At 38.3% G+C, this 72,089-nt stretch overlaps 2 protein-coding genes and 1 long non-coding RNA gene across 5 annotated transcripts; 1 reads left to right on the plus strand and 2 right to left on the minus strand.

The window, feature by feature from the left end:
* Window positions 1-35,017: 35,017 nt before the first annotated feature.
* Window positions 35,018-37,239, minus strand: LOC111918360 (uncharacterized). The gene is made up of 6 exons (XM_023914034.2): window positions 37,006-37,239; window positions 36,233-36,360; window positions 35,844-36,139; window positions 35,473-35,723; window positions 35,315-35,335; window positions 35,018-35,242 (listed from the first exon to the last, which is right to left on the minus strand). The coding sequence occupies exons 1-6, from the start codon at window positions 37,237-37,239 to the stop codon at window positions 35,018-35,020; spliced, it is 1,155 nt and encodes a 384-aa protein (XP_023769802.2).
* A 3,341-nt stretch (window positions 37,240-40,580) lies between these two features.
* LOC111918362 (uncharacterized) lies at window positions 40,581-46,068 on the plus strand. Of its 3 annotated transcripts, XR_008225594.1 has the most exons (7): window positions 40,581-42,963; window positions 43,166-43,582; window positions 43,656-43,801; window positions 43,899-44,044; window positions 44,125-44,167; window positions 44,251-44,359; window positions 45,569-46,068. It is a non-coding gene; the product is annotated as an uncharacterized LOC111918362 (long non-coding RNA). The 3 variants fall into 3 exon arrangements; XR_002859189.3 differs by having other exon boundaries at window positions 40,581-43,582; window positions 44,125-44,173; XR_002859190.3 differs by having other exon boundaries at window positions 40,581-43,582.
* Window positions 46,069-46,211: 143 nt separating this feature from the next.
* Window positions 46,212-49,175, minus strand: LOC111918382 (uncharacterized). Its single transcript, XM_023914055.2, has 2 exons — window positions 48,482-49,175; window positions 46,212-47,205 (listed from the first exon to the last, which is right to left on the minus strand). Exons 1-2 carry the CDS (start codon window positions 49,084-49,086, stop codon window positions 46,542-46,544), a joined length of 1,269 nt encoding a protein of 422 aa, XP_023769823.1. The 5' UTR covers window positions 49,087-49,175; the 3' UTR covers window positions 46,212-46,541.
* Between the last annotated feature and the right edge of the window lie 22,914 nt (window positions 49,176-72,089).

Below are 72,089 nucleotides of genomic sequence, written 5' to 3' on the forward strand. Positions count from 1 at the left end.
CCAAAGGGTTTTCGGTCTCAAAAAATAATGTGTATTCGGCAATGTTGGAGAATTCGACAATGTTCTTAGACGTCTTAGCTAACAACCATATTTGTTGAAGATTATGCATTGGTGATAAGTTAGGACATGGATAATTGATTTAGATGATCCTTATCTTCTTCAATCAAATGAACTTAACATGTCTTTATCGGCAATTTTGATTTTTTTTTCTTTTGGAAGGGGGTATTTCGACTAGCTTTTACGCATCAACTAGTCTCTGCTACGAACATGAGACTATGCATCATGCTCTAGAGTCATTGCAAGTGAACTTTTATGTCTATAGAGGTTGAGTATTGTCACGATTAAACATAAGTCAATAGGTTATCCACTATATCTTCAACATGTCTTACAAAATCACCACAACCCAAGTGGTTGTCAATTTTGAATTGCTAGTAACTAGTAACTACAAAGGTTGGGTTTTTGCCACAGTTATCACTTAGGGCTCGAAGCAAATTAGGTTCTGTTGATGGCTTATGCTCATGCCCTAAGAACAATGGGTCAAAAGTAGACTATCGGACATGGAAAATGTCTGTTGTCTTGTCGTTGATTTTAAATTTCATGCATGAAAATCTTAACGTCTAAGACATTTTCTTAGAGTTTGGTTGCATACTTAATGTAATAAGCTAAATGTCTTGTATAAAGAAATTGGTGCTTTAACAAATCTTAGTACTTTTGTCTCTATATGATGCTTTAAAGGATTCCACTCTTCGTTCTCTACAAATAAAGTTGATGCAATTTTCAATAAAAGTTAAATTTCCTTCTACAAAACCTTCCTATTTTTCTTTCTACTCATTGGATTATGACATATGTCATGATCAAATGATAAGATGAGAAAAAATAGTGGATTACACATGACAATCAATGAATAGGTAAGAGGATGAAGTATAATCATAAAGTAGGAATCAATTTAATTTTTTTATTTTCAATTGATCTTTGTGAATCCTTTTCGGGAAGCATGAGTAATATTTTAATGTATAAACTATTTTCATATGTTCTAGAGAGGAATCCTATAAGATTCGGTCTTTCTCTCATGAAATTGTAAATAAAAAAAATCATATATATATAAACAAATGTCAAACTTAACCTAAATAGTTTTCAAGTAACTATTCTGATCAAAATTTTGATAAACTACCTATTTATAACATTGTCATATGATTATAATAAAAAGAAATTAGTTCTCAATGGAAAACATAAAGACTACAAAAAATAAAACAGCATATAAATACTAGTTAGACAAAACTCTAATGCTAAAAACTAAAAGGCCCATAAACAAATGGACTAATAATATATATGCTAACACCGATTCCATTGTTATTTTAAAATATTATGTTGCATTTTTTTCCTAATAAATTACAAAGTTGTTGAGTCTTATTAGTGATAGTCAATACACTAAGTGGGTCGTTGTTTGTTTTCATAAAGACACTAAGTGGGTCACTCATTATTGTGGAAATCAATACTTATATAAAATCTACAAATTTCTAAATAATTTTGTGAATATTTTTTATTTAAATTTAAAAGTACTACAGTAAATAAATTTGAAAATTTGTTTTCATGGTATTCAATTGACTTGATTGATGTGTTTGTTGTGTACCAAAACTTAATATAAATGTGATGTCCATTCACAAATAACAAGGTTAGAGTTGACTTAGATGGAAATGAATTTATCTTAAGGATTTACACAAAAGACCGAATGTGAGTACTGGTAGTGAAAAAGAGGGTTTGCATTATTTTTACGAGTGCAATATAAATTGTTGCAATGTTATTTATGTGTCTATCAAGACCGGTCCCGAGAATTCAAATGCCCAAGATGAGCTGGTAAAAAAAGCTCTTAGGCGTAATGTTCAACGATTTAAATAATATAAACTAAAGTTTTTTTTCGAACGACAATAAACTTTATAGAAATAAACATAGCAAAATCATAGTATTTTAATAAGTAATTACATATCGAAATAGCTAACCGAAGACTCGTGAAGCTCTTCTAGCATTCTATATCCGTTCAAAATTTAGTTGCAGAATTCCCAAAAATGTTCTCCAAGTTGGTAGTTCCATACATCTACCATAAGAGAAAGACATGGTTTGAAAATTGGCAACTAACCTAGCAAATATATATGGAAGAAATGACAAATTTGCACAAATAATAGGCAATGACTAGTGGTCATTCTTTAATCAATTTCAAGGCATAGTATGTTTTTTATTAGAGTAGCCATTTTGGTTCAGTCTTCCTTTAAACTGTGAACAAATAAGAAAAAAATTAGTATGTAGTGTTGTTACTGTACACAACATAAAAGAAAGAGAAAATAGATGAAACTTGTTTCTTTGTTTTCAAAAGGTTGCTACTATTAACCTAAGAACAAAAGGCTTTAAATAGCCTGCAAAACATCCAACGTGAATAAACAAAATCAATAAGACACTCCTATGACTAAGTACACCAATGTTTACCTGACTTTGTTAAATATTTTTTATTCAACCATTAAATAAAACAAACTAAAAGACTAAATATTTGACTCAAATACCCACTTTTGACTAAAGTCGGAATTAAACCCAACAAGCTATAAATCCAGTTTGATTACCAAATCCATACACAAAATGTTGTTTATAGTTGCTTATTTATTCATTCTATGAATATAACATAGATTAGGATTTGTTATGACAATTAAACTAGGTATATACAAAGTTTCTTTGTTCATTTTATGTATTCTATTATATCATTTTATTTATTCATTTTAGACTATAGAAACAATTATGTGAGGCCCTCATGAAGCAGAAAAGTCATTAAAATATTCAACACATGTGTTGTTCAAAAAGTTTGAACCACTTAAATTTTAAAACACAATTTCCATATTTCTATTAATTTGTATAACAATACAATTATCATATATGGGAATAACACTAAAACTCAATGAAGTTATCAAAAGAAATCTGGTCGTGAATTCCTCCGATAGAACACTACCAAAAAGCATTATGACATACCCAAATTCAATGTTTTTTCCATTTTAAAATTTCTTGGAACTTAAACCGTTAATTTTCTATATATTTTTATTTTTCTTCAATCAAAATAAGGAACAAAGAGGAAGACGTGATGAAATTGAAAAGAAAGAAGACTAATGTTAGGTTGAAATCGATTACCTGATTAGTAGGATTGCAATCTATCATCGTATTATCGAGTGAGTTTTCGTAATCAATTAATCACATTCGCTTGAATGATCGTTTATGCCTTCTTCTGCCTTCTATGACTGATTGATAAGAGAGTATTTGGGCCTGATCCTCAATATAACACTAAAAAGAATGGGCCCCTTAAAAAAAAGGCCTTGTTTATATGCCCATCTTGCCCATGTTTATAACTGGGCATGGTGTCTACTATTATCATTGATACGCTTAAAAGGTCTCTTAATATTATCATTGATACGCTTAAACTATGAATTTTTTTCCTCTTTGTGATCACAAGTCTTCCCTCTTAGGAGATATTATTCATTTAGATTAGATGTCTATAAACCTTATAGAACTACCATCACTAAGGGATTCATATTCTTTTTAAACATTATGCAATATTATACCATATATTTTTGGATTTTTCTTTTTAAAAATCGAATAGTGCAGTTTTTGATAGTTTTGAAATCTTTTATAATTTTTTGAAAAACCAATTTGACAAAAGTGTAAATGTTTGTAGATCTCATGATGGTATTAAATTTATTAATAGGCAAGTAAACATTTTGAAAAACCAAATTGGGTCATCTTGGTATGAATGTTGGGTCGAGTTTTGTTAGTCATTAACTCATTATGCATGCAAATATCATTCCTTTTTGGATGGACCTGATGCTAGTCGAACTAAATTTGGGGATATATATACAATTCATAAGGGAAATATGTTAAATCGGGATGAATCTTTTGCTTATTGTGGTAACTTTAGGCAGAATAATGAGCCTTTAGCCTGATTTCTGATGATCTTCTTGTGTGTTTAAGTATGGTGGTGACATGAGGTTTAGGCTCTAGCGACCCTGAGAGGCCGAGTGTCAACGATGATGAGATCTGCAGGATTGTTGTCGTTGAGGTGGTCGTAGCAATCAGATGGGATATTCCAGAGATGTTTGGTTCTATCAAGACCATGCTGATTGAGACTTTTGATGAGCGATATGTTGTTGTCACTGAGGCTGTTGTTGTCGTAGCCACTATAGTTGTTGTTGTTGCGAGACCGTAGGGGGGTGATTCGTTGTGGTACTGTGAGTTCAACAACACGAAGCCACGTGAGTTTAATGGGACCCAGGATCCGATTGCTTCTATGAGATGGATCTTTGATGTTGAGGGATGTTTTTATACTTGCTCCTGTCCGAAGAATCTGAGGGTTCATTTCATGTTGAACCTGCTTCGCTTCGGAGCAAAGGACTAGTGGAAGTTTGTGACAACTTATTACACTATTACAGAGCATATTGCGGTGACTTGGGAGATGTTTACTGAGATGTTTAGGGATGATATTGTACCCATGGTTGAGCAGGAAAGATTGGCTTAGGAGTTCCTATCTCTGAAGCAGAAGACAGAGACGGTGACTGAGATCACTAGGAAGTTTCACGAGAGGGCCTTGTTTTGCCTAGAGCAGGTGTCCACGGAGCATGCCCGTGTGAGTCGGTATCTGAGCATTCTAAGGAGAGATATATGAGAGTTTGTGGCGAACACCACATATCGGATATTGGCTGAGCTACAGACCAATGCCAGGAGGAAAGAGATTGAGTTGGAGACCCAGTCTTGGGAGGAGGGGGAGACCCAGGTGAGAGATAGGAGGGTAGTACAGTCACAACCGATGACTAAGCGACCCAAGCCTGCTGATCAAAGAGATGGAGTCCATAAGGGTTTCACTTATGGAGAGTGCGGCAAGGGCATGTGGGACCCTGTCAATCAGGATCAGCTTGCTACCTGTGTGGAAAAGAGGGGCATTTGGCTAGGGATTGCCCAAATGGATTTCGGGTTTAATTGAAACCAAACGGGTCACATGAGGGCAGAGTGTCCTCAGCTTGCGTCTAGGGAGGTTCAGACTCCAGCCCCACGACCCTGCGTATCACTGATGGCCAACAGAGGAAGGCTGAGGCACTGAGGGCTTGAGGGAAAGCATTTCATTTGATAGAATAGGAGGCCCGTGCAACTCCAGTAATCGTGGCTGGTATGTCTTCTTTATATTTTTTTTATCAATTTAATTATGTTGCTTATATTATCGATTATGTAGGTACATTTCTTGTGAATTCAGTGCATGCGATTTTGCTGTTTGAATCAGGTGCGAGTCAATCTTTTGTGTCGTCATCTTTTTTTCATAGTTTTAGTATTACGAGAAAGACTTTGAGTACACCCTTGAGAGCCTCGATACCCGATGAATGTCCAGTCTATGCTACTGATATTTATCATGGTTTTGTGTTGGAGAGCTTCGACGTTGGTTATCCAATGGATCTTGTCCCTGTTACGATGGGAGATGTCTGTATGATTGTAGGTATGGTCTATGGATTGGTTGAGCCAGTTTGGGGCTCTGATTGATTGTGAGCGCAATATGGTGACGGTTTGATTGCCTAGTGAGGGAGCGCTGACTATCTACAGTAAGGGTACTAGGTCGGGGTCAGCCTTCTATTCTGCCACTAGGGCAAAACAGAGTCTGCAGCATAGGTGTATGGGTTATTTGGAATATGTAGGGGATACATAGGTTGAGGATAAGGGATTGACTTCTATTTCTAATGTTCTAGTTGTACGTGGATTCCCCAATGTTTTTCCCAAGGAGTTACCCGGTGTGCCTCCTACAAGGCAAGTGGAGTTTTGGATCGATTTGATTCCGGGAGCGTCAACAATCGCCAAGGTACCGTACCGTCTTGCACCTCCTGAGATGCAGGAGTTATCCTCTCGGATGTAGGAGTTGTTAGGGAAAGGGTTTATTCAGTCGAGCAGTTTTCCTTGGGGAGCACCGACCCTTTTTGTCAGAAAGAAGGATGGTTCACACCGGATGTGCATCGATTATCGGGAGTTGAACAAGCTGATGGTGAAAAACCGTTACCCATTGTTGATGATTGATGATCTTTTCGACCAACTTTAGGGGGCATCTTAGTTTTCCAAGATCGATTTGAGGTCCGAGTATCATCAAATGAGGATACGAGAAGAGGACATTTAGAAGACGACCTTCCGAACTCGCTATGGGCATTACGAGTTCATGGTAATGCCTTTTGGGCTCACCAACGCACCGACGACGTTCATGGATCTCATGAACTGGGTGTGCAGGCCTATGTTGGATCCATCGGTGATCGTTTTCATCAATGACATTCTAGTTTATTCGAAGACAAGAAAGCAGCACAATGAGCATTTATGTGAGGTTCTTGGGGGTTTTGAGGATGGAGAGGCTCTACGCCAAGTTCTCCAAGTCAGACTTATGGTTGCGTGAGGTTTAGTTTTTAGGACACCCCGTCAATCAGAATGGTACTTGGTCGACCCAGCCAAGATAGAGGCAGTAATGCAGTAGGAAGTGTCGAGATCTCCATCTAAGATTCGTAGCTTCCTCGGATTGGCAGGATATTATTGGAGATTCATTAAAGACTTCTCCAAGATTGTTGTTCCTCGCACCAGGTTGATAAGGAAGAATGTTGTTTTTAGTTGGGGGGCCTGAACAGCAAGAATCATGCGAGGCTCTTTGCCAAAGATTATGTGAGGCGTCGGTGCTTGCCCTTCCTCAGGGAGTTAAGGACTTTGTAGTCTACTGTAATGCATCTATTGCAGGATTGGGTGTTGTGTTGATGCAGAGGGGGCATGTGATACCATATGCTTCGAGGCAGCTGAAGCCTCACGAAGCGAAGTATCCCACACATGATTTAGAGTTGGGGCGGTGCCTTTCACCCTCAAGATTTGGTGCCACTATCTCTATGGTGTACCATCTACATGGAACATAAGAGTTTGAGATATCTTATGGATCATCCTAACCTGAATGGGGGAAAGGAGGTGGTTAGATGTAGTGAAATACTATGACTTTGAGATTTTGTATCATCCGGGCAAGGCCAATGTGGTGGCCGACGCCTTGAGCCGGAGGGCGGTGAGTATCTCAGTTTGGGATGTGTGCATGAGGATAACTGTGATGACCCCGGTCTTGGAGATTATCAAAGAAGCGCAGTCAGAGGTCATTTGTAACATCCTAAAAATACGACCCGAAAATTTCATTTTTAATATAACCAAAGATCATAAAACTGAGTATCATATAATAAAACCATACGCTACGTATCTCAAACCATACTAAAATACTGTGAGAAAACTGAGTCACAATTGTATCAAAACATATCTAAGAAAACTATATCAACTCCCAGGACAAAAACTGAAGCTGTGGTGTGTGCGATGCCATCATCCCGAGCTCTTCCCTTTACTTGCGGAAGTACCTGAAACCAAAACTGAAACCGTAAGCACGAAGTTTAGTGAGCTACCCCAAACTACCACATACCACACAATAACAAATAAAGCACATACTGGGCCTTGCCCACTGCATCAGACCGAAGTCTGGAACTAGCTGCATCGGACCGAAGTCCGGAACTGACTGGGACCTTGTCCCCTGCATCAGACCGGAGTCCGGAACTAACTGCATCAGACCGAAGTCCGGAACTGACTGCATCGGACCGAAGTCCGGAACTAGCTGCATCGGACCGAAGTCCGGAACTGACTGGGACCTTGTCCCCTGCATCGGACCGGAGTCCGGAACTAACTGCATCGGACCGAAGTCCAGGACTGTCTGAACATAGCATATCATAAACATGTATTTGCTAACATAACACATATACTGCATCGGGCCGAAGTCCGGAACACATAACACAAAACATGCTTGAATCACAAAGACATCAAGCACTCTAACTACTGCATTGGACTAAAGTCCGGAACTACTGCTAACTAAACGGGCCGACATTGTGGTCATAGACCCGTTCCTACTGGAAGGAAACTCACCTAGTAAACTGGTTGTTGTGTGTATGGCTCTGGAAGCGATCTGCTGCTGCTCCGGTATCTCCCCGGCTACAATTCCATAAACACACTCAATCAAACACTAATTACTGCATTGGGGTAAAATGACTCTTTTACCCCTGGTCAAAGTCAACTCTCCCGGTCAAAGTCAACCTATATATGACCCGACTCGCCGAGTTGGGCCGCCAACTCGCTGAGTCTCTATTCTCACTTCTCAACCCTACTCGTGGCTACTCGTCGAGTATGGCATCAACTCGACGAGTTCCCTTTTGATTCTAAAACTCAGGCAATCTGCATCCGACTCGCCGAGTCGTATGAACAACTCGACGAGTTGTTCTTCGAGCTAAGAAGATTGCCTTGGACTCGCCGAGTTGTATGAACAACTCGTCGAGTCCCTCCATTACTGAGTCTGACCTCCAAATCGCTGAGTCCACTCTACTACTCACTGGTCCCCACTCGGCATCACTCAAAAAGGGGAAAATCGAGGACTCGCGACTCAACTCGCCGAGTCGTTCTTCCGACTCGCCGAGTCGCTTGCATGCAACTACTCTAAACTTGATTCTGCTTGAATCCAGCGTATAAAACTTATAGATCTGGGCTCCCTTAGCTCGATTAGCACGTAAAGATTCTATCTTTACGTGCCCATAAGCATCCATGAAGATAATAAGGCTCAAAAAGCATAATAAAGGCTAGATCTAGGGTTCTCATGCAAAGCATCTTCAAAAAGGCAATAGATCCGGGCTCTACAACTCCTAAATGAACAGATCTAGGGATATCTCGACCTATTAAGGCATCCATACAACTATGAGGTTTGGAAAATACATCAAACTAGCCCTAGAAGTGTTCTAATGGAGGTTTAAAGCATAAAACATAAGGAATCCGAGAAATACCTCAATGAACTCTGATTTTGCCCTTGGATCTTTGCTCTACACCTCTTCTCTTTGGTTCTTTCTTCTTTTTCTTCTTCAAACCTTCAAGATTCCACACAAAAACACTTTAATCAATCAAGGGATGGATTAGGGTTTCTCACAGCTCTCTGAGGGTGAAGGAGGCGAGTTTGGGGGCACATAACTTTGCTTAAATAGTGAGCAACTCGGGGATTTAGGGTTTCTTCCTGGCAGGTAGACTCGCCGAGTCCCGAATATGGACTCGCCGAGTCGCTGACTTACACGTGCTCGAAATCTTGTCCCTACTCGACGAGTCGGGCTATAGACTCGTCGAGTCCCTCTTGAAAACTTCTAAATAAATATCATGGAAGCAACATACCAAAGACGGGTCGTTACAAATCTCCCCCACTTGGCTTAGACTTCGTCCTCGAAGTCTGCTACGGCTGAATCTGTAAATAACTCCAGGTAGAGCTCTTTCATCTCCTCCTCAGCCTCCCACGTCCACTCAGACCCTTTCCGGTGCTGCCACTGCACCTTCACTAACTGAATTACCTTGTTCCTCAAGGTCTTTGTCTTCCGGTCCAGAATCGCGACCGGCCTCTCAATATAATTCAGGATGCTATCAACCTAAATATCTTCTAAGGGAACAACTGCTGACTCGTCCACCAAACACTTCCTCAACTGAGATACATGGAAAGTGTGGTGGATATGGCTAAGCTCTGCTGGAAGATCCAACCGATAAGCAACCCGACCCACTCGGGCCAAAACCATGAAAGGACCAATGAACCTGGGACCCAGCTTGCCCCTCTTCCGAAACCTGATGACACCCTTCCAAGGTGAGACCTTCAGAAGGACCATATCGCCCACCCGGAACTCCAATTATGAACGCCTCCTGTCGGCGTAGCTCTTCTGCCGACTCTGCGCAGTCTGCAGCCTACTACGAACCTGCTGAATCAACTCGTTCATCTTGAGCACCACCTTTGTGCTCCCAATGACCCTCTGACCGACCTCACCCCAACAAATCGGGGTCCTACACTTCCTCCCATAAAGCATCTCAAAGGGAGGTCGATCAATGCTTGCATGATAACTGTTGTTATACGAAAATTCCGCTAACGGAAGATACATATCCCAACTGCCACTGAAGTCTAGGACACATGCCCGGAGCATGTCCTCGAGAGTCTGAATCGTCCTCTCGCTCTGCTCATCCGTCTGAGGGTGGAAAGCGGTGCTGAAATGGAGACGAGTACCCATCTCGTCGTGAAACCGCTTCCAGAATCTGGATGTAAAACGGACGTCTCGGTCTGACACCACCGATACCGGCACCCCATGACGTGCCACTACCTCCCGCACATAGATATCGGCTAACTTTTCTGCCGATATGCTCTCCTGGATCGGTATGAAATGAGCACTCTTCGTCAACCGATCCACTATAACCCAAATCGAATCTACCCCACGTGCGGTCCTGGGAAGCTTGGTGATAAAATCCATGGTGATGTCCTCCCATTTCCACACGAGAATGTCTAACGGCTGCATCTTGCCGTGAGGCCTCTGGTGTTCTACCTTGACCTTCCTGCAGGTCAGGCACCTCTCTACATACCAGGCGACATCCCGCTTCATGCAGGGCCACCAGTAATCGGGTCGAAGATCTCTATACATCTTCGTCGCCCCTGGGTGGATAGAAAATCAAGACTTATGAGCCTCGTCCATCAACACCTGCCGTACTCCGCCCCAGTACGGTACCCATACTCTCCCATGAAGGGTCAACAACCCCCGACTATCATAATCAAACGAGCTACTCGGCCCACTATCCTCTCACACTTATGTCTCTCCTCCTTGAGGCCCTCAACCTGAGCCTCCCTGATCCGTTCCAACAACGGAGTAATCACTATCATCCTCAGACATAAGTCTCTGATAGGGGCTGCTGACACCTTGCGGCTTAGGGTGTCGGCCACTACGTTGGTCTTCCCTGGATGGTAAAGGATTTCACAATCATAATCCTTCAGCACATCCAACCACCTCCTCTGTCTCATGTTCAGATTCGGCTGATCCATTAGGTACCTCAAACTCCTGTGATCCGTGTAGATGGTACAACGGACCCCATAAAGGTAATGCCTCCAAATCTTGAGGGCAAACACAACCGCCCCCAGCTCTAAATCATGGGTAGGATAGTTAGCCTCGTGAGGCTTCAACTGTCTCGAGGCGTAAGCTATCACATGGCCTCGCTGCATTAATACTGCTCCCATACCTGTGATTGAGGCATCACAGTAGACTACAAAATCCTCTACTCCCTCTGGCAGGGTAAGGATCGGAGCCTCGCACAACCTCCGCCTGAGGGTCTCAAATGCTGCCTGCTGCTCAGGCCCCCAACGAAACACCACCGACTTCTTGGTCAGTCGGGTGAGTGGCACTGCTATCTTGGAGAAATCCTAAATAAATCTCCGGTAATACCCTGCCAACCCTAGGAAGCTCCGAATCTCGGATGGAGACTTCGGGACCTCCCACTGCATCACAGCCTCTATCTTGGCCGGATCTACTAAAATGCCTCTCTGGTTGACGAGGTGTCCAAGGAACTGCACCTCGCGCAACCAGAACTCGCACTTGGAGAACTTTGCGAAAAGTCTCTCCCTCCTCAGAACTTCTAGCACCTCTCTCAGGTGCTCCTCATGCTGCTCCTGCGTCTTGGAATACACCAAGATATCATCTATGAATACTATCACAGACCGGTCCAACATCGGCCTGCACACACGGTTCATGAGGTCCATGAACGCGGCTGGAGCGTTGGTGAGCCCAAATGGCATCACCACAAACTCATCATGACCATACCTGGTCTTGAAAGCAGTCTTCTGCACATCCTCATCTCTGACTCGCATCTGATGATACCCGGAACATAAATCGATCTTGGAAAACCAAGACGCTCCCTGAAGCTAGTCAAACAAATCATCTATCCTCGGAAGTGGGTAACGGTTCTTCACCGTTACCTTATTCAACTCCCGGTAATCTATACACATACGATGCGACCCGTCCTTTTTCTTCACAAACAAAATCAGAGCTCCCCAAGGTGAACTACTTGGTCTGATGAAACCTTTGTCTAGCAGCTCCTGCAACTGCGTAGACAACTCCTGCATCTCAGGGGGAGCTAACCGATACGGTGCCTTAGCTATCGGTGCCGCACCCGGAATCAGATCAATTTCGAACTCGACCTGTCTCTCTGGAGGTATCCCAGGCAAATCCTCTGGGAATACATTAGGGTAGTCTCGCACTACCAGTACATCATCTACTACCACCTTACCCTTTTCCCGGGCATCTACAACATAAGCTATATATCCGGCGCAACCCTGCTGAAAATAGCGCCTCGTTCTCGCGGCTGAACAAAAAGCTGGTCCGCGCTGTGGCCTCTCGCCATGAATCACTAACTCTCCCCCACTGGGAGTGCGAACTCTCACTAGCTGCAGCTCGCAATCAATCACCGCCCCATTGGGACTCAACCAATCCATGCCTACTATAACCTTATTCCCTCGCAGGGGAATAGGGACCAAGTCCACCAAAAACTGCTCGTCGAACAACTGAAGAGAACATCCTCTATGCACTTTGGCGACCCTCACGGTCCTGTCATCTGTTATCTCAACCTCTAGTGGACAATCCAGCTCCCTTGGAGCTCTACTAAATCTCTTGCTAAGCGCTAGCGATACAAACGATCGGGTGGCCCCCGAATCAAATAATATTGTAGCAGAAATGTCGTTCATAGAGAACGACCCTATAAAAAACATATAATCAATCAATAATAATATAGAGATGAAGGGAAGATACATACCTGTCACCACATCAGGAGTCGCTCGTGCCTCCTCTACTGTCATCTGAAAAGCTCTACTCTTCGCCACTAGCGCCTCGGCTCGGCCCTGCCGGCCATCTGTAATCCTCAAAGTAGCAGGGGCAGGTGCATCCACCTTCCCCGCTGCAGCTAAACTCGGACACTGGAACTTTTTATGTCCCCTCTGATTGCACTGAAAGCAAATCAGATCTGATGCTGCAATGGCGATAGCAGGGGCCGTACAATCCCTGCTCAAATGCCCAGTCCGACCGCACTTGTAGCAGCCGGAACTCCCTACCTTGCACACCCCTTTGTGCAATCTCCCACACTTGCCACATCGACCGTGGCTCTGCTGACTCCTGGATCTGTGATCTGAAATCTTGGGCTTTTTGCCCGAACTACCTGTACCCGAAACTGCCTCCGGTTTCCTCTTCTTCTCCATCTCAAGGTCAATCTCCCTCTCCCGAGCCCTAGCAATCATGTCATCCAGTGTTTTACAGCTGGACCGGCTCACAAACTGGCGGATATCGCTCCGCAACATCTCATGATAACGGGCCTTCTTCATCTCCTTATCGGCTGCATACTGAGGAACGAGAAGAGCCCTCTCCCTGAACTTGGCGGTGATCTCCGCCATGGTCTCTGTAGTCTGGGTGAGGTCCTGAAACTCTCTAGCTAACCGCTGCACCTCAATAACCGGTGCAAACTCCGCCTTGAACCTGGTAGAGAAATCAGCCCAGGTCATGGCATCTAGCGCTGCATCATCTCCAATGGTATGTCCGACCTCTTCCCACCAATCCCGTGCCCTGTCCTTCAGAAGACAGGTCGCCAATCTAACTTTGTCCCCCCTCGGGACACCTGCTCGTGCGGAAAGCGTTGGGCACATCCGCCAACCATCTAGTACTCTCTATTCTCACTTCTCAACCCTACTCGTGGCTACTCGTTGAGTATGGCATCAACTCGACGAGTTCCCTTTTGATTCTAAAACTCAGGCAATCTGCATCCGACTCGCCGAGTCGTATGAACAACTCGACGAGTTGTTCTTCGAGCTAAGAAGATTGCCTTGGACTTGTCGAGTTGTATGAACAACTCGTCGAGTCCCTCCATTACTGAGTCTGACCTCCAACTCGCTGAGTCCACTCTACTACTCACTGGTCCCCACTCGGCATCACTCAAAAAGGGGAAAATCGGGGACTCGCGACTCGACTCGCTGAGTCGTTCTTCCGACTCGCCGAGTCGCTTGCATGCAGCTACTCTAAACTCGATTCTGCTTGAATCCAACGTATAAAACTTATAGATTTGGGCTCCCTTAGCTCGATTAGCACGTAAAGATTCTATCTTTACGTGCCCATAAGCATCCATGAAGATAATAAGGCTCAAAAAGCATAATAAAGGCTAGATCTAGGGTTCTCATGCAAAGCATCTTCAAAAAGGCAATAGATCCGGGCTCTACAACTCCTAAATGAACATATCTAGGGATATCTCGACCTATTAAGGCATCCATACAACTATAAGGTTTGGAAAATACATCAAACTAGCCCTAGAAGTGTTCTAATGGAGGTTTAAAGCATAAAACAGAAGGAATCCGAGAAATACCTCAATGAACTCTGATTTTGCCCTTGGATCTTTGCTCTACACCTCTTCTCTTTGGTTCTTTCTTCTTTTTCTTCTTCAAACCTTCAAGATTCCACACAAAAACACTTTAATCAATCAAGGGATGGATTAGGGTTTCTCACAGCTCTCTGAGGGTGAAGGAGGCGAGTTTGGGGGCACATAACTTTGCTTAAATAGTGAGCAACTCGGGGATTTAGGGTTTCTTCCTGGCAGGTAGACTCGCCGAGTCCCGAATATGGACTCACCGAGTCGCTGACTTACACGTGCTCGAAATCTTGTCCCTACTCGACGAGTCGGGCTATAGACTCGTCGAGTCCCTCTTGAAAACTTCTAAATAAATATCATGGAAGCAACATACCAGAGACGGGTCATTACATCATTAAAGAAGAAAATTGGAAAAGTGAGCGGGTGATCGGCCAAATATCAGCCTTTAATGTCGACAACCGAGGGCTTTTGACTCTTCATGGGTGGGTATGGGTACCATATGCAGGTGGCGCCTAACGGATTTTGATGGAGGAGAGCCACAAGTTGAGATTTTCCATTCATCCATGGGCTACCAAGATATATCTCGAGGAGTCATAGTTACCGGTGGCCATGTATGAAGAGAGATATGACATGGTTTGTAGAGTGATGTTTGACTTGTCAAAAGGTCAAGCCCGAGCACCAGCGCCCTCATGGAAAGTTGTAGCCTCTAGAGGTTCCCCTATGGAAGTGGTAGTAGATCACCATGGAATTTATTACGAAGTTGTCGAGGACTGTGAGGGTTTTTGATGCTATCTTGGTGATAATGGATCACTTGAAGAAGATTGCTCACTTCTTATCCATTAGTGAGAGCTCTCTGCAGAGAAGTTGGCTGAGATTTATGTTCGAGAGGTGGTGGTTTGGCATGAGGTGCCGACTTCTATTGTGTCGGACCAAGATGTGTGTTTTACTTCTAGGTTCTAGATGAGGTTTCACGAGGAGTTGGGTACCCGGCTACACTTCAGTACTGCTTATCATCCAAAGACTGACGGGCGGTGCAAGCGGACTATTCCGACTCTCAATGATACTTTGCGTGCATGTATCATTGACTTTGTCAGGAGTTGGGACTCCTACCTCCCGTAGACTGAGTTTTCTTATAACATCAACCATCATGCCAATATTGGTATTCCCCTCATTCGAGCTTCTATATGGAAGGAGATGTCGGACTCCTATCTGTTGGGGCGAGGTTGGACAAAGGGACATAAGGAGCACGGAGGTAGTGCTTAAGACTACTGAGCTTATACAACAAATTAGATAGATATTGAAGACGACTCAGAGCCGCCAAAAGAGTTATGCAGATCGGCGACACTCTGAGTTATAGTTTTAGGTGGGGGATTTAGTGCTTCTGAATGTGTCACCCTGGAAGGGTGTTATCTGCTTTAAGAAGTGGGGTAAGTTAGGCCCCAGGTTTATTGGCCATTTCCAAGTTTTGGGCCGTGTGGATAAGGTGGCTTACTAGTTGGAGCTACCAGAGGATTTGAGACAGATTCATGATACCTTCCATGTTTCCCAGCTGAGGAAGTGTATAGCTGACGAGGCAGCTGTGGTTCCTTTAGAGGACATTCAAATCGATGATCGCCAGAACTATGTCGAGAGGCTTGTGGCAATTATGGATCATAAAGTGAAGACCTTGAGTAACAAGGTAGTGAAATTGGTTAAAGTTCAATGGCAACACCGAAGAGGCTCGGAATGGACCTGGGACCCTGAGTCTGAGATGTGTAAGCACTATCCTGAGCTGTTCCCTGAGGATGACTTCGAGGGTGAAGTCTGATTCTAGTGGGGGATAATTGTAACATCCCAATTTCAGGTATTTTTATTGTTGCTTTATCTTTATCAAAAGTTGCACAATTGGGCCCTTAAGGAAAACTCTTACATTTTTGGTCGTACGTAAGGCATACTTAAGGGTACGCGCAATGTACTCGTGCAACATGGAATCCCAGGTGATCCGCTAGTACGTTGGGCGTACGTGTGGTACTCTGGGCATACTAGCCCATACTCCAAACCCGAATTTTAAGGGTTGTTCTCTATTTAAACAATCTTATGGCCCCTTTGGATCATCCTTATTAGGCACCATTCCCTCCAAAAACCCTAGTTTCGAGTGTAAGTTGCTTGTGTGAGTTTTGAGAGCTTATTGAGTGTTGTTGGTGCATTTTGTTGAAGAAGGAGTCTAGAGAAGAAGGAGTGGTTGCTTGCAAGCTTGTAGATCCAGAAACCTTTCCTCCTTGTACATCCTTTTCAAGTATAAAGTTTATACATTTATGAGCTTTCTATTTGATCTACATGATTGAAGTTTATGAGCTTTTTGTCCCTAAGACTAAACCTTTATGAGTTTGGAGCCATCCAGGGAACTTTAGTTGTCCTTTCATGCATCTTAGGACTTATAAATTTGTAAAAATGATTGCTTGATCATTCCCTATGGCTTATGCATAAGCAAAATAGATTAAAGTGTGTTGGAAGTTAAAGTTTGTTGTATTGGGACCTTCCTACCCATGAAAAGGATTAAAGCCAACGACTTTATGGATTAAGACATCTTAGAATGGTTAGATCTAAGGTTGGGTTAGTTGTCTTAAAGGATTAAGACACAAAGTGGGTGACAATGAAAGCAGGAAAAGTATGTCGTGCATACTCCTAGCTACGCCCTGCGTATCCGGATGCGCTTCTGATGAGTCCTGATCGTGTTGTACGCCCCGCATAAGGAAGTGTACGCCAAGCGTGCGTGCTAAGTAGTTAATTTCTTTGACTTTTAACTTTTGGTCAAAGTTTAGGGTTTTGGACCATGAGAAGGGAAAAATAGTCTCTTTGCCCTTAGAGGACTTAGTTTTGGGATTTGGACTCGCGAGTTGAGTTTTAGACCTTAATTATTAATTGGGGTTAATTATTTCGTTGATTAGGCGGAGTCTAGTTTCGACAGTTCAGGTGTGAGATTTACTTGTCGTTAGTATTAAGTGAGTCTCCTCACTTATTCTTACATGCGTGGTAGAATTAACTGTATTTGTAATGACCAACTCAGTCTAACTATTATTTGTAATATGTTGTTTATTTGTGATAACTCATAGGGTGTGTTGTTGCCCTCTAGGACTACTGATAGTCCATAGGTTGCTGATAACCCATAACCACTTATTTATGATGTATTCTATGTGGTATCTTGGGGAACTCACTAGGCTTTGTGCTTACAGTTGTTGATTTACATGTTTCAGGTACTTCTGAGGAGCGCGGGAAGGCGAAGGTCTAATTGTACACACTCGCTAGGGAGATTTGTTAATGAGACAGTTTGAGAACTCTAATATTTTGTGATAATGGTTGTTTTGGATAATTATGTGATTTATAACTTGGTTTGTGAAACTTTATTTTTGACAAATTAAAAATAAAAATTTTGGTCTAAAATTTGAGGTGTTACAGTTTTTAAATCATAACCATTAACAATAACAATAGTTAAAAATAATATAACCTTATAAATTACATTATGTCACCTTATAAAAAAATCAAATAAGTAATTTTTAAATTAGTTAATCATAACGTTAAACGTACACACCAATTGAGAATTATATTTAGTTTATTCACATGTCGGTTGCGTGTAGCGGACATTATATGTTATAATTTTAACAGATGCTATAACATGGTTCAAAATCATTACAATTTTACATAACAAATTAGTGTAAGAAACTATTATTTCATGGTTAGTATTAATAAGATAATAATTATTTGACTAAACTGCAAATTTAGTCCCCGTTGTTAGCAAAAACATGTGGATGGAGTCCAAAATCTTTTTGACTTGCACCATTGGTCCAAAACCATAAACTTTTTGTGGTTTTAGTCCCTAAAAAATTTGAAATGACTATTTTTCTGTTTTAGTTTTTTTATTTGTTTCAATACCTTTTAATTTAATAATAATAATAATAATAATAATAATAATAATAATAATAATAATAATAATAAAAGAATTAGGCCTCTCTCTCTCTCTCTCTCTCTCTCTCTCTCCATCTCACGTAAAAACGTATACACACCATAAAACGTGAAACTTTTTTTATATGAAAAAACACCCAGTTTCCTATATAAAAAAATACCTAAATCTGTAACGGTTCTAAGATCAAACACATATATATATATTTTTTTGAGATCAAACATATACACATACAACCAAGATAGCTAAATGAATCAAACACGTAATTCAATAAATCTATAGGATTTCAATATCAAACACATACACCATTTTCTTAAAACGAATACGTACACCACTTTTGAGATTAGATTCACACACACACACAAACACACCTTATTGAATCTAGGACTTTGACTGGAAAACTTCATATGGAACGGTCGAAGGAACAAGAAACCTTAATTGCCTCAAGAAAAAGCGAAAATGTAGTCCCAAAATAAACCCTAGAAATCTATTGTCTTATTAATAACTATTTTGTGCTCACTTAGCCTCAAAACAAACCCCCAAATCCTCATTAAACACAAGAAATCTCACCATTTATGGGTAGATTTTCCGCATCCCTGAAGTTGCAGATGTTACTGAGGCTACTGGTGTGGCTTAATCGGCGTCGATGTTGAAGGTGGTGATGTGCGACTCCAGTTACGCCGTCGATAGAAGGGAGTAAAGGAATGAGGATGTTTTGTGGCGGTGGACGATGGCGACTAGTATGAGGCGATGAGATAGGAGATAAGAAAAGAGACCAAGAATTAAGAGAAAGAAATATGTACCAGACTTGTCTGTGGGGGAGATATGATTTATTGGGAGAGAGAAAAAGAAAGATAGAATGGTGGACCAAATTCTTTTATTATTATTAATTTTAAATTAAAAGGTATTAAAACAAATACAAAAAGGGAACAAAAAGGGAAAAATAGTATTTTCAACTTTTTCAGGGACCAAAACCACAAAAAGTTTATAATTTTGGACCAATGGTGCAATTTGAAAATATTTTGTACTCCATCCATATTTTTTTTGCTAACCACAGGAACAAAATTTGCAGTTTAGTCTTACTATTTTGCGCTACGCGCATATATTTAGCTAGTATTGATAATAAAGAGACCATATCTGACGCCTACCATTTTGCCACTTCAGCATTACCACAGATCAACACAATCTGTTGAATGGGAAACCATTTATGTTACTTGACTGAATTCATACATTCCTCATTTGCACCACACAATAATTGCAATATGTATAATAAAAATAATATTTATACCTTATTATGTATAGTAACTGAGATCTTAATAAATAAAGTAAAAGTAACATAGGAATACATCCTATTTGTTATATCAATAACTCACTTAGATCCTCACTTATATAGACAAAAACAAATTGACATGGTTGTATTCATCAATCCGAATAAATAAAATTTATTACTATCTCTTGTCAATTTCTCATTCATTATGACACATGCCTTTTCTGGTATATTTACTTATTTATTTTTCACTTGTCATTAATATATTTTTTTAGAAAAATGCCACCTAATTAATATTTTTATGTAATCAGGTATGCATTCCTTAAGTTTAGCCGACATTGACACACAATTGATTGTATTTTTTGAATGCCTTACAATTTGACACCTAATTCATTGAATTCGAATGAATGCCAATGTATAATATACAGAATGTTGACTTTTATAGCAATTTAATTTTAGTATCTCATCAAACTTTCAATTTTTTTTCTAATTATAAAATTTTGTATCTCTTTCAATTATATGAATTCCTAATTCCATCCAGTGTTAACATCAAGCTCTCCAAAATCGAAATTAAGACACCAAGAACCACAACAGGTTAGTAATTCCATTCATTGTTATATCCTTTCAATCGATTTTTTTAATTTACAGAGTGTTGTGACATGTTCTATAAACTTTGATTTATATGAATGATATTTTACAAATAAAAGTACGATGTCATTATGTGATACAAATGAAACTATACTGCTATTAAGAGATAAAAATGCAAAATATCATGGCATGTCTATCTTATATCCTAATAAATAAGAGCCCTTTATTGCCATTTGTGTTGTAATAAAATTCAAAACTACCAACAAAGTATTACACTGATTTGCTTAAAGTTCACAACTTGATATTAATTTTTTTAATAAACTCGTTAATACACGAGTCTTACACCTAATGTCTTATATAAAAATTCAGTGCTTTAAAAAGTCGTACTACTTTTGTCTATGATGCTTTAAAGGCTTTCACTATTCATTCTCTACAAATAAAGTTGATGCAATTTTCAGTTGATCTTTGTGAATCCTTTTCACCGGGTATGAGTAATATTTTAATGTGTGAACTTTTTTCATGTCATATCTACTTTTATCTAGAGAAGAATCCTATATGTTATGGCCTTCCTCTCATGAAATTAAATATAAAAACCTTAATTCTATTTGTTTTCTCTATTGAAATTGAAAATAAAAAACACTAATTCTATCTTTTTTGGAAGAGTTAATAATAGAAAAAATTAATCTCTTAAAATACATTTGTTTGAAAAAGTTATGGTCTTACATGACACAAAAGTGAAATATGCTTTAAACTAATTGGTTATCCTATATATATATATATATATATATATATATATATATATATATATATATATATATATATATAAACCTCAAATATTAAAATCAACCTAAATAGTTCTCAAGTAATTGTTATCAAGATTTTGATAAACTACCAATTCCATTATTATTTTAAAACTTTCTTGTAACACCTGGATCCCGAGGTAATTCAAATTCCAATTTTTTGCGTTTTAAGGTTTGGCATGGTGTAGGGGAGGCACAACGACGTGACAAATCAAGAAGCATTGTGGGTTGATTTTAAGCTGCCACAACGTGGCAGTATATGGCCATGGTGTGACAGTTGGCAAATGACAAAACCCTATTTCCGGGTTTTGCTCCTTATTTAAAGAAATGAGGAGGCTAGGGTTTTCTCACCCTCAGCCTCCACCAGCCTCTTTGAGATCTGAGAAAACTTAATCCCCTCTCATTTTTAAGTCGTGTTTTCGTGTTCTTTGAAGCCATTGAAGGAAGAAAGAATAAGAAGTGAGCTAAGATCCAGCTAGCAAGACCTCCTTTGTGATAGCATTCTTCTGGACCTTTGTAAGTATCCAAAACTCGAATTTTATCATGATAGGTTGCTAGATCTCAAGTTTTGTCCCTAAATCTTCATGTTCGTGATTGTTGGAGTGGTAAGATCTCATAAAGTTTGCAACTTTATGAATCTCTAGGCCATTTAGAGTGTTTGGTCCTTCGGATCTAGATTTGTAGTGAGTTTTGGTATCGTGCATGGATTTTTGGTCAAAAACCTTCATTTTGACCTAACAAGCGCCCAAGACATGTATTGTACATGCATATCTAGAAAGTAAGGGTTTTTATTTTGTTTTATGATGTTAGAAACATTTATGGAAATGTTGAACTAGAAGTCTTCAAGATTAAGTGCTAAATGAATTAAGCCAAGTTGTGTTTTGCTCTTTTAGACCTATACGTGAAACCCTTACCTCTAGAAAGTAAGGGTTTTTATGTTGTTTTATGATGTTAGTGTAACATCCGGTTTACCAGGCATATTGTTTTAAGTATTTAATTCAAGGATTTTGGAGGGACTCGACGAGTTGGTGCATCAACTCGTCGAGTAGGGTCGCGACTTGGTGACGTGGTTAATGAATGGACTCGACGAGTTGGAGAGATGACTCGCCGAGTCAGCGTCGTTGGCAGAAACCCTAATTCTCTCGGGCCTGGGCCTATTTAAAGGCACTTATAGCCTCCTTGACACCCCCCATCAGTGTCATTCGTCACTTGAGAGAAACCCTAGAGTCATTGGTGAGCAAGAGAGGGAAAGGGACTCATTGGAGGTCATTCCTTGGGGAGAAGATCAAGGGTGTTGCAAGGATTAGGAAGAGAGCTCGTGGATCTATTCAATCCCTATCTTCAGCTTTAGATCAAGGTATGAAGCCCTTACCTTTCCGGTTTTATTAAATAGATCCTTTGAGTATGAGAAATTAGGGCTCATATCACTTTTGGTGGGGTTTTGGGTGCATCAAACCCCCCTCTTCTGAGTATGCCATAGATCTGGACCTTGTAAGATCCAGAGAGTTAGAAAGTAGGAAGTCATTGTTGTGAAAACATGAGGTTTTGAAGTTAGGAAGCTTTAATGGAGTCTAAATGGAATATAGAGCAAAATATACTATGCATGGATATCAATATTGGACCTTTATGTGACTTTTGGGTATTAGGAGGTCAAATCTATGAGTTAGAGTTGCAGATCTGACCTCAGGTGGCTGAATGAGAAATCCGATGGAGTCGACTTGCCAAGTCCATGGGATAACTCGATGAGTCATAGCGGGTGAGACCTAGTAGCCTAGACCTAGTGTTAACTCATCGAGTTGGGAGTCAACTCAGTGAGCTAAGTGGACCCTAGGAAGAACGTGGAAAATACGAGTGGACTCGGCGAGTCACAGGTGTGCACTCGGCGAGTCAGGTCAACCTTGACTGTTGACTCAGTCTGGTTTTTTGTTGACTTCCTGGGTGGGTCAATAAGGGGCGGGAGGGACCAAGGAGGGGTAAAATAGACTTTTACCCATCCCGAAGGTAAGAAGGGGAAAAGGGGACTTGAGTAGTAAATGATTAATAAATCAGATAATGATTAAGGTGCTTGTCTTATGTGTTAGGCGGAGGCTAGTCCAAGATTTATGAGTGCTTGTCGGTTACCTGCTAGTCGAGGTGAGTCTTCTCACTATACTTTACCTAGAGTAGTAATTATGTGTGACCAGAGGGTCTTATGTGCTTGCTTGAGTTGTGCATTTTGTCTGTGTGATTTTATGTTATGTGCTATATAGACCGGACCGGAGGGTCTAACGAACTATGAGGCCAGAAGGCTCTCAACCAGACTAGACCGGAAGGTCCAACGAGCTAGACCGGACTAGAGGGTCCAACGAGCTATGACCGGACCAGAGGTTCCAACGAGCTATGGGTCTGGAGGGTTCCATTGAGACACATTGACCGGAAGGTCTTACAAAGCTATAACCTCGAGTGGCTAATTACTTGTGCGTGGTATTTTGGGGAACTCACTAAGCTTCGTGCTTAACGTGTTATGTGTTATGTGTTTTAGGTTTTCTCAGGATCGCAGGACGGAACCGACTTGATTGTATACACCAGAGAAAAAATTCTGTTTCGAGGATCTTGGATTATTGACTGATTAAACCCGGAGTTATGTTATGTAACTAAATAAATGATGTTTTATGAAATGTTTTATGAAATGTGTTATGAAGACTATATGATTTAAAATGAAAAATTTGTTTTGAAGATTCACTTCGTTACAGTCAGAAACATTTCTGGAAATGTTGAACTAAAAGTCTTCAAAATTAAGTGCTTAATGAATTAATCCAAGTCGTGCTTTGCTCTTTTGGACCTATACGTGAAACCCTTACCTCTTGGAGAGTCTAAAGGGATAAAGTTGGAAACTTTATCCAATTAGACCATAGTATGGACCACATATGAGATTTATAGCCCTTAGAATCAAAGTAAGACGACTTAACCCAGTACCCAGTGCCCACGGCTTGTCTTAGGTATCCACGTCATGGCGACTGGGCTAAGAGTCATTTGTTTGTCATTTAGTGGCCACGGTGTGCCGACCAGCTGGAGTGACTTTTGACTTTAACTGTTGACCGTTGACTTTAAGCAAGTTTGACTTTAGGTTATTTTGGATATTTTGAGTAGTAGATTGAGGCTTGGTCCCTAGGTGTTGTACAGGTGACCCGTAGGTTATGTATCCTAGTATATGGGATGTTACTATGCTATATAGGGATGTCAACGGGGGAAAACGAGATGGGGATTACACCCCCCACCCTGTCCCCAAAATTTCCCCATTCCCCCATCCCTGCCCCCACCCCCGAAATATCCATCCTTTCCACCCCCATCCACGCCCCCGAATTCCCCTTCTTACCCCCACCCCCACCCCTGATTGATTTTAGGCTACCTTATTTGGGCTTTAAAGAAGTTATTGTTTGGGCTAAAAGAAACTATGTTTTAGGTAACAAATAGCTATTTATAGCACAACTTAAAAACATGTTTTTTTTGTTAAATTTTGGTACGTAAAAATCATTATATTGTTTATTATATTAAAATTAATATATGCAATTATATGATGTATTAAAGGGGCCTTTATGGGGATTTCAGGATGGGATTGCCAATCCCACCCCCGCTCTCGAAATTAAAATGGGGGTTAACCTTGCCCTCGCCCCTCGCTCCCGTCCCTGTTTTTTAGCAAATACCCCATACGAGACGGGGCCCCCACGAGATCGGGGTCCCATGGGACATTTTGACATCCCTAATGCTATAGTGATTTGTAGACTTGTATGCTTATTCGTGATGTTATATGATTTATCTGTTGCATATGTCGACATAGTGCGGTATGGGTTGAGGCTTTACTACTATGTACGTAAGCCACCAGAGTGGAGCATTCCAGTCTAATGGCTGGTTAGGTCAGGGAAATCCAGTCCGTTGACTGTGGGCCGAGAGTAATCCAACCTGATAGTAGACCCGAGGGTAATCCAGTCTGATGACTGTGGACCCAACATACATGTTTGTATATGATCTGTTGTGTGGGGTATTTTGGGGGATCTCATTAAGCTTTGGCTTACAATTTAAGTGTTATGGTTTAGGTACTTCAGAGGATCAGGCAAGACGAAGGCGTGATCGTACACATCCTTCAGTGATACGTTTTGGAGATTTTATAATACTCTGATTTTGGGATATTTGGATTTGGATATTTGGTTTTTATGACTTGGGTTTGATTGAACAATGATTTTTACTTTAATTAGAAAGAAAAAATTTTATCGTGATTTTTGGGATGTTACATTTCTTTTGCATTTTTTCCTAATAAATTACAAAGTTGTTAAGTCTTATTAGTTATTAGTGATAGTTAAAACACTAACTATGTCATTGTTTGTTTTCATAAAGGCACTAAGAGGGTGTTTGGGTATTCATTTGAAAATGACTTTTTAATTTATTGACTTGATGAAAAATCGATTTTTTTTTACTTTCCATCTTTTTTTACATGGATTTTTCTTTCCATCTGATCGATTTCCAACCACAAAAGGATATGTGGTAAAGTGAAAGACAGTATGACATTTGGCAAAAAAATATTTTTATTTATTATAGTAGATATATCTTTGGAATTTTCTTTTAAAAATTGAAAATGAAGTGTTTGTGTAATATTCTATTTCGAGAAGTTTCTAATTTCAGACTTTTGCATGTATTAATGAATTAATATATGTAAGATTTAAGTCAAACGTAATTGGATAGAATTGTGGGGCTTGTCAATATATTCATGTGCATATAAAGGTCACTGAAATCAGAGTTGAAATGAAGAAGTTATGATTGTTTGAAGTTGAAGTTGAAAGTCGGAAAATCGGGAATATATCTGAAGAAGTGTTGGGCACCCTTTATAAGAGTGGGGTGCTTTCGGTCAAGTGGGTTGTGCATTTTTAGTGTTTTGGGGAGTATTTAAGTGTCATTAACCCATAGGGTTTGTCATTTTTCAGCCTCCTTCACCCTTGAACGAATTCTAGAGAAACCCTAACCCCCTCTCCTTCATTTTGAGATTGTGTTCTTCATTAAAGGCTTATTTCTCATGTTTTGGTGTGGAGCTTGAAGATCAAGTTGTTTATAAAGTGTTTGGGTGAAGAACTCAAGTGTAGATCTAGCAAAGCGACTTCATTTCTGGACCATTGTGAGTAAAAAGATTCAACCTTTACTTCTAGTTTGTTAGATCTAACTTATGGTCCATTTTTATGCTATTGGTCCCATTTTGTTGGTGAGCTTGGAGTTGAGATAAATCCAGCTCCTTCTAAGCATTACAAATTGTCATTTAGACATTTTTTAGTTGGAAAGTTGGTATCTTTATCTTGTTCTTGGAGTTATGCATGTTTTGTGAAGGATTTATGTCATTTTGGACTTGATAATCTAGATCATGTGAGATTTGGTTGGTCTTAATGGATAAAGTTGGAAGCTTTGCTCATTTAGATCTCATTAGAACTTGGATCTAGAAGATGGAGAATTGAGTAAACTGATTAAGTAATTTTACCCCCTTTGAATTAAGCCAAAGTGTGATGTGTTTTTCCTAAGCGTGAGGTGCTTTCTAGACTTTCTCTGTTGTGTCTGTTTTAAGCCCTAAGACAGACTATTTTGTCTTTTAGCGAAGCGTTAGGTGTCCACTGAGAACGTGGTTCACTTTTTGACATGGATGTTGACTTTTTTACTAGGTTTGACTTTAGGTCAAACTTTAGGGTTGGGTCATTGACTGAGGTTCGACCTTTACTTGGTGTTAGACAATTTGTGGGTCTAAATGGTGCAAGGATTCGAGAGTGAAGTTGTACTTCTCCGGTTTTTCAATTTAGGTGAGTCTTCTCACTATGCCATGTATGACATTGTATATCCTTTGTATGTTAGGATAGTGGTACTACTAGAGTACATGTATGCCAGTTGACTATGATAACTCCATGCTATGTATGTGTAGTGTAGGACACTTAGTGTGATGTTATGCTAGACTGTCTTTGTGACTTGTGTGAAAGAATGTGGTTGGATCATGATGTGTGTTAAACCCACTAGTTTTATCCCTACTTTTTATTAGTAAATTGAGCACACAAAGGCAGTGAACCTGTCTTTAAGTGGTATAGATTGATAAGTAAGGTATCGAACTCGGGGAACGGACAATTAAACTAATAGCTAATTTTAACTAAAACAAATAATAAAAGTAAAGGGTTTTTCTCTAGTTTTGCAAGACTAGAAACTTAAACAAACTAAATTAACTAATTAACTAAAGCAACAACTATTCACCAAGTTTGATAAAGATGTTTCTATTTAGGTTCAACCAATTCGCTCCTATGGTTATTTAAGTTAAGGTGGATTAATTGCTATTGGTTACCAATGATAATAGTTAGGTTCATGTTCATTACTCCTAACCCTTATACAATTAACTAATTTAAGCATTGATCAAGTGTTTAAACTAATTAATTCCCTAGATTAATTATTTGGATTAAATAAGATTTGTAATGGTCAATTAAGTTATTAATTCAATTAACCTCTTGTTGATGGTTTCTCAAACAAGCTCACACATTAATCTTCCTATTTTCTTATTAATCTTAGTTTCATAATCATTACTTTTAAGCATATATTTTAGCATTCACATAGACATATGAGGTTAACAATTAAGTGATGTTCATGCAACCTAATTGCCTTCCAATTAACAGAAAATAGTAGTGATTAATACATAAGGTTCTTTAACAAACTTAATTTAATAAATCACCAATAGACAATTAAACAAGAATCAATAATTAAACCATAGGAGTTCTTTGGTATTCCCCAAACAGAAACAAAAACGAGTTTAGCTCATAGTTGCAGTAGAAACAAGCATAAAAACAAAGTTTATGAAAGCAAACATGTTTAATTCCTAAGTCTAAGTGGTAGAATTAACCTAATTGCTTGAATTCTTCCAACTCTTGAAGCCTAGGGTTCCTTAGCGCCTTCTGAACCTTTTAGTCGCAACTCCCTCTTTAAAACTCGCCAGGAATGCCTTCTTATGGAATAAGGATTCGTCTTTTATAGATATCCTCAAACAGAGGGTACTCGGCGAGTAACAGAATCAACTCGCCGAGTAGGTCAATAATTATCCGTCTTGAATTAGCAGTCGTATTTATCTTCTGGCACATCGTTATTTACTCGCCGAGTAGAGTCGATCCACTCGCCGAGTAGGACTCCTTCTTTCACTCTTTTATCTTTACTTGCTTTCCTTTTCTCCTTTTTGCTTCCAAACATATCTTTTGGACTGAAAACACAATTCTCAACATTTTAAGTACCTTTTGTCCACATTATTCTCATAATTAATCAAAAATAACTAAGAATATACGTTAAATAATTAACTAATTATGCACATATCAGATCACAGCACATGTATACAATATTTTGGTTGGATCACAACACATGTAAGAAAGAATGTGGTTGGATCATAGCAGATGTATGGAAGACTGTGGTTAGATCACAACACTTGTATCAAAGAATGTGGTTGGAAAAACACTTGTATAGCCATGAATGGGCAAAGTAATGATGTTATTGGTTGATCGTTGAGTGGATACCCTAGGAGCTGTATGTAGTTTAATTCAGATAGCCTGAGAACTCTTGGTCTAAACCCTTATTTCATGGTTCTTGTTTGATTGATTGCTTTCGGGTGGGATCATATGTTGACTGTCTATCTGACTCCTGACTATATATTGTTATGTGTTCATGAGTCGGTTATCTAAATCAGCATCAACTCGTTATGTGAGTTAGGGCTGGGCCCGTTATGTAGGTTGTTTTAGGCCCATTATGAATGCTTGGTTTGGGCCCATTATGTATGATGTATGTATGTGGATAGAAGAGTAAGTAAGTTGGCGCTAGAGTCGAGGACTTTATGTGGATGCATTGTGTGTATGATGGAATATGTGGTATACTAGGGAAGTCACTAAGATTTATTCTTACAGTTGTGGATAAAATGTTTTGCGGGTTGTTCATGAGAAGAGCTCAGCACGAGTGTACATACACATCGAAGATATTGATTTTCGTTGTTTTGTAATTTGTCTCTGCTAACATTATGGTTTCAAATAAATAAATGTCACTTAATAATTTTAAGTTAAAGGATTTAATTGGTTAATCTAACTTTTAAATGAAAAATCTCTTTGTAATTTTATGAACATTGCAGTTTGATAGTATTGGAATCTTTTGTAAGTTTTTGAAAAACCAATTTGGTAAAAGTGTAAAGGTTTGTAGATATGATGTGGTTTTAAATTTAGGGTAAATTACATGAATGGTTCATGTGGTTTAGGACAATTTATGTGGTTGGTCCATAATATATATTTTTTAACTTGAATCATCCCTGAAATTTAGTTTTGTTTCGAATTTAGTCTCTATTTGACCTGAAATGAATGTAATAGCCTTTCTTATTTCTTTTAGCTTTTTTTATTATTTGTTTTAATCTTTTCATTATTTGTTTTATTCTTTTTATTTATTATCTTGTTAATTAAAAACTACTCCATAAAGAAACTCCCAAACTTAGAATGTCAATCATGTCTCTCTTATTCACGTCTTCTCACTTATACCGTCATCAGAAACATATTCTTCTCCATCTATACAGTCGCTACCCATAATATTCTACATCTATACCATTGTTGCATGCCATGTAACACCTAGTTTTGGGACGTTTCTATTTTCAGGATAGTGGGTTGTCAATAGATCGAGTAAAGGTCTTGGGTTTCAAGGGAATATGGTTTAGACTCTATCATATGTTGATAATGTTGGGTTAACTAATTAAAGCCCTTGAATTGTGCTTCAAAGACAAAGGATAAAATGGGAAATTATATATATTAGGCTTTTTGCATGGATTATGGTAGGAAGCTTTAAGCCTCCCATATCCTCTCTTATCCATTTTTGGAGTACTTTGGTGGATTTTGGTAGGAAGCTTCTTTCAAGATGGAGTTTTGGAGCCTTGCATAAGATGATCTCAGCTTCCATCTATCTTTTAGACCTTGGGTATGATTCAAGTTTCCATCTTTATGCTTATAAGTTGCTAGATCTATATTCTGTGGATATGATCTTTCATGATATTTTGGGTACCATGCTTGAAGTTAAGATCTTATTTTGGTCATTTTGACATAGATTGTGTTCAAGACATGCATTGGACATGCATGTTTAAAAAGAAATGATTTTTATGGTGCTTTGGGATGGAGAAAGACTTCTGAAAAGTTTTAATGCTTGACATGAAGGATAAAGAGCTTAAAGCAATAAGCTATCCAGAGCGGTTCCCATGATGTGACGGGTTAAGTGTCACAACGTAGTGGACAAATTCACGATTGTTTTATCTTAACGTTGTCACAACGTGACCAACAACCGGCCATGATGTAACGATCAATTTATGTTGACTTTGACCTTTGACCTTGGCTGTTGACTTTGACCATGGTGGACTTTTGGCCAATTTAAGGGTTTAAGGGTGTAGAATAAGATGATAATTCCTTATTCTTGTTAGGTGTCTCGTAGTATCGGTCTGCATTGTGTGAGAGATGTTGTGTTTAGCTGCTATCGGCAAGGTGAGTTTTCTCACTATATTACTTATGCCATAGTATGTGTGCATGCTGACCAACTAGGTCTTATTTGTTGATTGTTGTTATGTGTTATCGAGCTGCTAATAGCATCATGACATGTTATTAGCCTATTGGGACTTTTGATAGTCCCTAGGATTGTTGATAACCTACATGGCATGCTATTAGCCCACATGACGTGCTGTTAGCCAATTGGGACTGGTGATAATCCCCAGGGTTGTTGATAACTCATAACTGTTTATTTATGTTATGTTGTATGTGATATTTTGGGGAACTCACTAAGCTTTGTGCTTACAGTTATGGATTAAAGATTTTTTAGGTACTTATCGGACTGCGAAGGCGAGACTGTACACAAATATCAACAATTTTATGATTCGATATTTTTCAATGTCTTCTTTATAACTCTAATTTCTAAATAATTGTTTATGAACAAGTGGTTTGACCTGAATGTAACTTTATTAAAAATGATTGTTTATTCTATTTTAAAAAAATCATTCTGGAAATTGGGACGTTACATGCCAAGCCAGAATATTGCTGGAAACATTGAACCCTCACCATCAAGATCTCTTCCTAACCCTTAATCCAATCCCATCCCCTTTTTATTCATCGTCTTCTTTTCCATCATGAACACCTACGTCACCATCACAAGGAAATCGCGCAATCGCCAGAAAATCTACACAAAAGGTACTAAAGCGGGAGTGGTGGGATGAGGAATATTGGTGCCTCTAAAAACCTTTGTACTATCTTCTCTAAAACCCTCCCATTTTACAAAATCTATTTAGGTGATTAGGTCAATCGTGAAGAGGGAGGAGGGAGGATATGTAGCCTTCTATGAAGATGAAGGTGGTCGGCGAAGATGACCGGACGCCGACTTATCTCATAGGTTTTTGTAGAATTGATGGATAATTGGGTTTTATTTTGAAGGGGTTGGGTGTTTGAAGTTTTTTTGATTTTTTTGTATAGTAACAACGCCATTTCGTTCACATCTGACTGAATGAGATCAATACCATCATCATGGACATCTACGTATTATCTCATCATGTTTCTTTGTACTGGAACGAAGATGGGTTGCTCACAGCTAGCATGGTGAGATCTGGAATAATTATTGAAGCTAAATCAGTTTGTTGTGATTTTGGGATAATTTTGGTCATAGGTTAGTTACAAGAAACAAGAAATTAAGATATATATATTTTTTAATTTATTTATTGATGATGTTGTTTTTGGCTGATTCATGCTATTATTTGGGGATTGTGTAAGAAGCAAGAATCAAGGTGGTCCGGGTTAACTGCTGAGATTCTTGATTGTTTATAGTAATTATGTTGTTTGAAGTCGTGGAAATGAAGTTTTTTAGTGTTGTTTGCAGTTGTGGATATGAATCTTGTTCATTCTTTAGACAGGCATATGCTGTTTTTTAGCAACGATTTGGGTATAGCAAATCTTTGTATCTCTATCTCATTTGGTTTAATTTGGATCTGATTTTTGTTTTGTATATAGGGTTCTTACTGTAGTATTGGTGGTGACTGGAGGTTAGTAGTGGTGAGTGGTGGCTGGAGGTTAGTGACGAGTGGCGGTCGGAGGTTGTTTTCCGGTGATTGAACATAAAGAGGGAGAGGAGGGGTGGGGTTGGGTGGATTGGGTATTATTTTAATTTATTTCATTATTTAAATAAATAATGAAGCAACAAACTAAAATAAAATTAATTTAAAAATATATTTAAGGATAAAATAGTCTTTTTACGTAGATTAAAGACGCAACAAAAGCATTTAATAGGGACCGTCCAAGTTAAAAAAACGATGTTAGGGACCAACCTTACAGATTACTCTAAACCACAGGGACCATTCATGTAATTTACCCTTAAATTTATAAATCGGCAAGTAAACATTTTGAAAAACCAACTTGGCTAATCTTGGCAGGAATGTTGAGTCAAGTTTTGTTAGTCATTATGTGTGCAAATATCATTTCTTCCTGGACGGACCCTGATGCTAGTCGAACTAAATTTTGGGATATATATATATATATATATATATATATATATATATATATATATATATATATATATATATATATAGAGAGAGAGAGAGAGAGAGAGTTAGGTTCAAATGTTTCTAGCAACTATTGTGTGTATGAATACAACAATAGGAATTTAGGAAAAAATAAATAATTAAATAAATCATTTAAGGGTATTATAGTAATCTTTGCATATTTAATTATGTTAGATAATTAATATGTTGTTTATTAGTCCTTTAAATATGGGATGTCAAAGTCAAAATCGGTTGGAAAAAACCCTAGCTGATTCTTTTTCTCTTTCTCTAGAATTCATCTTCACGTACTTCTTTCCATATTATATGTGTGTCTCAGTCAATTCGTGTATCTCTTTGTTAACATCGACTCTAGCCACATTTTGCTTTCCCGTTATTTCTAAGTTGTTTTGGGTCTTTTGCAAATAGTTGCATACGAAGAGGGGATTCAGGTGAAACGCTTCTTCAGGTTTCTTCTTTTTCTATTCAATTTTATTTTGGATTCAGATTAGAGGCTGCCTGCAACACAATCGAAATCGGAGGTACCACTGTTCATTAGGTTTAATGCACAACCGGGGTAATTAGATGACGTCCAGGTAATTAGATGTTTGTTTAACCTAATTTTCCTTCTTCCAATTTCCAATATCAGTTTCTGTATGCACACCCTCCATAGAGATTCGACCTTTTTCATTTTCTATAAACGATTATTCCTTATTTCTTCTGTACGATATATTGTTTTGGTGTTTTTTGGGTTTTCCTTTATGTATTAAGAATACTTGATGGATGGAGATGATGATTGAATTGGTAAGACTCTCACTATTTTTTTTTTGAAGAAGCACACCACATGTTCGATAAAATGCATAGTTGAAATCTAGGTATTTTGTAACTGGAAAACAAAAGATTGTTTATGTGACATAGTAACTTGTGCTTAACTGTAGAAATTATTTACCTCATTCCTGAAAATAGATTTTACATCTAATTGCTTTTTGATTTTGATTTTGGAACTCAATCATCAATTTTTTAACCAATAGATAAGTATATGTGTTTATGCATTCTATGTATCCTGCTATTTCAATTTCATAGTCCTTTTTTCTATTTAGATTGTGAGGTTTTTTTAATGCATCTTAATGTCGATCATTCTGCTAGAATAGAATATGGAATTCTAATTATGCCAGAATAGAATCTTGAATTCCTTGTTAACTTAAGCAGTGAATTACCGTAACCAATTGTGTCAGAATAAAATTGGTTTCCATTCTTGTTATTGGTCTCGATTCTTATAGAATGACATCTTAAATAATGAAACATTACCTTCTTTCAGAATAATATACATTGTAAGTTTAGGGATGATTGTTAATGTTGGTTTGTAGAAATTATAGTTATATTCTATTTGAATGTATATCACATTCTATTAGAATTTATTGTTTTATTCTATTTAATGCACTCAATTTTTTAATATTTAAAAGTTGATTATGTTTTCCTTGTGAATTTAGGTTTTGAAGAGATTGTTATTAATGTGGAAAATGAAGAAAACAGGGAGAACGATATTGTATTCTAACAGAATGTATTCTGTCAGAATTTATAAATTGTTTCTTAACAATAATATTCATTCGGAATAGAGTAGTGTTTTTGTTAGATTTTGATGTTTTTTTTTTTTTTTTTTTTGTTTTTTTTTCTTTTCTTTTTTAACAATTTTTAGTTTTAATCTTTAAGAATAAATGTAATCCTTAGAATGATTGTAATAATTGTTTATGGTTTTTTTCTTTACGGATGAATGTAAATAAGGATTCTTAAAGAAAAAAATCCGTATTTTTTAGAAAATGTTATTCTTGATAATATGTTGTATAATTCTTTAAGCATGTTTAATATAAAAAGTATCTTGAATGAAACAATATTATGCAAGAATAAAACCGCAAATATATTTACTAGTTTATTATTGACTTTTTGTCATTCTGACAGAATAAAATCGATTATTATTAAAAATAATATTAAAATTTAATTAGAATTAATTTAAAAAATTTAGATTTTTTAAAAATAAGGGAATTAATGATCCCTTAAATTCCGAAAATTTCAATTTTTAAAGTAAGTTAATTGACCAAAATACCCTTTTGCTGAAATTCGTGTGATTATATGATACATGTCACCCTATTGTAATATAATAGACCCCAGATCATGATTGTTGATTCTATTCATCCGGTGGTCTAGATCTGTGCATTCTGGCACACAATAGTTAGTAAAAACAAAATAACATAAGCATATATATATATATAGTGGTGGAGCTTGAATAATTAATTTGGAGGGGCTGAAAATATTATAAATTGAAATTAACATTCTTAAAAAACAAATTGTTTTCAACAAATAAACACCTAGAAAAAGAATTACAACTAAGTCCGACGACCTTTAATGTCTTTAAATTCATCAGTTACAGACTTCGAATCAATGTTTTCAGCAATTTCTCTTTCTATGTAAATCACCAAGTTGTTTGCGAGAAAATCATTCGAAATCTTATTGCTTAGACGATTCTTGAATATTTTCATTGCTGAAAATCCCCTCTTTGTTGTTGCGGTAGAAACCGGAAGTGTCAAGATTTACCGAACCACTCTATCAAATAAATAATATGTCTCACGTTTCTGAGTTTCCACAAGACGCTTGCATAAGTTAGCAATAGTTGATACACCACTTAGTCTAGGATTCTTTGTGATATCAATATTAAAAATCTCCAATTGATATCGTAATTGAATCCTCTTTTGCTCTGTAAAATCTTCAGGATAATACTTCTCAACAAGAAGACAAATTTGATCAACATTAATCACCTTTAGAAACTAAAGTAGAACTAAGTCTTAACAAATCCATCGCCGGATCATTTAATCTATTATTCAACTCACGTAAATGTTTTTCCAATGTGGCTGTAAACAAATCCAATCAATAAAAATGATCAAAAGTAACATGATTATCTGTTTTTCGAGGCCGGTATCGAGTAGAAGTATATGGAGCATTCATATATGGCATATTTATTTGATGTTTTTTCACAAAAAAACTTTACTTGTGCAAGTAAAGACTCCCATCCCTTGTTTCTGAAATCATTTAGACCCTCCTTTGTTGCTGAAACTAACTCCATGGCATTAAGAATATATTGGGATTTCTTTTGTAGAGCTTGAGAAAGTATTTCAGTTTTTCCCATTACTTCCTTTATCAGGTGAAGAATAAACACAAACTCAAATGATTTCAGATAACAGTAAGCTGCATCAGCATCTCCGCGTTGAGAATAAGTAGCAGATACGTCATCAATTATTCCTTAGAGAACAACACGGGTACAAACAAACATGTTAAGCAAACTGCAAATGGAACGAAAATGAAAACCCCAACGTGTATTACTAGCTCTTCTTAATGTCCCAACTTGATTCAATCCTTTACCTGATTCGATTTCCCCTAGTTCCAATAATTGTTCAATCTTAGTTGCCTTTGCTTTTTGTAACTCATCATGACGCTTACTGGAAGCACAAACTAAGTTAATTGTAAAAATTAAGTTTGTGAAAAATTGGTGAACCGGAATAATTTCCCTTGAAGCAGCCACCAAGGCTAGTTGCAATCTATGAGCAAAGCAGTGAACATAATATGCATAAGGACAATCCTCAAGAACAAGTTCTTGTAATCTGTTCCATTCCCCTCTCATATTACTAGCACCATCATAACCTTGGCCACAGATTTTACTAACATCAAATTGTTAGTGTAAAAGTTGTCTCCACATATTTGTTTTCAAGGTTAATGATAAGGTATCCTTAACATGAACCAAATCCAAGAACCTTTCCCGTATGATTCCTTCCACATCAACGCATCTCAAAACTATCGCCATTTGCTCATTTTTAGACTCATCCCGTGACTCATCAACCATGACAAAAAAGTATGATTCCCCCACTTCACTATGAATATGCTTTCGAACTTTATTTGCAATAATACTAAGAATTTCTTTTTGAATTTCCCCAGAAGTATACTTTGAATTATAAGGAGCTTTCTCTAATATAACGTTTGCAACTTCATCATTATACGATGCTAGAAGTTTTAGTACTTGCAGAAAATTACTACGATTTTTGGAATCAGGAGTTTCATCACGTCCTTGTAAAGTAGAAGCTTGGAAGGTCAATCAACGAACTATGTCAATTGACACTTTTAATCGTAAACGGTTCTTCAATATTTGCACTTCATTTTGTTTCACTATGATAGTTTCAATGTGTGCTGCTTGGTTCATCAAGTTTTCAGCGAATGCAACAACATTTCTATGTTGTGAGCAACCAATATGTTTCAACAACGCACAATTTTTCCCGTCATTAACTTTTTTCCAATTATCAAATCCTTTAACAGTAAATGCATCGTAACCATGACACACACTTGGTTTATCATTAAATATATAACAAATAAAACAATAAGAAACGTGTGTTGTTAGAGAATATTCTAGCCAATTAAGGAAAATGTTGAACCAAGAATATTGGAATCTACGAGGATGTTTTGTTGAACCTTTAGCTTGATACTCCTTAAGACGTATTTAGAAAGGTCCTAAATTCATATAAGCTCGTCTCACTTGTTCTCTTAAATTAACCGGATAATCCCACATTTGCTTTCGTTTAGCGGGATCTCTTTCTAGATTCTTCAAATCAACTTCATTAGGATTTTCCTTTCCTTTTTTTTTGCGGCTCATTCTCTTGTTGATTATCCGTTTGCTGCGGTTGTGGCTCATTCTCTTGTTGATTTTCCGTTTCTTGCGGTTGTGGCTCACTTGTTGAAGCTTTGTGATGTTTACTCTCTTCACTTTCATGATTAGTTTCCTTATCATCTACATTTCTTTTGTAAAAATAGTCTAAGGTTTTCATCTTTCTCATGATTATATCTATAAAAATCAAAATGAAGGAACAATTGATTCAATCAAAATCAAAATTAGAACAATAACCAATAACTCATTTAACAATTAACAGGGTGTGAAAACTAAAAAGTGAAAAACCAAATCAAATTGACAAATTGACAGCCAAATCAAATTCACAAATTGACAGCCAAATCAATTTTATAAAAATAGTCTAAGGTTTTCATCTTTGTTTTCGGTTTTGTTTGAAGCATACCCAAATCAATTTTTTTCTATTCCAGTTTGGTGTCCTACAACTTACAATAAGTAGACTAGAAGAGCTAAACAAATCATAATTGAATACTGATAAATCAAATTGACAAATTGACATCCAAGTTAAAAAAGAAATCTAATTCCTAATTTGGAGTTTGGACCGAAAGAAAAGAGATCGAGTCATCGAGAGAAACTCGCAAACAGCAACAATAGTGCAGCATAACATTCAACAATCAGAACAAAGAACAAGATAACTGGAAAAGAAAGAACAAGATTCGGGATTCCATACCTGATTTTTGGTGAACAGTGCTTAACGATGGCGAGAGTGAGAGTGTGAGACCAAGCAAGTAAGGCGACAACGACAACAACAACATCGATTCAACGAATGGGGAACTGGGGAAGAACCAATTTTGATTTCTGGACTATTTGCTTGGAGAATTGGAGCTATGCTTGGAGTCTGATGAGGAATCGGGAGGGGACAAAGCCCAAGTTTGAAAATAGCAGGGCTATTGACTAATTTTTTTGAACTATAACTCCTACTTCTAGTCCCAAAAATTAGGGGGGCACTGCTCCTCCTGAACCTATAGATACTATGCCCATATATATATATATATATATATATATATATATATATATATATATATATATATAACATATTTCTCACGTGTATTATATATATATAATACACGTGAGAAATATGTTAAATCGAAATGAATCTTATGCAATTCTGCTTAGTGTAGTAACCCTAGGCAGAGTAATGAGAATATTAGTGTTAAAGGTCTCTTAGAGAATCTAGATTTCATAGGCGTCTAAAGTATTTTGTTTTAGAAGGAAATATAAGACATACAAAAAGTACAATATTCTATGTTTGATTATGATTAAAGTAAATTATAAAAATAGTCCCTATGGTTAGATCAAATTTGCAAGTTTAGTCAAACCTTTGAAATTTTGACAAATACCATCCTTGTAGTTTTGAGAAATTACAACGATGGTCCTAAGTGATAACCCCGTTAAAAATCAGATGTTAAATATCAGTAAAATGATGAATATACCCTTTATCTTTTAGTTTATGAGTTTTATTTTAATTTGTAGAACTACAGACTAAAAATAAAACTACAGACAGAATAAAACAATAAACCCTAACATAAAAATCCCCCATCCTTCATTTCAAATATACTCTCCATCTCTTCCCTCTTACTCTCATTGTCTCTGGCACCATTGTCGGCCACAACCGTCGACCACCACCTAGGCTACATCACCACCTGCATCTCCTTCGACAACTCCCACTTTGTCTCCCATTTATCTGCCGCAATCAATATGGTCTCCCCCACCACAACTATCGTCACCTCCACCCACCTCTTCTTCTCCCCCTTCCTATCCGACAACTTTAGCCAACATCATTAAAAGAAACTAAAGCGGTCCCCCGCTCTTTCCCTTATCGGTTTGTACTCAGTCATGACAACAAATTATCAGGCTCCTATGACCAGATGCATAAGAAACAAATTGTTCAACCTCTTAAAACCTAAAAACCTATTAAAACGGCTCAATCGAACCCAAACTCAACTCGAAATATATGCAAAATAGATGTAGATTTTGTTTATTTTTGTTTGGGTTTATAAAATTTAGAAGTTGGATTTGTAGTTTGTCGATCTCCCATTTGCTGTTATCACGACCAAGGATTCAGGTGTTTGTTGTGCTGGTTTGATCTAATTGTAGGCGGTGGTTGTGAATCTGGAATGAACTTGGAAAGAAGATGAAGATGGTGGTTGTTGTTTTAATGAACCGGAACAAAGATGGTGGTTGCAAGAGGTGGTTGTGGGTTTAATGAAACCTGGGACAAAGATGAAAGATGATATGCATACCACATTCATTTTTTAGGTTTTATTGGCTTTTGATTTTGTGAATATGGAATGAAAAATCAAGATAAATCACTTTGTTTTTATTTTTATTTTGCGTCAGTGTTTGTGGTTGATTAATTTTGATCATAGTTTGATTTTTTTTAATATGCTTAAGAAGATGATCAAATGGAAGGAAATGGATGGTGGTTGAGTGGTGGTTTTTGGTTGATTAATGTTTACGAGAGACGTGTCTGAGAAAATGATCGGATGGAAGGGAGGAACGATGGTTAAGTGGTGGTTTGTGGTGAGGTGCTGGAAGCCATTAATACATATAAATGATTAAAAATACTTAAAATAATAATAAAATTATAAAATAATAAAATGAGGGGAGTTTGGTCAATTTTATACACATTTCACGAAGCTTTTCTAACAAATTTAGACGGAAGGACCGTTTATGTAAAATTTTAAAACCATAGGGATGTTAGTTATCAACTTTTTAAAGATTAGACCAAACCTGTGTATATGTAACTTACTCTTATTTATGCTTTGTGTCAAATATAAATAAAACTGATGCCAACAAATTAAAAGCAATATCAAATTGTTTTTTTTTTATTTAAAATAAATATATATACTAGCAGTTTTTTTTTGCTAGATTAAATGATATATACATATTGATATAAAAAAATAAAAATAAAATATGCATTAATGCATAATGTTTTTATGACTTTAATTTTTCATAAAACAAAAGAAAAATCAAAGTTCATTATTTTTTTATGGTCCAGAAAATGGTGTACATATAAATACAAAGTTACAAAGTATCATACTTTTGTATAGTATTTTATTTATTTATTTATTTTTATCTTTCATGTTTTATTTTTCTTGAAAAAAAATGTCAAAGCTTTCATATTTTATTCGCTCAAAGTGGGTATATATATATATATATATATATATATATATATATATATATATATATATATATATATATTGTGAAGAAAAGGAACAGTAAACGTCCCTATGGTTTGACAATCTTCGTCCTTCACATTTCGTTTTATTTGTATTCTACCTTCCTTTTATGTTTATTTATATTCCAGTTTCTTTTTATGTGTGTATTTGTTTGCTAGATGGATTAGTCAGCATCTTAATGGCCTTCTTTTTTCGTGGCAACTGTAACTTCAACCCACGTGTCTATTTTTTTCCTTTTAACTTTTGCAATCGGTTGTTTGCTGATTTATATTTTCCGTTTCTCTTTCCTTGATCGTCTCCTTCCGTTTTGCTGCATTCCTGCTTCTTTCTTTCCCATGTAATATCTTTTGTTGTTCTTTTCTTTAATCTGCTGTCGATTTTTTTGTTCGTTTTGTGTTTATTATGTGATGGATGTTCGTCGGAAAAGGGGGGCTGACCCCGGTGCTTTGTCTTCTTCTGTTATCTCTGTTGGTCACCGGCGAAAATGTACATTCTCCCATTAGAGACGCATACCATCGACTTTCAAGCGTCTCTTGCTGCTGGTTTTCTGTACCTCTTTCTTATGTTTATGCGATTGATGCTCTGAGTTCTTCTTCCCTATCTTCTATTTCACGTTTTTTGATTGCTTTGTTTGATAGGTTCCGATTTTTATTGTTCTTGACGAATCAAGATTGAGGCGATGATGAATTTTTTTGTGAAAGTGATTCACATTCAAGGTCGTATTTTGGCATGGCAACTCGGAAGGCATATCCGATTGGAACATGCAACCGGTGTTTGCAACCATACCGGTGTTTACCCCAATTTTTTTTGAGCCTCCAATTTCGTGTGATAAGTTCTGATTATCTGATACATTATTCGAATATTTGTAAAATATCGACTAGAATGGAGTGGAATATGAACACCGTTCTACCTCTCCTTTTCTCGACTCCGATCAGAAGCAACAACAATTCTCAGAGGGTACCCCTTCAGTCCATCACCCTAATCTCTTTCGTTTGGTTCCGATTTTTATTTCTATTGGTATTGAGGTGATGATGTTTTTGATTTGGTCGTTGAATATAAGGTAAAATCTCCTACTTTCTTGAATTTCTCTCAGGACAACATCACCTGTAGGTTGCTGAATATAAAGACCTTCTATTGCTATAATCGATCGTAATACTCTATGGAAGCACCTACTCGTTGTTGATCTAGAGCGACGATACATCCACGAGGTAAACCGAGTTCGCAAATCATTACTTACAATATGCAAAAATCTAGCAACATGTTCCTCAACGGACATGCGTTGCGTACGTCGTAGACCACCTACAGTTTGTAAGATTTCACACAATCTCCTAAAAGCGTTTTCACTCATACGAATAAGGTCACGACATTGACCACCTTCTAAAAGATTGTGTAGCAACTCTTCCCGTATAGCTTGTCTTTCTAAAATAACTTTTCTAGTGGGTAACCTAACCCGCTTTTTGTTGGCCATATTACGTTGTGTAATAAAAGTCAACAACAAGCAAATCAAGTTAACGACTTGCAATTGTCGGACTCTTAAAGCATGGGCAGGGTTGAGTATCGGAGTATCCATAAGGACTATATATGAACTAATCCCTTTTTCTGATACATGATAAAATAGTTTGAGTTAAATTTAAACAACATTGATAAACAACAATATTTAATTTTTTTATAAGGACTATATATGAACTATATACATTTGTTAATTATAATGTATGATTCTATTTAGTTATTAAATAAATAAATTTGATTCTATTTAGTACTGTGATGGAACTTTTATTGTATAAATAAACAACTACCCACATCACCTTAAACTAAGTATTTAGGTTAAGAACATCTTCATAGATTAAGATCGGTTGTCTTTTTATACTTTTAATAAATAAATAAATAAAACATTTGTAAGCATAGGTAACATACATTTGTCTCACTTAAATATAAAATTTCATAAAACAAAATCTATAATTTAATGGGTTTTAACTAATTTTTTAGTCTAATTATACATCTACAACAAACAATAAGTACTTAAGCATGTACAAAAAAAATTAATTTTTAATATTGAATTTAAAACTTATTTGTTAACTGAACTTTTTGAAAAACCAACTTATAGTTTCTTAATTGCTTAAAAAAAGGTATATATGGGAAAACCACAAAAGATCACAGGAATGAAATGAAAATATATAAAAAGTTTGTTATCATTAGTTCTATATATTTCTGCCCATTTGATGATATATACTTACTGTGAGCAGAAAGGAAAAACAAATTTGCTGTATAGTCATTTGCTGATATCTATTTCCAATTTTACCATTTTTACTAGAAATATGAAAACAGGTTGTTGTTTATAAGAAGAAATTACATACAAAGAAATTATGTACAGAAGAATAACTAAAAACAAAACACAAGGAAGACGATCAAGAACATAATATCTCCCAAAAAACTAGTTTGAAGCTGTATATAAGAAGAAATTGTGTTGTATATAAGAAGCTGTACAAAAAAAAAGAAAAAAAAAACAGTATATAAGAAGAAATTGTGCGTACCAGTTGGAGAAGGCAGAAGGCTAGATGATGAAGAAGGTAGAATAGAAGACAGGGGCGTATCCTTTTATCATCAAGGCTAAGGGTATTTTCGTCATAAGGTAACTTTTTATCTTCCATGCGTTTCTTTCTCTCCAATTCCTCCCGATTTGGGAGGAAAGTTTGGAGCGATACAATTCCTCTACAATCCGTTCTGTTCTTCTCTTCTCTTCTTAAAAAAAAAACTAGGGAGCAACCAAAATTCTCTGTTTTCCTTCCAATTCCTCTCAATTCCGTTCTGTTCTTTCGTTAATTGATACTTAGGAGCGGGGCGTAAGCATCGGATGAAATTGAAGGTCGTGTCTTGGGAAGGCAACTCAGAATGCATCTATGCAACCGATCCCTTTTCCTTCGAAATTTCCCGTTCCATCTACTGCTACAGGTTCTCCTTCTCTAATCGATCTCTCATTGTCTCTAGAAATCGATTTTCCAAAGGTCGACCTAGAATCGGTCGCACCCTTAGCCTTAGATTTAGGCAGGAGAGCTAATAAGAAAGTGGTCAGTAGTAAGAAGCAAAAGGTAGTGACAGGGCACCCACCTTCTCGCTTTGACCATCAGATATCGAAAATGGAAGGCAGTGAAAAACAATCGAGTAACGTATTCGTTATTTCCCTCCATCTTCGTCTTCTACTCAACAACTCAAAATGGTCATACCCTAGAGGCTTCACAGAAATCAAACAGGTTTGTTTAACTTCACAAAAGTCACCATTTAAACTTCAAAATCTCCTTATATTAATCCACTCTTTGTATTCAGAAAACCAGAAGAAAAAAAAAACCGCATCATGGTTAAGAGAATGCGTGTTGCAACTTGGTCCAACTTTTATAAAGATTGGACAATTATCATCAACAAGATCCGATCTATTCCCACATGAAATCATACACGAGCTTGCTAAGTTACAGGTATAAAACTATAAATATAACTTCATCTCTTTTCATATCATATGATTCATATTCACATATTCAAAATTTTTTTATGAAATGAAATCATACATTTCAGGACAGAGTTCCTGCCTTTTCTTCAACAAAAGCAAAGTGTTTGATTGAGAGAGAATTAGGAGCTCCAGTTGATCACATCCACAAATTACAGGTGAAAGAATGGGTTACTGTGAAGCACCGAATTTCCTACAAATTTGTGAAATTGAGGTACAAATTTCTTACAAAGATCCCTGTTTATCAAGCAGTTTTTGGTGATCGTTTTGACGATTATGTATGTGTTATTGTAGCTTCACAATGAGTCGAGGTTCAGCAACTCATCTACGCATCCATGTAAAGGTTTATTTTATTTATTTTCATGGAAGCTGAAATATGGTTGTTTTGGTGGTTGGTTGTAATATTGTTGTTAGTTTCAGGTAATGAAGATAATGAAGAGGATGTGGAAATTGGTGGACATAGATGTGAGGACCAGCAAAATCAATAGTTCAAATTGCTCCAGTAGTGATTCGGGATCAGCATCTACTGGTTTGTCTTACTTTGAACCTTTTGAATTCTCTAATTTTGAACCAATCAAGTCTTTTCGTTCAAATCTTTTATTGTTTTGTATGATTTACCTCTCCTGGTATGAGTTTTTATTATTTTTATTTACTATTTACAAATGATATGTGGGGTTCTAATATATGGTGACCTATTAATCTGTTGACATGTTCAGGCCATGAGGAATAAGTAGAACAAATTGTATGTGCTTTTTATGTGTTGGGTTATTTGACACCACTTATAGTGAGGATTTCACTAGATTTTAATGTTCCAAATGGATGATGTAGCATAAGTAGAAGAACAATGGTTGTCTTGACCTATAACTAGATGTTCTTTCTACAAAGATGATTTTTTTTGTTTTTTTTTTTTCGCATCAATAGAATGTTCTTTCTACATTTGTTGTATATTACATTGTACATTCATTTAAAACTACCCGGATATACGATTGTGTTTTCATTGTTTTTGAAAATCTATTCAAATATAGCATTGTACTTCTTTTACTATCATCACTTACATTGCATTTCTACTCATCCGATTGATGGCGATTTATACATAATAGCAATGTACTTTACTATGGATACCAATGCAAGCAACATATTTCATTTGACAAAACGAACACCTTCCGTCCCGTGCAATGCACGGGAAACCCCTATAGTTGATATTTAACAGCTGCAAAAGTATTTTAAAAAATTCTTTGATTTTTTTTAGTTTTTAATGTTAGTTATTAAAAAAAAATGTTTTAATTTTTCCAAAATATATAAACAAATGTGCAAAATTTTATCATTTTTATGTTTTAAAAATGACATTTAAATTAATATATAAAATTAATACATAAAATAATAGACTCTTCCCTTCTCACAAAATATATGTTATCATTTGTATAGTATTTTATATTGTGGATTAAAGGAGTTAACAGACTAAGGCCCCGTTTGATACGCATCTTTCCAGGTCCAAACAGATTTTTCTGGTTGTATGGACCGGAAAGACTGTTTGATTTGCAAAAAAGAAGGGGTCTTTCCCGGTAAGATATGTCTTTCTCAGAAAGACCCAAAATCATATCTTTCTGGCTGAATGGGCTGGAAAGACAATTACACACCAAACTCCGCCTCTTTCTTTCTTTATTGGATTATTAATTTTTTAAAATAACTTTTTTTAAATTTATTTTTTATTGAATTATTACTTTTTTTCATCATTCAGCACAGTCAATCAGATGTACAATCAAACAATATAGTTTCTTTCCCAGTCAGAAAACTTTCCCAGACAACACTTTACCAGAAAGCACTTTCCCAGACAGAAACTATCAAACGGAACCTAAGTTGGTATGGGCTTGGAGATCTTGATGTGTTTGTCTTAGAAACATATAAGGCCGAATGATGGCGGACAACAAAGTCCGATGATACATGGGACTATGGGAGCCTAGAAGAGTAAATATTCAAGCGAAATAATATTTAAGTCTTGTTTTCTTCATTTGCCTCTTAGAACTAGGGTTTATACATTGTAAACCTTCTTATGGGTTGTCTAATCAGTAGGTTACATTTGTCTTTATATTCTTTCTTATGAAGAGGTGTTTTTGTTGCTTATAGATTTTATCTTTAGTTCGAAGAATATTTTGTAAACACTTTATTCGTGCTTTATCATTCAAATAGTTTCTCTAATTTCTACAGTTAAACTATATTTTCAGGTGATCATAATTTGAATATCTATAATACTTACTATCTGAAATTTCAAATAGTTGCATATTGGATTCATATATTTTGAAACCCATTTAAAACAGCCATTAAAAAAAATACTCACTTCCCATTCTAGAAAACTAAACAACTTATTGCCCCCCCAAAAAAAATTCCAATCAAACATTAAGCATTATATTACATGTTCAAGAACAATTCGCTTTAACGACAAAGTATACATATATTCTTAAAAGAATAAAATAAATTTTCTATCTATACAGTATATCATCTTCAAACCTCAAAATCACATGCATCGTATACATACACAAATAAAAAATTTAATAAAAAATATGTCAAACCCTCCCATACATTCTTTTAAAGCATTGGGAGAAAGAATTGGCATGCTCAATCCAAATCTAATTCACTAATTTCATTGGTTATCATTGCATATGATTAAATTTTGAGGTAAAGAAAAATAAAATTGTTTGCTTTAAAAAAATAATTTACGAAAGAAAATCTTGTTCATCCTGTAAAAACTCTTTCCTTAGTTTACGAGAAAAGAGTTTACAAGCATCCATACTGAGGTCAATTGCAGCTGAAAGTGCAATAAAAAGAGCAGCATCAGCCATACATGTCACATGTTGCACCCCCACTTGCACCATTGGCTTACTCGCTTTCCCTTCACCTTCAATGCTCGAACTCATTACGAATCCTTTGATGTTTGACAATGGACTTGCTCTCGAATCTTTTAACGTTTCATCAATACAAAATTTCCCACCTTTTTTAATGTTCATTGTCCCTTCAGAAATGGGAATCCCACTTGTCATACCAGAGTTAGTGACAAGTTCGAATTTATAACCTAACCCATCAACAGGTCCCCTTTCACGCCAGGCTTCAAGTCGACCCCATGGCTTCCAGTTACTGATCGAGGCACCATGGGGCCGAAGGATAAGCCAAGCACCTGGGTTTGACCGTGAAACACGGTCAGATCCTTGAGAAGGGACAAAGGGAGTGATCATGGATGCGGCAGCGATAGACGAACCAGAAAGGTCATGGACCACAATCATCCACCCTTTCCGCTCCCTCCCTTGTTTTTCCTTTCCATTGGAAAATGTAGTCATCCATCCTCTGTTGATATTGGTCATGGCGAAATCCGATGGAAGTGAACTGAAAATTCAAAAATAACCGAATATAAAAAAAATTAGAAATTAAATATTTGTTTTTTTTTAAACTAAAATGACTCTAATATGATGTGCGACTTTTGGACCACATAAAATAGAATTCATCATAATCATTCTTAAACTAAAAGCATTTGTATGATTAACAAAATTAGCTAAAGTCAAATCTTACAAAAGTCAAACAAGAAGAATCAAGACATGATAGTTAATTAACCAAAGAGCATTGAACTGACACCAAAATCCAGAGCACATGGAAAAGAATCAAGCTGGTGCTTGTCTTTGACAGTTGGGGCATCTTTCATTTGCCAACAAATATATATATATATATATATATATATATATATATATATATATATATATATATATATATATATATATATATATATATATATATATATATATATATATATATATATATAAACATGATAAAGACGATGCATAGGGATTGAAGAGAGTAAAGATTACATCATCTTAAAGGGGAAGCAATGTAGGACATGTAATAAATGAAAGATTCACTATGAATATTGTTTTCCACTTGTACCTACATTTAAGGAGAATCCCTTTTCATCCATAATTATTACAATCAGTTATTTCATTTTCTGAAGTATAGATTAATGAAAAGAAACTCTCAGCGGGTAAAATGGGTGACTTTAACAGTCAAGATAATGCTTTCTTTTTAATCCTATAGTTTTACCTTACTTAACTACTTTGTTGTGAATAATCTGTAAAGAAAATTTACACGTCATAATTCAGTAAGTTGGAACTGTTATTATGATTAGATACCACTGAAAGCTAAAACACATAAAGAATTAAGAATCTACTAAAATGTATTTAAACGTATAACTTTGAATCGACATATTTTGTCTTTACGTTATCAAATAAGAGTGAAATTTACCAGAAAAAAAACTACTCAATTTGATATACTTTATTGCTTTTTTATCAAATACGTTATTACCTTTTCCTGTTGAGAGAAATAACATTATACTTATAGTCTTATAGCTGAAAAATAGTGGCTTTTCATAATCCAAAGGAACATAAATTCATTTTTTTTAACAATTGATACAAAAACCTTAGGAATATTTTCTGTTATGTCTTTCTAATTGAAATTTTAAAACAATATTAGTTGGAAAAATTTAGACAGCTAAGATACAACTAAAATTTTGGAATTATAATTAATTTTATGACTAAATAGTTATTACTTCTAGTTTTTTGGAGGAAAAAAAAAACAAAGAAAAAATAGCATGGAAAAGAATACTATTACTAACCGCGATCTTGAGTTCCGGTCGGCGCTAAACTTGCAACTAAAAACCGGTTGACGGATGTTCCCTTGGATTTGAAAAACCACCGGACTACACTCCGGTTCACCGCCGAATTGAAACAAAAACCGAGGATCCGGTTCAGTTCGGACCTTCAAATGCAAACTAGCCGCCGGCTTGTCACCTTCATTCCCGAGTTTCATCCAACCGTTCTGAAACACAAGCGGTTTAGTAACGGACCCGTCAATGTTGATCACAACCGCGACCCGACCCAACAACTTTCCCCCGTTTAACCCGCAACTGTGTCCCATCCGACCGGTGTAGACCGATACGGTTAAGAGCACTGGTTTTCCTTGGAGACGGCGGATGGCGGCAGGGTCGAGGTGGAAATTGATGGCGGAGGAGGTGGAATCCGGAGAGCAGCTGTCGGAATGAGTGGGGGTGGAGAGTGGGATGAGAGCAGTTTGTGGTGGGAAGTTTTTGATACGGAGTTTGCAGTAGCACGGAGTGGCGGAGGAATGGATTCCGGAAGCGGAGGCGAGGGGTTTGGAAGTGAGTGGTAGCTTGAGTGATAAGTATTCAACTGTTAAACGAACAAATGGGCATGGATCCATCGGAAAATTGGAAAATGAGATTCTCCGATGAAGACGGCAATGTTGGTGAGTGGTGAGTTTGATCAGTTGATGAGAGAAATAGTGTTTATAGCTTCGGAAACATCTATATTTCATGAATAAATGTCGGGTATGTGACAGCTATTTGTGTGGGACCCTTGTTTCTTTTGTTTGTTTTTTTTATTAATTAACTATATCATCCTCCAATCTGGTAATTAATCTATATGAACTTTGAATCTTCAATCCTATTTTCTAAACTTAAATCGTATGATTGTTTTATATATAATTTCATCAAGTATTGTGTGCGGTCAATATTGACAGAAGATTGATTTTTGATCAATCATTTAATAGGAATATAATAGTCCGTTATAATTAATTGTGTTAAAAAAAGTAACATTTTAAAATACATATATATGAGTTTCACATTCTAATATTAACCCACCACCAACATCTTCATTCAATTAAACAACACCATCAACCACCATCACCCTACGCAGAAACCTAACCATATATAGCGTTTCAATTTCACAATTAAAATTTTTATTTTTAAATTAGGTAAAAACATTGTTTCCGTAAAAACAAGTAAAAAAACCATGGATATCAAATGCAGCCATCTCAAAAACCAGAGTATCATAGTAATGCGGAAACACAACAACTGCCGATGAGAATGTACAGTCAAACCTTCATCTTTACACGATCATTTGAAATACATGAAACACATTTAGATCCACAACTGTAAGCACAAAATTTATTAAGTTCCTTAAAATATCACATGCAAAACAACATAATAAACAATTATGAGTTATTAGCAACCATGTGGACTATCAACAGTCCCAATGGGCTAACAGTACGCCCTGTAGGTTATCAACAACCCTAGAGACTATCATCACTCCCATGGACTCACATCAATCCTGGAGTTATCAGCAACTTGAAACACACATATATCAACAATCAACAAATAAGACTCAACTAGTTTAACATGCACACGACTATGACATATGTAATATATTGAGAAGACTCACGTCACAAATAGCAGATTGACACAATAGCTCTCTGACAGTGAAGAATGGTACTAAGAACTACCTAATCATTAATACAGAAGTACCCTCTCAGTCTACACCCTAAAATCCTTAAAGTTGACGAAAAGTCAATTTGGTCAAAAGTTAACGATCAAAGTGACAATCGCATCTCTAATATGCCACATTAATGTTTAATACTATATGTATAATAAAAGACAATCGAGTCTCTAATACACCTCATTAACGAAGCCATGCTATAAGAGTGGCATAAGGAAACAACCTATAAAATGACCGTTGAATGGGCATCATTCTCACTCACCACTCCTTTGTATGGTGGAGGGTCGTTAGCCGAATGGATTTGATAAGACATTTACTCATTAAAAGTATAATGCTATAACAAAATCTCACTCTTGTTACTTTAGGAAAAATGTAAAATGTATGTTAATCTATGGAAATGTACATCATTATTTATAAGTCGTTAGTGGAGTATGTGTGACTAACCGACATATTAATTTGGGACAATAAAGTTGAAATGATGGAACAATGTCGAAAATTATCATTATTGATGGAGCATATATGGTTTACCGGCACATTAATTTGAGATGATAAATGACATCGAGGTTGCCGAGCGGGCTTGCATGGTTATTCACATCTTGTTTGTGATCCTCCGTATCCCAGTCACAAATTGAAGAACATAATCTGATGTTAAACATGTCATTGATAAGATTCAGTGAATCTCAAACGATTTTGGAATTTCATATTAGATTGAAATTGGTGAATCGTTTTACACACCTTAATAAATTTACAATTAGATTATGTCATCCCTCTTCTTAAGTATGAATTGTATTTTGGATCCTAGCCTTGAATATTAATTTGAGTTAAAATATTGAGGGTTTACATCAACTAACTAAGGTGTTGTTTGTTTTTTCTTAGGCAAAATGTCTGCAATCTGCGGACCACATCTGTAGATCTTTGCAGTAGAAGAGATAGACCAAACGTCTGCAATCTGAAAAAAGAAGACTGTTTGTTTTTTTAACATCTGCGGGTTACTAAAATAAGCTGAAATCTAAATAAACTAGTTTTTTAAACTTTAGAGTGATTTTTTAATATTTTTATGACTTTGCTATAAATAATTAACGAATTTAGATCAACTTTTATGTATTATTATATAAAAATAAAAATAAAAATGATATGAATTAACGTATATAGTTGATAAAAACCAACAACTTTGGTTGCATAGTTATAACTAAATATTATAATTAGTGATCAAAGAATTTGATACATAAATCGATGGAAATAAACTTCGATTTTTTCAATTAAATCCATTAAAAACGTACCATAAATATTTTCTCGAGAAATTGACGATACTGTATTAAATAATGTTTTACAAAATTTGGCAAAAAAATATAAAAATATATTATGAATTTTTTTTCATATTTATATGAACAACTTCAACGACTATTATTGTAATAAATATTTATTTATAAATTTGTCAAAAATATCATGTTTGTATCGTGGAACATTTTTTTTAAGTTTTATATTTTTTTTTTCAAATTGTTTATCATTAATAAAGTTGGAAAAAAAATATAAATTAAAAAAAAGTTAAAAACAATAAAGATATATATGTTTTTTAGGCTAGAAGATGTCTGAAGATGTTAGAAGACTTTGGTCCACATCTGCGCCAAGAAGAGGGCGTGCAGACATTTTTAGGTCTGCAGTCTTCAAAAACCCAAACAGTCTACGAATGCTAATGTCTGCGCGGCGCAAACAGAAGAGGCCATACAAATCTGCAGAGAAAAAACAAACACTACATACGACTATCTCTCTTATTATATATGTCTAGAAATAGTGATGCTCCTGCTGCTTAAATCTCCACTCAAAACTCCAACTTCACTCTCTTGTCGATTCTATCGAAAGAAAAGCTGAGAGGTCCAAACTACATGGATTGGACGCACAATCTAAATATGACTCTTTGATACGAGAATAAAGAGTATGTCCTCAAGAAACCTCTTATGGAAATTGATGATTCGACTGCACTCCTGAACAAGTTGCTGCTTATAACAAACATACTGACAATGCCACCAAGGTCGCTTGCATAATAGTTGCAACCATGTCACATGAGCTACAAAAGTTCTATAAGGACTACTGGACATATGAAATGTGCTTGGTTCTTGCTGAAAGGTTTCACAAGAAAGAAAGATAAAAAACGTATGAAGTCCTCAGGTATCGTAGTGACGTGTAAGCTGAAGGAAGGAGAATTTGTTTGCGCTCATGTGCAAAGGATGCAGAGATATGTGGAATGTTAAAAAAACTCAGTGTGTCTTCTAATAAGGAGATGTTCATTGATATGTTCCTTAACTCCTTACCACCCAGTTATGATCATTTCATTATGACCTATCGGGTAACGTCCCAAAAATACCGATAAAAATTTTCATTTAAAACCATTAAGTCATACAACCATTTATTCCAAAAAAACATGATAAAACATATTATTCAAACATCAGAGTTAATGAAAAGTAATTTGTGCTGAAAAGCCATCAGGGGATGCGATGCAGTCAAGCCGGGCCCTTCGTTTTGGAACTGGAAGTACCTGAAAAATATCACTCACGAACTGTAAGCACAAAGCTTAGTGAGTTCCCCAACATACCTCATACCATATAAATCAGTGGGACCAACCCTAGGGTATATTTCAACCCAACATACAATATTTTTCCCAGCCTTAGGGTATGTTTCAACCCAATACACATCACTGGGCCTAGCCCCATGGTATGTTTCAACCCAATACATATCAGTGGGCCTAACCCTAGGGTATATTTCAACAAAACATACAATAGTGGGCCCATCCATGGGGTGTATTCCAACCTAAACATACATGCAAGAGTCATAAAGATAGCTAGCATCCTACATAACATAATCCACAGGCCAACATTGGTGCCTTCGACCCACTAGTATAGTGAGAAGACTCACCTCATTCCCAAAGATAATATAAACCACCCATTCAAGTCGACGATATAAAGATTCCTCTTGCTAAACATTAACCATAATAAAACCCTAATTAACAATTAAGGAAATGATTGACCCACGAAAGGTCTAGGCTCATAATTAAACCTCTTTTAGGAAAAAGACCATTTTGCCCTTCCAATACTAAGTCCAAAAAGTTAAAACCGACCAAAAAGTCAACAATCAACTCTCAGTTAACTTACACCATGCGTACCTAGATTACATCCTACGTATGCCCCTGATCCCAAAAACTTCTATTAAGCTCTTAATACAGCAAGCCAAACTCTCAAAATCTCATATCTGATCTAAATGAATGTCTTAATGGATAAAGTCTATAACTTCATCCATTTGCATGGTCACAAAGAGCATAATACCAAAACCTAGGTCCATAAAGTTTTATATTTCTCAAAAACTCATGGATGATGGATGAGAGTGCTCAAACTCTCATTTTTATGACTTAGTAACCTCAGAAACATCAGAAGAAGGCACTCAAATGGTATGGAGTAACCCATACTCAAAAGGACCAAGATTAAGGGAAAAAAAGCATAAAACCCATGAGCTTATTAGATATAACAAATGGAACACCCAGTTGGAAGCTTTATACCTTCTGAAGATTGGTGATGAAGTACAAAGTATAGATCTACAAAGGTTGGAACTTACACTTGCTTCTCCAACAGACCCCTTCTTCAAGAATGCACCCAAAATCACACTAAGGCTTCCAAAGCTCACAATTGGTGGCTAGGGTTTCAAAAGAATGGTAAGAAAGTGATGGTGGTTGGTATCGGGAAGGGTTCCCAGAAGTTAGAGCCCTTAAATAGGGTTCAAAACCATAATATTAGGGTTTTGGTCAACAAAAATTACGGTCTGCATAACCTAAGTTATGCCATGCATAACTCATTAAAAACGCGATCAAAATTCAGCAAGCTATTCCCTACATAGGGCAAAACCACAGACCTCCAATTCAATTTCAAACAGTCATAACTTCTTTGTCTCAACTCCGTCAGTGCTCTTTATATGCAAAGAAAGGTATTGAAGAGCCCCACAATCCTTTGTAGTTACTTTTGGCTTAAATCATGTCGAAATAAAACCATAATTCATGCAAGAAGCCCAAAAAATAACTTTTGCCTTTGGTTCGAACACACAAATCAAGGGTTTAGATCTCATAACCAATATTATCATTCCTTAATAAGGTCTAAACTTTACTTCCTCAAAGCCCAAATCCCTCTTCTGGATCAAATTACAACCCACAAACCCTGAATTAAGAAAAATCCGAAACAGGGTGTTACAACTCCCCCTCACTTAAATTTCATTTCGTCCTTGAAATCATTCCTTACTACTTCCTCTGCCACACTAGTCAATCATGACATAACTTCCTAAATTCTAATTAAGACCGAGAAGTCATCACACACCAACAACCACTGGCCAACATTTCTGTCAAAGACCAATTTTTAGCAGAAATCATATACCTTGACGAAGAACGAACCTTAACATTCTGCCCTCAGCCCACAAAAGAAGTTCCATTTGCTCTGACCGGAAACTAAAAACACTATATTATGTCTGACTCCCAGATAGACAGAACCATTCTATACCACATCCATAAGGACTCCGCTTCACAACCCTAACCAAAAGAACCCCTTTGACCCTGAATTATCTTGCTGATAATTCAGAAAAATAGAACCCTTGACCGTTCGTGGATGCCGTCAACCTCGCACCCGAGTGCGAAGGCGACTCCCATCATTAGTCTTAACCATTGGTAGGGGTGTTTGCGGTTCGGTTTGAAACCATGAAACTGGACAAACCGGTCATCGCATTGGTTTTACGATATGTATTTTTCTTTAAAGTTTGGCTTGCGGTCTCAAACTTTTCAAACCGTATTGAACGGTTTGGCTTACAATTTTTAAGACTTCAAACCGTATAAAAATCGGACAGTACCGTAGAATTTATATATATATTAATTAATTTTTTATATGTAATTGTATTTTATTGTATTATGTATTATTTTTTATATACAAATAATAAACTTTAAAACCCACAATATTTAATTATTACAGCCCAATTGTAGTTTCTTTTGTGATTAGGTAATTGGTAAATGAAGCCCAAATTGATAGTCCACCTCGAAGCAATCATGAATTCGTGATTCACTGATTCTTTTCAGGTTGCCCTAATCGAGCAATCGCAATTCGCAAAGACGTAAAGGCTCCATTTCTCTTGTTTTCTGTATCGTTTCCAGTTGCCACACCACGCCATGTCGCCAAGTCACCGCGTCTGAGATTCCGAGACAGTGAGAACTAAGATGTAAAGTAGGTTCGACAACCAAAGGTATCAGCCCCTCGACTACAGCTCGCCACCTCCCCTGCAGCAACTCTGATTCCAGCTCTGTTTGCAGGTCCGAGTGTCCGAGTACACCTCTCATTTCTCTATCGTTGCTCCTTCTCTGATAAGGTATGCTGATATGTTCTGAATCAACTGAACTGATTTTTTTTACCATCCATCTACATCTGATTTCTATTCATTATTCTCATTCTAATTCTTTCTAAACTTGTTGCTACACTCAATCGATAATCTTATAATATTATGTGCAAGTTGGATTTCGATTTCCAATCACCTATCGTTTTATTGTGTGTTTGATTTTTTCAATAGAAGAAAACATAGGACAAAAAAATTAGAAAGGAGTTGTTGACTTTTTATTTCTTTCGAAACCTGTTGCTAAGAATCATCACCTCTTAATCTGATTTCGGTGAGTCCACAATTCTGAATTCTAATTGCCCTTTTTTTCAGGTCCTTACATGGATAAAAATAACATCAACATTCCAATTAGTGAATATGTGAACATCATTGATGATGATGATGATGATATGGAAGATATTGATGTAGATGATGTTGTTTATGTGGAGCAAAATGGAGGTGCTACTGATAATAACCAAGGAAGGGGACGAAAAAAGTCTATTATTTGGAAACACTTCAACAAACTAGATCCAGTTCCATCTGAAGGAGCACACACCGCATGGATTCACTGTAAGAAAAGCTATGTGTTTAGAAGATATTTTTTTTGTTGTTTTAACAACTTTAATATTGCAGTATTTTTAACAATATTTGGTAGAATTTTAACTTTTTTAATACCTTTAATAGTGCAGTTTTTTTACTAAATTAGTTTAATGGACTCGACTAAAATGGGCCTAAAAAGCCAACCTGAAACCAAACTGTTAGTAATGGTTTGGTTTGGTTAGGCTTTAAATTTTCAATGGTTCGACTTCAGTTTTTTCTTGACAAAAACCGTTAGTAACGGTTTGGCTTCAGCTTGACCTAAAAACCAAAAAAAACCGGATCGTGAACACCCCTAAACATTGGTGCCATACCAACGTACAAATCACATCCTACTAATGAAACATTTGTATTTTCGATCTTTTCAAGACCCCCAGGTTCCAAGCAGACCTACCAATCAACTGGAGTAAAAAATCCTAACCATTTTGCTGAAGCTGATAACCTTGCAGACGGTCGCACCAAAAGACTCCAACCAAGAGTTTAACTAACAAATGCTACCCCAACCTATTCATCCACACAGTTCCAACAACGTTCTAGTCCAAGCAAATGTAGTACACTAATAGATTTGGATGAACCTAATAATTACAGGGAAGCCATGGCAGGCCCTAAGTCTGCTAAATGGAAGGATGCTATGGACAGTGAGATTCAGTCCATGTATGACAATCAAGTGTGGAACTTGGTTAACAATGTACCAGGCCATAAGACAGTTGGGTGCAAATGGATATTCAAAAAGAAGACCGACATGGATGGGAAGGTACACACCTACAAAGCAAGACTGGTGGCAAAGGGCTTTACTCAAACTCCAGGAGTTGACTATGATGAGACCTTTTCACCAGTAGCAAAGATTAAGTCTATTAGAGTTTTGCTGGCCATAGCTGCATTTCATGATTATGAAATATGGAAAATGGATGTCAAAACCGCTTTCCTTAATGGAAAGTTGGTTGAGGATGTTTACATGGCTCGGTCATAGGGTTTTGTCGATGCAAAGTACCCTAATAGGTTGTGTAAGCTTGAGAAATCCATTTATGGATTGAAACAAGCATCTCGTAGATGGAATCTTTGCTTCGATGAGAAAGTCAAAGAGTTTGGATTTTCGAGGAGCGAAGATGAGTCCTGTGTGTAGGTTAGGGCTAGTGGGAGTATAGTCAGCTTTCTAGTGTTGTATGTGGATGACATACTACTCATAGGAAATGACATCCCAACTTTGCAGGAGGTTAAGTCCTGGCTTGGGAAGTGTTTCGCTATGAAGAATCTTGGAGAAGCTGCCTATATCCTAGGGATAAGGATAATGAGAGACAAGAGTACGAGACTAATTGGACTTAGTCAAAGTACCTACTTGGATAAGGTGCTGAAGAGGTTCAGCATGCAAGAATCCAAGAAAAAGGAATTACCTATCCAGAGTAATGCCAAGCTGAGTAAGACTCAGAATCCGAGTACAGAGGCTGAGATAGCTGAGATGAGTCATATACCATATGCTTCTGTTGTGGGCTCTATCATGTACGCTATGACTTGTACTCGCCCTGATGTGGCCTTTGTCGTGAGCATGGTCAGTAGATTTCAAGGGAACCTTGGCAAGGCTCACTGGACTGCGGTAAAGAACATTCTCATGTATCTACGGAGGACTAAGGACTGGGTCCTTACCCTCGGCGGCAGTGATGACTTGAGAGTGGAAGGATATAGCGATGCTAGTTTTCAGACTGATAAGGATACTTTCCGCTCTCAGTCAGGCTGGGTCTTTACCCTAAATGAAGGGGCAATTACTTGGAAAAGTTCCAAGCACGAGACAGTAGCTGATTCTACTTGTGAATCAGAGTACATAGCAACGAGTGAAACGGAATAGGAGGAGATATGGCTAAAGATCTTCATTGGAGACCTTGGAGTTGTACCAGCTATAAAGGAGCCAATGGAAATTTTCTGTGACAGCGAAAGAGCGGTTGCTTTGGCTAAGGAACCAAGAGATGACGGGAGATCTAGGCACATTGAAAGAAAATACCATTTCATCAGACATCGAATAGAAGGACTCCTTGTGGCAAAGAGGGTATCATTAGATGTGAACCCAGCAGATCCCCTCACGAAGGGATTAAGTAGGGTTAAACATTTACAGCATGCGAGGTGCATCGGGCTGAAGGATGATATTAGTTTCAATGATTAGGTTTTTGAGACTTGTAAAATGTAATTGACATTTTGATGATTAAATAAAAGTTGTTATTTATTTATGAGTAAAGTGTTACTATCTTATGTTAATCCTTTATTATGGTTTCAATTTTGCATGTTTTGACTTCCAGAATAATTATTTTATTCAAACTCTCCACAGTCGGTCATATGTCGGAAGTAGATATGAATCAAGACTGTCATGAATTTGGTTTGTATGATATGTCTAAAGAGTATTAGACATAGCAATAGTTGCTGCAACATTCATGAGTACTCATAAGTCCTGAGTATTGGATTCTACCCATGCTCACTTGCATCACTTCATGGAATTTATCTCGAGTGATCGTGAGATGGTAATATCATATAAATATTTAAACATAGAGATATGAGTTGTTGACTATGAGTTGGTTATCCATTGATTATACGAAAAAGCATTGGTAACTCGATGTTATAAAACGTGCTTTTGTGCATAATTCAACAAGTAGTCAGTACAAGCATATGAGCCGAAGTTTATCTTTTCCTTCTAGAAATAGAAGCGATATCTGGGCCCCTCGATGATTTGGTTTTGACTTATTTACCGGGACCGGTCAGAACCTAATTGATGTGTTCAATTTAGTTCCATGTCGAAACAAATCAGAAATCGAGAAACAAATGCTGGACAATAAGTAAGACCATGTTTCATGTGTTTGTCCGACTGATATCTTGAGAGCAGAGGATTGTATGATCACTTATCTTAAATGGCGTATCACTATCATCTCAGTTCCGAGAGACTTTGAAAGAGCTACGATTGCTAGTCGGATACTGAAGTCATATCTGCAAATATAGTTATTAGACTTATCCAAGTGGGAGACTGTTGGATATAGTGTCTAAGTCCATAACTTTATTTGGTATGTACTTGACCCGACTCGGCATGGTCCATTTGGGTTACATGGCATTGCAATACTTGGATAGACTAAATGAGAGAAAGGACACTTGTGATTATTAATATATTATAAGTTCTAATATATTAATAATAGTATTATTTAATTAGTGTTGATCAAGTATTAATTTAGAATTAATTTGGTGATCAAAATGAGACTAATTAAATATATAGGGTTGATTATGACAATCATCTAATCTTTTATGGTGGATTTATGATCCATGGTTTATGGAGTTGGGTTATAACCATTTGGAGCTCCATGGATAGTTCATGGGAGTTATAAACCCATGGATCATTAGAAATGAAGAGTCATGATAATTAAGGGCATTCATATGTAAACCCTAATTGTGCCAACACTATAAAAGGAGCCCTATAGCTAGCAAAATCGAACTACTAGTGAGTTCTAAGAGGGCATAACTGATTTTTGAGTGCAAGTGTATTCTCTCAAGTTATTCCAAGTCTTTTAGTGTTGTGTGAAGCATTTGAGGTGCTAGGCTCACAAAGTCTTCAAGGAATCCAAGCAACAAGAAAGGTATGTACTTCTACTAGTTTTTATATATTACAAATCCCATGCCATGCTAGTTAGGAAGTAAACCTTGAAAAACAAATTTGCATGTATATTAGAGAAAACATAGATTCAAGGTTTATAGGGTTGCATGTACACCATAGGAGTGTTAGAATGCTCAAAACCCATCAATAACAACTAACCACTGAACATAATCCCTTACTTAATCCGTGGCTCAAGCTACAAGCTAAACTAGCTATCCACTTGACCCTGAATATAGGTTAATTCAAGTTGACTTGCAGTTTTAGGTATTCCCATTAATCCCAAGAAATTCTCCCCTACTTGGAATCATCTACACCCTGTCAACCTTGTAACTATTCGAATTTCCAAGCCATATACAATTTCACTACTCAAGACTCCTACCAACCTGAGCTTGCAAGAACTAAAATTTTGTGACCAATTGACTTAATGTACATACATCCCAAAATCTGGATAAATGCACCCCACCATCTCAACGAAAATTTGATATCTCCAAGAACCTTTCACTTGATACAACATCACCATCCTCGAGCGACTTCAACAGATGACGAAGAACGAATAACCCTGCTATCAAAAATAGATAGATAACCAATCCAAAGACCCACTCACTATGGAGAAATACCCATACGAACATGAAAAACCTTGCCCTAAAGGTATGAATTTGGCAACAACCACCCTTACACTGATGATTCAACCAATCCTTCATTGCCTCACAACTACGAATGATCCCTATGAATCTTGCATTCAAATCCAACATGCCCATACTGCAACTTACTCAGAATCAATGCACTGAAACCATTAAATCAGACTGGTTGCTGATCCTTCAACCAGATCACCCAAATCTTCTTTACTTACGGCTCACTCTATCACTGGCTGACACCTTCTACATCGAAGTCTAAAACCGACCCAACGAGATATACTCTAAGCATGACTCTTAATATGAAAAATGGCAAATGAATAACCCTCAAATGATAATAACGGGACCATCATAAAGAAATTTTAATTCCTAGGTGGAGACTTAAATAAACTGAACATAACGTCTCACACACACAATCGCATAATCATAAGCATAAATAATAAGAGTATGGAGGAAGTGAATATGATACTTACCTACAATAACATCTGATGGAACTCGGATCTCCTTGGTCTGAACTGAAGTGCTCAACTCCTCACCATCGGATCCTTTGTCCTGCCCTCACGACCATCAGTAATCCTCAGTGTAGTTGGATCATGTGACTTCACCATTCCACTCGTTAATCTTGAGCAATTGGCCTTCTTGTGGACCACCTGGTTGTAGTGAAAACAAATCAGACTCAATCTATGGGGACATTATCTGTTGACATGACCAAACCTGCCACACTTGTAGCAACCCATACCTCTAAATCGACATACCCCATCATGCGACTTCCCATACCTACCACAAAGGACCTAGCTTTACCGGCTGCTAACTCGTGAATCTAAAATCTTGGGCTTCTTCGCTGGGCCCTCCGCTAACTAAATCTGAACCTGTTTTCACTTCTTCATAACTTCTAAATCAATCTCCTGTTCCCGGGCTCTATCATTCATGTCCTCTAAGGTCCTACAACTGGACATGCTCATAAACTCCCAAATATCACCCCATAGCATATCATGATACGTTGCCTTCTTCATCTCCACATCCACTACATACTGAGGAACCAGTAAAGCTCGCTCCATGAACTTGGAAGTGATCTCCTCCACAGTCTCTATCTTCTGATGAAGGTCCTGAAACTCCCTTGCTAAGTGTTGCACCTGTAACAGCCCGGATTTCCAGGTATCTTCTAATCATGTAATTTTTTTTGGTGTTTTGTGAGGGGACTCGGCGAGTTGGAGCTCAAACTCGCCGAGTAGGATCGCGGATTTGGACGTGGGTTCGCGCCTGGACTCGGCGAGTCCAGGGAATGGACTCGGCGAGTCTGTGCTGTTTAATGAAACCCTAATTTCCCGGTCCTAAGCCCTATTTAAAGGACCTTAGGGCCCTTCATTGCGGCTACCTGGATCTTGAGAGCACCAAAGCGACTGAGGGTTTTTGTGAGTGAGATAAGAGGCCTTTGTTCACCAAATTTGTGTGTTTTTGCAAGAAAGGAAGAGGAAAGTCAAGCTAGAAGAGTTGGAGAGCTTGGATCTACTTTCATTTCATCAGAGGAGGCTTCTTGAGGTATCATTCAGAGCTTATTCTCGTGTTATTGTTGATATGGTCAAATCTAGGGTGTCTTCATGCCGTATTTGCTTTGTAATTGAAGTGTGAGAGGTCCCATGGGGATATGGTGCTTAGATCTGGACCTTAGTAGGTCCAGATAGTCCCTAATGTCATGCTTTATGTCCTTCCATTTGGGTTGGAGACTAGGTTTGCCATCCTAGAGGTCATTTCTCCTAAAAGAACCTTGTAAGTGTTGCATGGTAACCAAGATATGAACTTTACGTGGTGTATGAGCTTAGGAGGGCCAGATCTATGAGTTGTTGAAGTAGATCTGACCTCAGAAGCAAGTATGAGTTGATGCATGGCATGGACTCGCCGAGTCTGAAGAACAGACTCGGCGAGTAGCATGAAGATTGCCCTTAACCACTCAGCGAGTGGTCCTGCCGAGTTATGGGTTAACTCAGTGAGTCAGGGAGAGTTGGAGAGGGTTGACAGGTGGACTGAGTCGAGCTAGGACTCGACGAGTTGTTCTTGAGACTCGGCGAGTTGAGTCGTGATGGCCCCGCGATTCATGCCAGGTGGAACTCGTCGAGTCAGGGGAGTACTCGACGTGTCAAAGGAGAATCCTAGAGAGTTGGTGAAAACGTTTAGACTCGCCGAGTCGCCCTAGTGCACTCGCCGAGTCCGGTCAAAGTTGACCGTTGACCGTTGACCGTTGACCAGTGTTGACTTGATAAGGGTAGTCAACCCTAGTTGAGAAAGTGTTAATTAGAGGTATATTGTGTTATAGGAGGATTATAGCTTGGAGGATCGAGCACGAGTGATTTCCGGGATTTTGCTAGTTATCGAGATACGCGAGGTGAGTCTTCTCACTATACTTTACCTTGAGTAGGTAACCAGAGTTATGTGATAGAGTATTTGTATGCTATGTATGTTATGTGTTGTACTGCATTATTTCTATGTGATTTATGCTGTGCATGTTTACAGAGTTAGAACCTGAGGGTTCACAGAGTTTGGGTGCACGGACCCACAAAGTTATAGCCTCGAGTGGCTAATATGTGTTTTATGTGGTATTTTGGGGAACTCACTAAGCTTTGTGCTTACAGTGTTTGTGTTGTTTGTTTCAGGTACTAGTGATGACCTTGGGAAGGCGCCGGCTTGATCTGTACACACGCTTGGGATTTTATGATATGTGATCTTGGGATTTTGTATGATGTGAATTGGATATTTAAACTTAATGTTTTATGATAATTAAATGAAAAATGTTTTTATATTTTGCGAAAAATTATTTTGAAATTCACGGTGTTACAAGTTGGTATCAGAGCCTTGGTTTGAGGGATTCGAGTACACCTTCGGGCGTATTTGAACTCAAACTGAGGATTTGAGAAGTATTTTCGAAAAAGAGAAAAAGATTTTTGAAAAACGCAGAGCAGAGTTGTGTGTACGATCAGTCCGCGCCCGAACGGTGACTTCCCAGAATACGCTCATGTTATGTGATATTGATATCGATATGATGTATTTGCATGCTAGAGTAGGCTAGGTATTCCTATTAGGACTAGAGTGGCCTGATTTGTGATGCCTTAGCCTAGGAAGAGGTGAGCTGCTATGACATGCCGAGAGTGAGTAGGTAGCAGCGAAGGGCTTATGAGAGATCTATTAGAGAGTGGTCTATGCATGATAGAGTACTTGGAATTTGGGATCCGAAGAGGAGGACTTGGGGTGTATTCTGATACGGTGCGGACAGTAGTATTGGGACCGTATTACTGAAAGCACCGGAGCGGTGTATAGCCCAAGTAGGAATCTTTGGAATACCAAGGATCAAGGAGGAATGAATTGTCGAGTGTGAGTATGCTCGGATGGGTTCTAATTTATCGTATGTTGTATTTTAGAGGTAGATCATGGTGAGGACACGTTTGATGCTTGAGAGCAGTGGTACCAGTGATGAGGAGATCCGTCGGATCATCCACAAGGAGGTGGCTGCGGCCATCAGGGCAGAGATACCAGAGATGTTCGGGTCTATTAAGACCATGCTGATTGAGACCTTTGACGAGTTTTATGCCGCTCTTTCTGAGGCTGCTGTTGCAGCGGCCACCGCAGCTATTGCTGCCGCGAGGCCGCAAGGTGGTGATGCGTTGCTGTTCCGTGAGTTCAGCAACACAAAACCACCAGAGTTTGATGGGACCCAGGATCCGGTGGCAGCTATGAGGTGGATTTATGATATAGAGGGGTGTTTCTTCACTTGCTCATCTCCTGAGCATTTGAAGGTTCGGTTCGCGCTAAACCAGCTTCGCTTGGGAGCGAAGGACTGGTGGAAGTTTGTGACGGCGCATTTCACGCCTGCTGAGATTGCGGCAGTGACCTGGGAGAGGTTCACTGCCATGTTTCGAGATGAGTACGTTCCCCAGGTGGAGAGGGAGCGTTTGGCCCAGGAGTTTCTGACCCTCAAGCAGGGTACTGAGACAGTTACGGTGATTACCAGGATGTTCCACGAGAGGGCGATGTTCTGCCCTGAGCACGTGTCTACGGAGCAGGCACGTATGAGCTGCTATCTGAGTATCTTGAGACGGGACATTCGAGAGTTCGTGGCGAACTCCTTGTACCGGACATTTGCCGAGCTTCAGGCAAATGCCCGGAAGAGGGAGATTGAGCTAGAGACTCAGGCCAGGGAGGAGGTGGAGTCTCAGGGGAGGGATCGGCGACCGGCACAGTCTCAGCCGGCAGCCAAGCGGGCCAAGCCCACTGATCCCAAACCAGGGAGTCAGAAGGGCCGCACTTATGGGAAGTGTGGCAAGGGTCATGACGGAGTCTGCAGAGCGGGATCTTGCTACAAGTGTGGCAAGGAGGGGCATATGGCCAAGGACTGCCCCGAGGGGTTTGCGGTGTGTTTTCACTGCAACCAGACCGGACACCGGAAGGCAGAGTGTCCGCAGTTGCGAGGATCATCTCAGGGAGCACCTCAGGGATCTGCCTCTGCCGCCATCAGAGCTACAGAGAGTCGGCCAGTGAAGGCCGAGGCGCCGAGGTCACGAGGGAGAGCCTTTCAGCTGACCGCGGAGGAGGTCCGCGCAGCGCCCGATGTCGTGGTTGGTATGTATTCTTTCATGTATTTATTTTGATGTTGAGATATTATGCTTATGTTTTGTTGTGCGTAGGTACTTTTCTTGTGAATTCTGTACCTACCTTGGTGTTATTTGACTCGGGTACGAGTCGGTCTTTTGTATCTTTGGCTTTTAGCCAACATATCAGTGTTAGTCGTGAGGCGCTGAGTCAGCCTCTGAGAGTTTCCATAGCTGATGAGAGGGTGATATATGCCACAGAGGTTCTCCGAGGTTGCGTAGTCGAGATTTTTGGGGTTGAGTTCCCGATTGATTTGGTCCCTATCGCGATGAGAGATGTCTGTGTCATTGTGGGCATGGACTGGTTGAGCAGGTTTGGTGCGGTTATCGACTGCGAGCGTCAGTTGGTGACCATACGAGACCCTAGTGGGGGAGTTCTTTCGGTATATGGCGAGGGTATGCGTTCAGGATCAGCGTTTTGTTCGGCCGCTAGAGCGAGGCAGTGTCTACAGCAGGGCTGTAAGGGTTTTGTGGCGTATGTGATGGATACGCGGGTGGGTTCCGAGAGACCGAGTTCAGTTGAGGAGGTTCCGGTGGTGCGTGAGTTCCCGGATGTGTTTCCCGAGGAATTACCGGGTGTGCCTCCTGTGAGGCAAATGGAGTTCAGTATCGATTTGGTTCCGGGGGCCGCGCCTATCGCCAAGGTGCCTTATCGTCTTGCACCTCCAGAGATGCAAGAGTTATCCTCGCAGCTTCAGGGGCTTCTGGGGAAGGGGTTTATTCGGCCGAGCAGCTTGCCGTGGGGAGCGCCTATCCTGTTCGTCAAGAAGAAGGATGGTTCACAGCAGATGTGCATTGATTACCGGGAGTTGAACAAGCTGACGGTCAAGAACCGTTATCCGTTACCGAGGATCGACGTTTTGTTCGACCAGTTGCAGGGAGCATCTTGGTTCTCCAAGATCGATCTGAGGTCTGGATATCATCAGGTGAGAGTGCGGGATGAGGACGTCCAGAAGATAGCGTTCAGGATGCGTTATGGGCATTTTGAGTTTGTGGTGATGCCTTTTGGGCTCACCAATGCCCCGACAGTGTTCATGGATCTCATGAACCGAGTGTGTAGGCCGATGTTGGATCGGTCAGTGATTGTGTTCATCGAAGACATTCTGGTATATTCGAGATCTAAGGAGCAGCATGAGGAGCATTTGAGAGAAGTTCTCGGAGTTCTGAGATCGGAGAAGCTTTATGCCAAATTCTCCAAGTGTGATTTCTGGTTGCGAGAGGTCCAGTTCTTAGGACATCTTGTTAACCAGGAAGGGATATTGGTCGATCCGGCCAAAGTTGAGGCGGTGATGAGTTGGGAGGTGCCGAAGTCACCCTCCGAGATCAGGAGTTTCCTAGGATTGGCAGGATATTATCGGAGGTTTATCAGGGATTTCTCCAAGATCGCAGTGCCACTCACCAGATTGACCCGGAAGGGTGTTGCTTTTTCATGGGGCCCCGAGCAGCAGGCCTCCTTTGAGACACTTCGCCAAAGGTTGTGCGAAGCCCCGATGTTCGCCCTCCCGGATGGGATGGAGGACTTTGTGGTATACTGTGATGCATCGATTATGGGGTTGGGAGCGGTGCTGATGCAGAGAGGGCATGTGATAGCATATGCATCGAGGCAGCTGAATCCTCATGAGACGAGATATCCCACCCATGACCTAGAGTTGGGGGCAGTGGTGTTCGCCCTCAAGATTTGGCGTCACTACTTGTATGGGGTTCGGTGTACGATATACACGGACCATAAGAGTTTGAAGTATTTGATGGATCAGCCCAACCTAAATATGCGACAGAGAAGGTGGTTGGATTATGATTGTGAGATCCTGTACCACCCAGGCAAGGCTAATGTTGTAGCCGATGCATTGAGCCGCAGGGCGGAGAGCACTCCGCTGCGGGATGTATGTTTGAGATTGACCGTGATAGCTCCGGTATTGGACGCCATTCGTGGGGCACAGGCCGAGGCTGTGCAACCTGAGATGCAGAAGAGGGAGCGGGTTATTGGTTTGGTTTCAGAATTCATTACCGATGGTCGGGGGCTTATGACATTTCAGGGGCGTATCTGGGTGCCGTTCGTGGGAGGAACGCGTACCATTTTGATGGAGGAGGCTCATCGGTCGAAATTTTCGATCCATCCGGGAGCCACTAAGATGTATTTGGATTTGAGGAAAGAGTATTGGTGGCCCTGTATGAAGAGGGATGTCACGTGGTTTGTTGAGAGGTGCTTGACCTGCCGTAGGGTTAAGGCCGAGCACTAGAGGCCGCATGGTAAGTTGCAGCCATTGGAGGTTCCCGAATGGAAGTGGGAACAGATCACTATGGATTTCATCACCAAATTACCGAGGACTACCAGAGGAGTTGATGCAATTTGGGTGATTGTGGATACGTTGACGAAGAGCGCTCATTTCCTTGCTATCAGCAAGAGTTCTTCAGTAGAGAAATTGGCGGAGGTGTATGTGAGGGAAGTGATATCTCGGCATGGGGTGCCGATCTCGATTGTTTCAGACCGTGATGTGCGTTTCACTTCTAGATTCTGGAAGAAGTTTCATGAGGAATTGGGTACTAGACTGCATTTTAGTATCGCATATCATCCCCAGACAGAAGGTCAGAGTGAGCGGACGATTCAGACGCTCGAGGACATCCTTCGGGCATGTGTGTTGGATTTTGGGGGTAGCTGTGATGCATATCTACCCTTGGCAGAGTTTTCCTACAACAACAACCATCATTCGAGCATTGGTGTGCCACCCTTTGAGCTGTTGTATGGGAGGAGGTGTCGGACCCCCATTTGTTGGGGAGAGGTTGGGCAGAGGGTGATGGGCAGTACAAAGATCGTACTTCAGACGACAGAGCAGATCCAACAGGTCAAACAGAGGTTGTTGACCGCTCAGAGCCGACATAAGAGTTATGCAGATAGACGCAGGTCCGAGCTTGAGTTTCAGGTCGGCGACCTTATTCTCCTGAAGGTCTCTCCTTGGAAAGGAGTGATTCGATTCAGGAAGAGGGGCAAGTTGGGGCCCCGATATATCGGACCTTTTCGTGTAATCACGAGGGTAGGCCAGGTAGCCTATCGTTTGGATTTGCCAGCAGAGTTGGGGTAGATTGACGACACTTTTCATGTGTCGCAGCTGAGGAAGTGTATAGCCGACGAGTCGACAGTAGTTCCATTAGAGGATATTCAGGTGGACGCGAGCCTGAATTATGCCGAGAGACTGGTGGCCATCAGAGATCGGAAGATCAGGGTTTTGAGGAACAAGGAGGTACCTCTGGTGTTAGTTCAGTGGCAGCATCGGAAGGGATCAGGGATGACCTGGGAGCCGGAGCGTGAGATGCGTGAGCAGCATCCGGAGCTATTTGCAGAGCGAGACTTCGAGGGCGAAGTCTAGTTCTAGTGGGGGAGAATTGTAACAGCCCGGATTTCCAGGTATCTTCTAATCATGTAATTTTTTTTGGTGTTTTGTGAGGGGACTCGGCGAGTTGGAGCTCAAACTCGCCGAGTAGGATCGCGGATTTAGACGCGGGTTCGCGCCTGGACTCGGCGAGTCTAGGGAATGGACTCGGCGAGTCTGCGCTGTTTAATGAAACCCTAATTTCCCGGTCCTAAGCCCTATTTAAAGGACCTTATGGCCCTTCATTGCGGCTACCTAGATCTTGAGAGCACCAAAGCGACTGAGGGTTTTTGTGAGGAGATAAGAGGCCTTTGTTCACCAAATTTGTGTGTTTTTGCAAGAAAGGAAGAGGAAAGTCAAGCTAGAAGAGTTGGAGAGCTTGGATCTACCTTCATTTCATCAGAGGAGGCTTCTTGAGGTATCATTCAGAGCTTATTCTCGTGTTATTGTTGATATGGTCAAATCTAGGGTTTCTTCATGCCTTATTTGCTTTGTAATTGAAGTTTGAGAGGTCCCATGGGGATATGGTGCTTAGATCTGGACCTTAGTAGGTCCAGAGAGTCCCTAATGTCATGCTTTATGTCCTTCCATTTGGGTTGGAGACTAGGGTTGCCATCCTAGAGGTTATTTCTCCTAAAAGAACCTTGTAAGTGTTGCATGGTAACCAAGATATGAACTTTACGTGGTGTATGAGCTTAGGAGGGCCATATCTATGAGTTGTTGAAGTAGATCTGACCTCAGAAGCAAGTATGAGTTGATGCATGGCATGGACTCGTCGAGTCTGAAGAACAGACTCGGCGAGTAGCATGAAGATTGCCCTTAACCACTCAGCGAGTGGTCCTGCCGAGTTATGGTTTAACTCAGTGAGTCAGGGAGAGTTGGAGAGGGTTGACAGGTGGACTGAGTCGAGCTGGGACTCGACGAGTTGTTCTTGAGACTCGGCGAGTTGAGTCGTGATGGCCCCGCGATTCATGCCAGGTGGAACTCGTCGAGTCAGGGGAGTACTCGACGTGTCAAAGGAGAATCCTAGAGAGTTGGTGAAAACGTTCAGACTCGCCGAGTCGCCCTAGTGCACTCGCCGAGTCCGGTCAAAGTTGACTGTTGACCGTTGACCGTTGACCAGTGTTGACTTGATAAGGGTAGTCAACCCTAGTTGAGAAAGTGTTAATTAGAGGTATATTGTGTTATAGGAGGATTATAGCTCGGAGGATCGAGCACGAGTGATTTCCGGGATTTTGCTAGTTATTGAGATACGCGAGGTGAGTCTTCTCACTATACTTTACCTTGAGTAGGTAACCAGAGTTATGTGATAGAGTATTTGTATGCTATGTATGTTATGTGTTGTACTGCATTATTTCTATGTGATTTATGATGTGCATGTTTACAGAGTTAGAACCTGAGGGTTCATAGAGTTTGGGTGCACGGACCCACAGAGTTATAGCCTCGAGTGGCTAATATGTGTTTTATGTGGTATTTTGGGGAACTCACTAAGCTTTGTGCTTACAGCGTTTGTGTTGTTTGTTTCAGGTACTAGTGATGACCTTGGGAAGGCGTCGGCTTGATCTGTACACACGCTTGGGATTTATGATATGTGATCTTGGGATTTTGTATGATGTGAATTGGAGATTTAAACTTGATGTTTTATGATAATTAAATGAAAAATGTTTTTATATTTTGCGAAAAATGATTTTGAAATTCACGGTGTTACAGCACCTCAATGGACGGTGCATCTAACAACCATTTTCCAAAGAAGGTTGGATAAAACTTAAGGAATCAAATAAGGTTTTTGGAGAAAATGCTCTACCACGATGTAGGGTATGGATTTCCACAACGTGGCGTGGGGATTAATTTAAAACGCGTTTTTGGAGATGCCATGATGTGGCATAAAATGGCCATGTTGTAGCAACCGTTGCAGCTCATATCCGGTATTTTTAGAGTTTCCCTCATATATAAACACCTTAACTCCCATTCTAGGTCATCTCCTTCAACCTCCACCTCCCCATTTCGAAACCCTAGCTTCCTTTCTTTAATTTTGAGCTTGACGGCTCTACCTTGAGGTTGTTTGATTCATTTGGTGAAACTTGGAGAATAAGTTAGTTCATTTTGGTGCAAGGAAGCAAGGAGAAAGCTTGGATCCAAGATATTCTTCATATTTCTGAGTTTTCATACCTTGACCTTTCTTTTTCTTCTTTCAAGTATGATCCCACTTTTGGATGTTTTGGTCCAATTCTTGGGTGCTCTTGGAGTTTGAGGAACTCTAGAGCTTAATGTGGTGCTCATTTGGTCATGAATTTCTAAGCTAGTGAGAAAAGGTCTTAACTTGAGTGTTCTTAGCTCCATGTTTGAGTATTGTTCATATTAAGGACTTAATGGACTTAGGGTTTAAGATCTTATCTTATGGTGAGGTCCTAATGCATAAAGTTGGAAACTTTATCCATTAAGTCAGTATGGAGAAGTAGATTAAGATCTTAATTAGAAAAATGGTAATTTTCCAATGGCTATGACATGGTGAAGTCAAAAATCATGAACGCCATGTTCTGGCATTGCCACGACTTGGGCAAGGAGGACCACGACATGTCAATGTCCTGCATGTTGATTATTTGACCTTGTGACCCCATTACGTGGCCAATGAGGGCCATGACGTGACGTTAACTTTGACCGTTAACTTTTGTTACTAGTTTAACTTTGAGTCAAACTTGAGGGTTTTGGAATGTTGATTGAGATTCTACCTATTTTGGTGATTAGTTGATTCGCAGGAGCTAGCAATGCAGAAGAGAAACATGTCTCGGTGTTTCAGGGTTCTTCATTCAGGTGAGTTTTCCTCACTGTACCTAGGGGTGTTCAAAACTGGATATCCAAAAATTTTGGATATCTGAATTTCAGATAGTGGATTTTTGAAATTCGTATCCATATCTGAAAGTTCGGTTATCCAAAATTTGGATATCTAAAATTTCGGATACAGATTCGGATACCAAATCGAATATCCGAAAATATACAATATTTTACAACCAACTAATTTATACACAATTAAAATTAACTATATGAGATGTAATATGTAACAACATAATCAATTAAAAAAACTTAATTTTTGCGAATTTGTGAAAACATATAAGTGAATTCGAAGACATGCTAACCAATATAGTATCACAGTAACATTAACATTAACATTAATATATATATATATATATATATATATATATATATATATATATATATATATATATATATATATATATATATATATATATATATATATATATATATATATATATATATATATATATATATAGATCTTAGGAACAATGCAATTTGGGGTTTGCTAGTTTTTGCTAGCCAATTTCTATAAAATGTCACTTTAGGTCCCTTTTATAAAATGTCACTTTAGGTCACTTTAGGTCCTAGTGATTTGACATAGATAAGGAACTAGGAAAACCAACAACGTACACAACCGTTGTTGCTGGTGGTGGTGTGGTGGATTTCCTCATCTGTGGTATGCATTAATCTTCAACTATGACATACATGGTGAAAGGGGTCGTTCGATTTCAAGTTAGCAACCCATGGTTAAATATTTTTTCCATTGATGCTTCTTAGAAATGTTATTCAAGTCATAGGTTACTCGTTGCTTTAGATTTTTACTATATCGGGAACTTTTCTTCATCTTCACAGTAAAGTTTTATTTCCATTCAAAGGTT

Source organism: Lactuca sativa, chromosome 8 (assembly GCF_002870075.4).
Source record: "Lactuca sativa cultivar Salinas chromosome 8, Lsat_Salinas_v11, whole genome shotgun sequence".
In the NCBI taxonomy this organism is placed as follows: Eukaryota; Viridiplantae; Streptophyta; class Magnoliopsida; order Asterales; family Asteraceae; genus Lactuca; species Lactuca sativa.

Coding starts and splice junctions, on each gene's coding strand:
- LOC111918360 (XM_023914034.2), bottom strand. CDS start 37,239: ATGAAAGTGAAGAGAGTAAACATCACAAAGCTTCAACAAGTGAGCCAC. Junction 36,361..37,005: donor CGGTTAATTTAAGAGAACAA/GTGAGACGAGCT, acceptor AAAGTTCGAAAG/CATATTCATAGTGAAGTGGG. Junction 36,140..36,232: donor GAAGGAATCATACGGGAAAG/GTTCTTGGATTT, acceptor ATTTGATGTTAG/TAAAATCTGTGGCCAAGGTT.
- LOC111918382 (XM_023914055.2), bottom strand. CDS start 49,086: ATGGATCCATGCCCATTTGTTCGTTTAACAGTTGAATACTTATCACTC. Junction 47,206..48,481: donor GACCGGAACTCAAGATCGCG/GTTAGTAATAGT, acceptor TTGAATTTTCAG/TTCACTTCCATCGGATTTCG.